Below are 67282 nucleotides of genomic sequence, written 5' to 3'. Positions count from 1 at the left end.
AGGATACGAAATCGGCATGATTATGTCTTCATGGTTCTGATGCTCGGCAATTGATATTAAGAAAATGAAACGGAAGCGTCCATTGTTCAAAGATGGACACCAAACAAAAGACTCAACAGCGAAAAGTTCGAGCAAACGTTCTCGAGAGGTCATTAAAGCGGCTTATTACTTTCTGAATGTAATAACATTGTTCAGTTCAGTTCAGTTCAGTTTATTGAATTCCATCTTTAAAAACATTTTTACAAAGTAAAAACATACAATTTCATGTACAATATAATACATAAATTGGGATAGTATATACATGTGAAATGAATTAATACAAAACAGAATAAGGCACAGCTGTAAAAAAACCAAGAAAAGGTTTTGTCTGGACAGCTTCCTATCAAATTAGATATAATAAACATAATAAGAAAACAAGTAGCAAGTAAAGTTTCGGATAATATCATTCAGAAATTGCAAAACAACCGGCACAAACCCAGTACATGATATACAACATGGTAGGATGAAAAAGTGAGAAGATAGCAAAGGAGAAGAAAGAAAGAGAGAGAGTAAAAGAGAGAGGGGTAACAAGCTAGATAAATACATTCAGTGAGAGTCATGCGCAATCAAGAAACTTTTGAGATTACGTTTAAAACTGTTGTAAAATGAGATTGAAGTTATATTAGTTGGAAGCAAGTTCCAAATTTCAGGTGCATGATGTCTGCAAGAATATGATGCAAAATTTGTATTAACACACCATCGGTGATATTTCTTCTTATTTCTAGTATTATGGTTATGTATTGTACTGTTTGTTATAAACATATCGGATAACTTTTCAGGAAGCAGACTTTTTTCGTTCTTAAATATAAGTATAGCACATAAATATTCATTTAACTGGTATACATTCAATATATCAAGTTTTTAAAAAGTGGTCTTGAATGAGATTGATAATGAGATAGCGTTATATTTCTTACAACCCTCTTTTGTAGAATATATAAACGATGCAGTTTGGTTGGGTATGTGTTTGCCCAAACAATGTTGCAATAACTAAGAAACGGTAATATAAGTGTATTGTATAACATAAGAAGAACAGATTGAGGCAAAGTATGGCGGAGTTTGCTGATGACACCAGTATTTCTGGACATTATCTTATTAATATGGGATATATGTGTTTTCCAGGATAAGCTTTCGTCAATAAAAATACCCAAGAACTTGGTATTAGCAACACGAATAAGAACATTATCATCCATTTTTATTTGATATGAATTGAGGAGCTCTGTAGAAACCGGTTTATATTTGGAATGAAAATATATAAAATTTGACTTTCCAGCATTCAAGATTAATTTATTGCATTTAAACCAATTCGATACTTTCCGCAATTCAATATTTAACGTGCTATATAAAGATCCAATGTCATTTGAGGTGTAGAGGATATTGGTGTCATCAGCAAAAAGAATGAATTTCAATTTATCAGAACAATATGGAAGGTCATTAATATAAAGTAAAAACAGAAGGGGCCCCAGGATTGACCCCTGGGGCACACCACATGAGATTTCCGAATAATCAGATAAAACACCATTAAATGATACACATTGAGTTCTATTATGTAAATAACTTTTGAACCAGAGGAGTGGTAAACCTCTTATCCCATAACAGGCAAGTTTGGATAATAATATAGAAAAATCAATTGTATCAAATGCCTTGCTTAAATCTAAGAAAACACCAATAGCATGCAATTTTTTATTAAATACACTAATCAAATAATCTTGAAGATCAATAACAGCCATTTCTGTCGACACATGCTTTAAAAAACCATACTGACTTTCATTCAAAATAGAATTTGTGCATAAATAGCTATATGTACGATTATAGACGAGCCTTTCTAAGATTTTTGAAAAATAAGGAAGTATAGATATAGGCCTATAATTATCAACATTATGAATATCACTTTTTTTATGAACAGGTACAACTTTTGCAATTTTCAATCTAGAGGGAACAACTCCAGTAGAAATCGATAAATTGAAAATATAACACAATGGTGTAACAATATAGTGTATTACATTCTTTATGACATCAGGATTGAATTCATCAATGCCACAACTATTTGTACAATTCAATTTTTTTACTACATCAATAATTTCATTTTCAGATACAGCTTTAAAATATACAGAATTGGAATTTTGCTTTGGTAAAAATTTGGCGAATTTGTCAGTATTGCCTAAGGATAAGGAATTTTTCAAAGATGGACCAATATTTACAAAAAAAGTGTTAAAATGATTGGCAATATCTTTAGAATTAGATATTTGTTTCCCATTTACATTTATGAAATTAGGTAAGGCATTGTGAGATTTACCCAGGATACCATTGATTAATTGCCATGTTTTTTTCATATTTCCCTTTATTGCATAAAATTTCATCTTGTAGTAGTCTTTACGTGCAAGTTTTAATAACTTATTAGTGTAGTTCCGTAATTGAACGTATTTCCTCTTGTTATTTTCTGTAGGTGAATGACAATACCTTCTATATACTTTATTTTTATTCCTTATCTTTTTATACAAGTCAAATGTAATCCACGGTTTTCTAATCTTTTTACGAACAGATTTAAAAGTTTTCTTTACAAATGCTCTGTTATAAAGTAATGATAAAGTTGTCGAAAACTTTTCAAAAGCTACGACTACATCGGTATAATTAAAAATATTCCAGTCATTACGTAACAAATCCTCTTTGAAAACATTAAGAGATACATCATTGATAATACGAGTATTATATACAGAAATGTTATAGATAGGAAACTGTTTTTGTGTTATTTGAAATATTGGGAAATGATCAGATATATCATTATAAAACAAACCAGAAGAAACATTTAGATCAAAGTTATTTGTAAATATGTTATCAATAAGGGATATTGATCTGTCAGTCATTCTTGAAGGCTTATCAATTAAAGGAATAAAAAAATTTGAATGTATTGCGCTCAAGAAATTACATACATCATTGCCAGTATATTTCATAAGATCAATGTTAAAATCGCCCATTATATAAACCTGTTTATGTTCAGTATTAGTTTTCTGTAAACAATTTTCAAAGACAGGGATGAAATCATTGATATTTGATTGAGGTTTCCTATATATAACACCTACAATAATATTCTTATGTCTCGGCAAATTGATTTCAATAAACAGTGATTCATAATCGCATCAGGGGTATAATATATCATTGCGTATTACATATTCAAAATTGTCAGCGACCAACAGACCAACACCTCCACCCTTTCCTTCTTGGCGATCAGAATGTATAAAAGATTAACCAGACACATTAAATAATAGTGGTGTACTGTCATTAATCCAAGTTTCAGAGAAACCATAAACAGAGAAATCTATACATAAAGTAGAGATGAAATTGGATATATCATTAAAGTTTTTGTTCAAACTACGGGAATTAAAATGTAAAATACTAAAATGATGGTCAATGTTACTGAATTCAGTCGTAAAATCTTCATCAATATAATATTTACAGTTCAGAAACCTACTGAAATGAAACTCATCTTCATTTCCAGATAAAAAGTTTAAATTATTAATATCAGTATGAGTATCTGTAGTATTACTACCAAATATTGCACAAAGTTCATCATTATTCAAGTCTTGAAAAGGAAATGAAGAATGAGTACAGCATGGAAATGAACACTGGCATACAGAATATTGGTTACAATTACAGTTACAGTATACACATGACATCGTAGTACAGTATCAGTAGAAGAAAAAAAAAGAAAAAAAGTTAGGAGTATAACAGGAGAAAAAACGAAGAAAAGGAAGGGAGAGAGAGAAATTAAGAAGTTGGAAGGAAGAATTTACAATTTAAAGTCTTGAGAAATTGAAGATACAAATCACAATCAGGCATAACAAAAAAACTGTATACACAATAAAAAAAACCACAATACATAAAACATCGACAAAATTTGTATAATATCAGCAAAATGAATTTCCACCGGAAAAGGTAAATTCGAGAAAATTACTATAAAAATAATCAGTGGAAAGATCAAGTAAATGATCAAATCCAAAAATGGCTTATCAGTCACATATATCAGATAGAGTTAAGATCGGGAAGACCTGTAATAAGTTTTTTCATCTCATGGCCGCCTGTTGTTTTGACCAACGCGAAAACGCGTCCGTCAATGGTCCAGGAAGCCTTAACTTTTGTGTGTTTCGACGTCTGGAAGAGAAGATTGGAATTCTTCTTAGTCAAATCTTCGACAATCACTGTACCTGTGCCTTTCAATTTTCTTCGATTTTTCATCATCTTTAGTTTAGGCCTGTAAGAAGTGAACTTTACTATGATAGGCGGGGTTGATAACTTGACGTTTCGAGCTGCGCCGGCGTACGATCCTTGAGATTGGACATCGTGAGGGTTGGTGTTTGGTCTGCGAAGACGATGTGATCTATCGATGTCACAAGGGGTGAGAGTAATACCAATCTGTTGGGCTACGTTGCAAACAATCTCGTTTGTGTCTTCATCTGGAGTAGTCTTTACTCCCAGAATGCGAATATTGTTTCGGCGGGAGTATTGTTCGATGTGGTCAAGCCTATTTGACAAAGCATTGACTTCAGTTTTATTATCAGAAACTGATTTCTCAATGTCACGAAGTTTCTGCAGTTTGCTATCAATAGAAATTTCCAAATTCTGGAGACTAGCGAGCTTTTCATCAAGTAATTCACACAATTTATTTTCACGCTTCTCCATGTCATTATTGAGTTTTTGTCTTTCGCGTTCCATTGCCACGGCAACCACTCTTTGTACGACAGTATCAATGCGATCTAGGTACACTGGGCTTTGTGTCGGCTTAGCCAACGATGGAGCAGAGGGTGGGGTACTCGGATCAGCTGAGTGCAAGCGGCCCCTCGATCTTAGGTTTGGCTTTGACATGTTGAGAATGGTTACGTAATATAACAATAGAAAAATGGGATGGGCCGGCACTCACAAATTTTTGGTCAAGCTAGTAGCGACAGCGTTCGACGGGCAAACACAGCAGGAAAATGATGAAGTGGGACTATCCTAGTAGACACAGAATGAATCCTAGAAACATGAAGATATCCCGATACAAACGTCTACATTTCCGATAAGATATGAGGCACGATTTCCGGTGGGTTGAAGGTGCTGGTCACAAGCTACATTATAGTGATACACGAAATGACTTGAAAAGCGTTAAAAAGGCGTAGAAAAGCAGACATAAAGCAGATTCGCAGTACAGTACAGTACGATACGTCATGAGTGTCTGTGATATTGTCGCATTGTCCATTTGATTTTTGGAATTTGATTTTTTTTTTAGTACTCCATCATTCCTTTCTTGTTTTCCATATGGAGACCAATGACAAACATAGGCAAAATCAATTTGAAAAGTTCTCGAGACGTCGGAAGTATAAAGAAGACGATCACAAAGATTTTTTTGTTTTGGGTTTAAATGCCTTGAGGGAGCAACAACATTAAATCAATTCTGGGAGAGAATCGCATAGATGTGGAACATTGTGTCTGAAATATTCGCATTGATTGTATTTTGGGGTCTAGGACACCTACCACCTGAACATTCACCCCGGATAACCATCCCCAGTCAACTACCCCCTGACAACTACCCCCACTGAACTTACCCTTTAGGACAACTACCCCCTAGGATAACAACCCCCGGACAACTACCCCCGGATAACTACCCCCAGACAAATACTCCCTACGACCACTATCATCTAGGACAACTACCCCCGGACAACTATCCTAGGGGGTACTTGTCCGGGGGTGATCACATGCATATGGTGCGTTCATTAGGCATTTGTCTCCAATAGCACATGAAAAATCAGAGATTTACTACCATCAGGGGCGAAAGGGCATTTGGCTTGCACTCATTGCTTCAGCCCAAACTTGGTACAAGAAGACTTTGACAATACCTTTTTTATATGGATGCTGCTTAGTCATTGGTGAAAGCTGATTTATGAATAAGATATAACGAGACAGAGTATTAGTTACCGATTGATATGAAATATAATGAATGGTTTCAAAGGGAATATTATAGTTTACTAGTAAAAATACATCTTCTAAATCTGGATAAACGTTTTTTTTATGCACGCTGTACACGATCACAAAACTACTATTATAACTGTTTATGTCACTCTTGGTTTCTGCTTTGGTCGAGTAATAAGTTAAGACAAAGAATATTGTTAAGGCTAATCGGTAAGAAACCAATCAAAGGGAATCCCTGTCTTAAGATTAAGAAATGTGTATTTGACTCCAGAGTCCAGAGACCTCTACGTATAAGTAATTTTTAAATATCGGTCAGGGATTTGTTTACATTTCTGCACCTGCGCTTGCACTTCACCCACTTGATCACTCAGTTTTCCCAAGAGAGTTATGTCGCCAATTCTTTTTTATGAGGCCGCCATCCATCTCCAGCCCAACCGCTCACGATGGCGGACTCCTGCGTTCTAAATTACCTCTCTAATTTATTGAAAAATATTTACTATATATTTCTTATCTTATTTGTATGCTTCGTACATGTTTATTGTATGATATTATTGTACGTGATTTTGTATTTAATAACTTTTGTAAACATTTTATTCATTGTTGTATTTGTTATTGTTCGAATTTTTTGTACTTTGAATTTGAATTTGTATCTTTTTGAACGCAGAAATAAAATCAATCAAACAAACAAACAAACAAACAAACCTTATCACTAGGGTAGACTGTCGTCCTTGTATGCTTGTTGGATGTTGGTCTCGCGAATTGTCGGTCTTATTGAGCTCTTTGTTATTTTTGTCTCAATGGCTGTATAAGTTTTGATATTTACTTGCCAAAAGTGAATATAATGTGTTACATGTATCATTATCATTATCACTATCATTATTATTATCATTATTATTATTATTATCATTATTATTATCATTTTTATCATTGTTATTATTATCATCATCATTACTAACATATTTAATAAACGCATACAAGTCGACAAAGTACGATATACTAGTGCATATATGTTTGTAAGGTATTTATTGTATTTAGTAACTATGAACACAAAAATTAAAATCAGTCATAAACCATATTAATCATTGGTTTTGATATCAAACAAGATTACAGTTCAATGTGATTAGGTAGTATTTTTTTGGTACCATTTCTTGAAATAAAGACAATAATATCATAATTATTAGAATCTAGCTAAATAAAGAGAAAGAAAAAAACACGTGGTATGAAAACAAATCAAGCCAAATTTATCTTCATTAGGACAAAATGATTGCGCAGTGTGAACCAACTTACATGTTAATGATCAATGGGAAGGTTTTAACAAACCCCGTTTTAAGTACACAATTATTGGCATAAAGTCTCGTGATAATATTCATGAGAGTAATATTACATTCAATGGTACATAAGGTTGATTAATTACAAACTTTAAATGTAAATTGTTAAACTACTCAGATACATTAACATTGTGGAGTGCAACAAATAGTTTTGAATTGATTAAACAAAATATTGACAACATTTAGTGTACGAACATCACGATTTACAAGAAAGTCTTGAATTGCGTTGAGTGAAATAAGAATTAGACACAGCAGGAGAAAGAACTAAAGGGAGAGAGAGAGAGGGAGAGAGAGCGAGAGAGAGAAAAGAGAGAGAGAGAGAGAGCGAGATAGAGAGAGAAAGCGTTTAACATTATTATCTTAAATAAAATACTCTTCTACTACTTTTACATCTGTCTGTGCACTTTAAGAGAACAGCGTGGGGGGGGGGGGGGTGCAACAAAGGGCGCTCAAAGCTTCTGCTGGCAAATCCAAAATTTATTCAAAATCAATGTATTCTGTTTTATCGTCTATCTCGACATTTTTCTTTCGATTTCCCGTTTGTTTGATAGATGTAGAATGAACAACTGTTCAGTAGGTAGTTTATGAGAATTATTCCGGGACAAGGTATCCGTCATTCCCGATCCGAAGCGCGGACGCGGATCCAGTCAGATTGTTCGCATCCGCGTACACATGATATTCATCCGCCGATCCGCTTCTTTCCGGTTTTATGTCCAGATCGAGGAAGGGGTAGGGCGTTGCTTCGTTCTTTGATTCGCCAGGACCAATCTCTGCATAGTCGCCATCTTCAAGTTGGTTGACTGTCTGTGAAGGTCCGCGGCTTGCTGCTTGTGCAAGGTTTCTTACTGCTAGCAGAATACATGTACAGCAAATCATTATGACGCCACCGACGATTATCACGACTATGACAATAACGGTGGCTTTAATGAGTGTACCAATTAGGTCTGCCGATACAAATAGGAAATGAGAATAAAATAAGGGTTTTTAACACTGGCTCCATTTTACACTAGGACCTGTTGTCTGATTTATGTTCCAGCAAATATTTTTAATAGTGTTACTATTATTTATTCTATATAATTAGAATATATATGATAAGATACTTCGAAGACAAATCGTGATCAGGGGAAAAAGTACATAACAGTGTGAAATGTTATAAATGTGTGTGCGTGCGTGTGTGTGTGTGTGTTCGCGCGGGGAGGGGGGGGGGGGTGTATAAACACATATCGTCTAGAAATCAACAAAATAACATTCCTTAATGCTCTTGAATGACCAAAAGAAAGTTGAAAGATGTTTCATAAAAGGTTCTAATATGAAAAGACCAAAACAGTCTGATATTACTTATTACGTCGGCTGGAAATGATATGTATCAGCCGTCATTGTTGTATATAAAGCCGTTATATGAAAACATACCTGACTTTTTATCTGAAGTTCCGTCTGAAGTTCCGTCTGAAGTTTCGTCTGAAATTGGAAGATGAATTGTATGTGATGATCATAGTCAATCTGTAACTTGAATAACTAAGCACCTGCTAAATACAGGTTGAGAACTTTGACATCTTGTGTTATTCTAAATTCAGTATCAGATAAACTGATTGAACAAAATACATTATACTGGCTACATTATCGTCATTCTTTCTCTACCCTGTTTCATTGTAAGTAATAATAAACCACCATGTTAACCACAGAAAATAGAATTCCAAAATCCTGGTCATAACTTTGAATTATACATAAAAATCAAATACTTTATTGAAACTACACTTTTTTTCTCGAAAGGAGTGTTGTCAATAATTTATAACATACAGAGTCAGACATTTAGAAGAAGATCATGTCTACTTCGGAGCTTAACCTCATAATATTGATGATGATGATTATGATGATGATAATAATACAAATAATAACAACAATAAAACTTACCTCTATAAACTTGAAAGTGGGTTTTACCACCGCATGTCTGGAAATCTACAGGGCTAGCATTGCATGTTACACCGCATCTAGAATCACAAACTATGTCAGTTCTACCACATACTAACTCTCCACAGGAACACCAATCTCCATTGAACAAAGCTGCATAAGAATGACTTCCATTTTTACACTGGTTTGTACATTGATCGATATCCTTGACAGATGAAGCTGTTTCCGCCACAAAACAAGACAGGTTATAACATCCATAGTATGTCATATCTGGAAAGGAAGAAAAGTTTGAGAGTTTTAGCATTTATAGTTACCTATACCGTGTGAGTAAAAAAAAAAAAGTTACACCTAGAAAATTGCTTATTATTTTAAAAATCATCTATGAACAGTAAATTATTATTCATCTTACGAATGAGTGTTTTAGCCCAAATCATTTGGTAATATTTTTGTGTGGTATGTGTTCACGCTTGGATGATCAGGAGGCATTGTTTGCGAGAGTGAACAAATCGACTGAGAGAGAGAGAATGAATTGAACGTATCAAAAGAAATGCATTGCATATGCTTTTTGCAGAAGCAAAGTCACACACACACACACGCGCACAAATGTTCTTTGATTTTTGACATCCGATATTTGATATGTGTGGCATGATCAATTTTGTTAGGGATGTTATTTGGATCTGCAAAGACCGAAATAATACCCAAATCCCTATTGTTTTCTTCAAACATCACATAAGCAACTTTGGCGCTAGTCGATATTTCGCAAACAATGCCTCCTTTTCATTCAAGCGTGAACACATACCACACAAAAAATAACAACCAAATGATTTGGGATATAACACTCTATCATAAGATGTAAAAAGATTACTGTTCGTAGATGTTTTTTTTAAATAATTGACAATTTTGTAGGTGTACACTTTTTTAAAACTCACACTGTAGTAGTACATTATTTCTCTTGACCGGGATGATAATTCACTGCACATCAATGATCCAGAATTGATGTTTTTCTTTGTTTACTTTCTTCGTCGATCCTTATAGAATCATCAAAGTCCGAAAAACAACTTTAACTCATCTTGAAAACAAGACTGCTAGGAATTTTCAGCTTTTATTTAAAATGGGTTTACTCGAGGTTTCAAACATTCATTTTGGATAAAAAAACAGACAAACTAAAAGTATAACGATAAATTAAAATGGCTCTTAATTCCTTACATTGGGATGTTCGGATAGCACTATCATCAGGACAGATAGGGTCGACTGCTGTTTCATTTGAAGCCGAGACAGACAATGACAGCAGCAGGCACAAGAAGACACCACTAATCCATCGATTAGAGATTGCCATTTCACGAACGACGTATTCACTCCTTTGATTTTTCAAAGAAAGTCAAAAGCTATATATTAATAATTTCCTTGAAAAAATTACATCCAATACAAATTCCTTATGAAGAAATCTTGCCGCTGATGCTCCTTCTTCCCCGGCGGTTGCCGATTTAGACGATGTTTTGCCTATGAATGAGGAACTGATCAGTGGTTCGACACCCTCTTCATCGACGTACGTTTATTTCGTTGAACAACGTCACGTGAACAGCGCCCTATTTACCACATGACCCGGATTACAATGAATAAAGGCAAGGGAAGAAATATCCATGATACAAATTCGGCATGATTAGATTGTGTCATCATGTTTCTGATGCTTGGCAATTGTTATTAAGACAATGAAACGGAAACGTCCATTGTTCGAAGATGGAAACCAAACTAAAGATAGAACAGTGGAAAGCTCAAGCAAACGTTCTCGAGAGGACATTAAGTCGGTCTATTACTTTCTGAATGTAATAATATTTTCCATTAAGTTTGCTATCACTTTGGGAATTTGATTTGTGTAGATATTCCAGCATTGTTCGGAGGCATTTAGAGGCATAGTTCTAAATTGAAGTGTAAAAGACCATGGATTACAACTGGTATATTAAAATCAATTCATGTCAAACAGAAATTATATCATAAATACTTGAAAAAAATTGTTAGTAAAAAAAATTATGTAAAGTATAAAAACTCACTTACTGCTACTATTAGATCTTCTCAAAAGAAATATTTTTATAATATGTTTCATGAGATAAAAGGTGACATGAAAAAACCTGGAGTAATATCAATGGACTTTTAGGGAAAAGGCGTCAAAATAATCATGCGAAAATGTATCGCGAAAATGTTCAACTGTCCTCACCTCATGTTATCTCAGATTCCTTTAACCATTATTTTGCTGACAAAATTCTCAGGATATACCTACCTCTTCTTATATGTTTCATGACTTCATGCCTGCTGATAAGAGCTACTCTTCTTTATTCCTATATTTAAACCTACATCTGTATATGAAATTCTAAAAATTGTTTCTTCTATGAATTCATCAAAAGCAAGTGGGTCTGATGATATGGCCCCCAAAGTTCTTAAGGAATCTATTCATTTACTTGTTGATCAGCTTTGTGTAATATTTAATAAATCTTTATCACAAGGGAGTATACCTGACAGACTCAAAGTTCCCAAGATTAAACCTGTCTACAAAAAGAAAAACCCTCAAAATTTGGAAAAGTACAGACCTATATTATTGTTACCATTTTTCTCCAAAATTCTAGAAAAAGTTGTTCATAAAAGATTGTATTCCCACCTTCAAATTAATGACATCCTCATACCTGAACAATTTTGTTTCCGTGAAAATTGTTCAACTTCTATGGGTGTATTAAATATCGCAAATTTTATATCACAAAAAAATGATGAAGGCAATTACTGTATTGGATTATTTATGGATTTGTCAAAAGCCTCTGACACCATTGACCACAACATACTCATACGTAAACTAAATGTATATGGTGTAAGAGGGCTAGCTTTAGATTGGTTTAAAAATTAGTTGAATAATAGGTATCAGTATGTTGTGGTCAATGGTGTCCAATCTCAACGTAAACTTATTAAATATGGAATTCCGCAAGGCTCTGTACTTGGGCCCCTCCTGTTCCTTGTTTATATAAATAATATCACAAAATCTTCCAAATTATTTCGCTATTCATTATTTGCTTATGACACGTGCATCTTAACTTCTCACAAAAATGTCTATAATTTGATGTCCATTACTAATAAAGAAGTTAATAAATTATATGATTGGTTCTGTTGCAACAAACTCTCATTGAATTTTGACTAAACAAAGTTTATGATTTTCAGAACAAGGAACAGGAGGGTGTGGATAATGTTCAATTTTTAGGTATTGCAGTCAACGAATTTCTCTCTTGGAAACCACATATCTGTACTAAAGTATAAAGATGAATAGGAATCATATCAAGGCTCAAATTTATATTACCACAAAACGTACTCGTCACTTTGTATTATAGTTTAATCTTGCCTCACCTAAGATACTGTATCTCAGTATAGGGCAGGGGTGTCGATTTGTATCCGTGATGATAGGTGCCAAAATACGTTCGGCAATGGATCAAAGCAACCAAGAGGTAGAAGCGTGTGGCAGGTTGCAGCCCCTTCCTTCCAAGTTATTAACTTCTTCAAGTCACCCTCAATAAAGATAACATTTCAGAGAATATGGTAATACAATTATAACATGCTAAATGTTAGTCCTGACTCTTGCCTGCAGTGTAGGCCTACCAGATTGATATCATCTATTTTTAAACGAAATTTAGACATTACCAACAAAAAATCAAATGGTGAGGGATATCAACTTGTGAAAGTATTATGTTACCAGTGGGCAAAATTCATTAAAAAGCAACCAGGAAAAGTTCATGTCGACAGAACATTCTTTATTTCCTGGTGATAGAAACATACATTTTCATGAATATTGATGTCTCAAAAGATCATTCATCGTGAAAAACCCATTCCGATATTCTATGTAAGGAGATCTCCAAAAAACATAGCTGTTCTCATTAGTAAATGAAAAATATATTGCTTTTGGTTCTTCATTTGACTCTCTTCCTTATAGTTAATTAAACCAACTAAATTTTCTCTGCGGGAAACTCAATTCAATGAAACAGAATATCACTGATGCAAAATTTGGTTCTCAAAATGACAGAAAATGTCCACTCCTGATCTCATACAAACTGTCTGTTTCTTAGAAACATTATATAAAACTTACATTCTAACTACCAGACAACTAACCTCCATTATCTCCTTCTTCACCAAGATATACTTATCATACCAGATACGCTCTTAAATATAAGCATAATATTCCCCTAAGGCCCTGACCAGAGCACTATTTTCTTCTTCAAAAACTTTAACCAGTCTTAGAAGGTGCATTATTATTGGAAGGGTGTTATACACAAAACTTCAAACTTAATCAAATTCTAACCTTCAAAAACACACTAACTATATTATGCCTGTTGCGTTTGAATACAATACATAGTCCTACATCAGCTTTTCAATAAAACAAAAATGGGTTGTGACCCAAATATTTCTGTTGTATTGCTTGTTTATGTACTTACAACGAGCTTATTTTCAAGAGGCACTAGATCCATGTGTGTAACTTAAGAAAGAACTTTTTGTTTACCCGATTTTTTTCAGGTGTCTATGGAAAATTGTTATTAAAAAATGCATGTGTTCATACTATCTCTCGTAATTTAGGTTAATAACTTTGTTAAAGGTAAATAGAGGAAAATGTATATCATTATCTCCATTTGCTATCAAAAGATTTTGCTCCTTTTGGAAAATAGCTCTTCAAATGTTTTACATGTAGAGATATAAATAAACAAAGAAATGGATGAAATCAATCAACAAAAAAAAATAGATACTGAGTATGAATCAGGGAACAAACTGAAAGTTTCGTCTCCTACATGCTGCCATTTGGACAAAATCGTCTTTCTCTTGTCTTTCTTCCTTTTTTCTTCTGCCCGTTTCTTCCCCTTTTCCATTCTCCCCAGGCAACAGCCCATATGGGGTCCATTGGGGATGATCTGGGTCACTTGTGCCATCTGGGCTAAATGGAACCCATATAATATGTATCCCATATGGGGCCAATATTTAGTATCCCATAAGGGATTAATCAATTTTTCGGGAGCAAAAAAAAAAAAATAAAAAAAAAATAGTGCTCACTACCCGTCCCCTCCGCAACTTTCGCAACGACTCAGCCAGCAGGTGAATAAGTGGGGGAGGGGGGGGGGGGGGTCAAGAGCACATATTCCTTCTTTTTTCTCCCGGAGATATTCAGTAGGGGGAGGGGTAAGAACACTTTTTTTTGTTCACCCTTTAGCACATTTTTTTTAATTTTTTTTTTTATTAAAACGAAATTTGAGGGGGGGGGGGGGTTGAACCCCCAAAACTCTTCCCCTGCGTACGCGCCTGCAGAGAGTAAATATATAAATGTAACATATGAAATAAAACTAATCTGAAAGTGAAACATGTTTGGATGAATTCCTGGCAGTATTATTGTACAATATCGACCTATACTTAAAATGAGTACTCATTGAGCACATATTTGATTTCTTTCAAATAAATATTTGTCTATAGTCAACGTTTGAGCTGTCGCTTAATAACATAATACCCCAAAATAACCCAAAATATGTCGGCCATTTAAAGAACGCCATTTACTTGAATACGCTATAACACTGTGTGACGTCATAACGACCTATATTGGTCAAAATTGTATGCAAACATGACCTCAAAATGTCAATATTGACATGCCATCACGTGATGTCCGCATGCGAGATGCTGGTATAAGAGATGCATTGCTCACTTTTTACTTGCTCATAGTGTCAGAATACTTCATTCAATAACAGGTGTGTCTCATAAATCGTGAAATATAAAGATGGGGACATTTCTTCCTATACTTCAGATACTAGTCTGTATGCATGTACTATGGTGGCGTGTACAAGGAATGACTACCGAATGTGAGTATGACCAACGTGTAGTATAGAACCAGACGCCAGTATATACCGTGCGTCCCAGAAAGAAGGAAACCCCAAAACAAACGGTGATTGCGAGAAAAACATGAACTGTTTTTAATCAACATTTTGCTTTTCATAAAAAAGAAGTAATATGGTCTCGAATGATAAATTGGTGACAATAATTCATACACTCTTCTCTGAGCAACATTGTTTTAAAACGGCGTGTCAAATCCATTAGTGCCAGACTGCCAGATAATGTTTCTCAGTGTAGCGTGTATAGATTTGTATAATTTGAAAGCATAATGCATCTACTTGATGTAAAGACATATCAGGAAATATATTTCTACAGCTCACAGTTTGCTCTAGGACGCAATGTGTATATTAATAATAACTTCGATTATTTCTACAATTTAGACTTAAAGGTGACGGATTAATGGCTGTATATAAACGCATTGTGAGGAGCATTCTCATCTAGTGGTGGCGGGGGAAGGGGGTTTATCGTTTATATTCCGTGGCGTGTACAAGGAATTGCAAACCAATATGAATTTGAAATACGTATATAGAATCAGACGCCATTAAACGTAACATGGATAATAACTTGGACCGTTTCTATGATTAAGACATCTTTGTTTTAGACATATACGTGTAATGTACATGTACGGAATGCGACATTGATTGTTTTCCTTTTCTCTAATTTATTATTCTTGCTATTCTGTGCTATCGTTTGATGTAAAATCACATGGACTGAAAAAGAAGGCCTTTGGGTTATAGCTATTTAATTAATCTTTCTCATTTCATGTCATGCCTGTAACTCATTTCAAACCTTCCTGTTGTTTCATATTCACTTTTAGCCTTTTTTGTGGCAGGAGAGGGATGGGGTAATATAAGAAAAATTATGCAATAGGCCATTTCCGTAATGTAACCAAGTTTAATGCATAGATCTTTGTAAAGTGTTTCTAAAAGTACAAATCATGTCATCCACCTGTCATGAATTTTTTTGTTTTTCAATATTTCGAATTCAAATGGCATATAATATACGTTGTTAGGTAAGGCAAGATATAATGTTCGTCCTACTTGGTAACAACTAATGCAATTTGCATTCTGACTACTGAGATATAACTATTCGTAACACGTGACTGAAACATATCGTATCTAATACTTAAGACCTTTGCAATAAATATGGTTGCATGAAAATTTAAAATTTACAAAGACATTACGAAGTATACTCGCCATAAAAAAAGAAGAAGGTGAATTTCACTCCTTTATTCCCCTGTAAGTCACGTCAGTGATCACTTGTTTAGGAAGGAGTATCAATATATTTTAGAGTGGTCTCTACAAAGACAAGAGTGAATTTCACTAAATGTTTACTACATTTTCACTTTTTAGAGGTAATGCCAGTGATCATTCGATTTTTCTTTTGAGAGAGAGTTTTTTTTAAAAATATTTTGATTATGAACTGTTGTTTTTCTAACGAAGAGATATCACAATACGTTCTCTTGATGGGGAAAAGAAACAAACACATATTAACACATTGTATGATGGAACCGGGTGGTTTTTGTTTTGAAATTGAACCTGTTATTCTAAGTATACTAAACAATTTGTATTAATAATGCCTTGGTGTTTAGACATGTCTGTCAAGAATAAATTGTATCTTCACAATCACGTCATAAACAGAGATCAGAGCAATTTCTCTGTTGTGCCTTTGTTGGTGAAAGAGGCTGTAACGCGTACTCATCTGCCCGCAATGTATTTTTCATTTTCTAAGAAATGTTATTTCTGTTGTTTACTTGGTAGCAAATCTACGGGGGAATTGGGGAACCTCCACCCCCCATATCGAATTGAATAATTTGAAAAGACTGAAATGAACTTCATAAATTACAAAGAAAATGAAGGTTAATGAATTTGTCTGTAAAAAGCAACTTGGAGATAAGCTTGAATTATACGTCACAGTGTTATAAATTCCTGGGGGTGATTGTCATTGAGGGTAGTTGTCCTCCGGGGGTTATTGTCCTCGGGGGGGGGGGGGGGGGGGTAGTTTTCCTCAGGGGTAGTTGTCCTCGGGGGGGGGGGGTAGTTCTCCGGGGGGTAATTTTCCGGGGGGTAATCGTCCTACGGGGGTAGTTTTCCGGGGGGGGGGGTAATTTTCTGGGGGTGATTGCCCAGGAGGTAATTGTCCTGATACGGCATTGTTTACATCAAGATTATGTATATCCGTTGTTTTAATTTTTTTTTTACCTATGATGAGGACGTCAGCTTAAGCTGTGCTTAATAATATGACGACCCCTGGTTTTATGTGTGATTTTATGTGACATTATATGCTTAAAAGATCACATATTTGTAATGATGTACATGGAAAATAAATGAACATCAAATAAAATTAAATCAATACCTATAGAAAGTATGACCATTCAGTAGTCAACAGCTTCAATACTCTCTCCGTTATCTCCTACATATTCAGCATGAATTTTTTTTCAATTTTGTTTAGTTATGCTTGTGTTTTATAAAAGCAAAATAGTCATGTATCATTTGAATGAAAATTTCCTGATTAATACAAAATACAAAATAAAAATCGATGCGTATTAAAAAGGATATCTACCTTTCATAGCTTTAAAAATATTTTAAAAGTTGTAAAAGAAACATTCTCAACAGACTTTTTCAAAATCCTGGTATTTAATTTTCCGGGAAAAAAGGACTATCCAATAAGAACGGGTCACATTTCTCTGAATTAAGTACATAGAAATCTCTTTAAAAGGAAAAATTAAGCAGAATTTGGCCAAAATCTTTTCTAGACACATTTTTGTGAAACATTGCTGAAGCTATCCTCTGCCAGCGCTCTTTGCAGAGAATAACGAATTATTGTGCAGTTTCAGAAATGGTATTATGCCTGAGCTTTTGTCAAGCTTTTCATTTTTTCAGTCTATATAAAATTATATTCAAATAATTGTTTAATATACCCTCTATCCGATATCAAGTTCACGTGTGGGCATAATAAGATCGTGACGCGAAAATTAAACAAAAAAGTTTCAAGCCTTGTAATCCATCAGTTCTCTGATATAGCTTAGAATATTTCGACGTTACCTACAGTCTTTCTCAATGAATTGTGATCCTTATTATAGCGTTTCCAAGGCAAATTCGCAAAAGGATATATGTGATTAACAAGGCGTTCTTCTTTGGGAATGCTTTGCAGCTAAAAGAAATAAAAACGATTAATCTTCTTTTTTTAAATGTTTAATTATTTAACTATCCCTCAACACGAGAACTTTATTTACATCATGATCAGATATATATAAATATATGTTTATCTGTAGTCTGTTCTATTTTTATTATCTGGTGAATAAACTATTTGATGTTTGTGTACTCAGTGTGTTACTGTGTTTGTCATGATTATGTGAGCATCAAAACGTTTGGGACAAAGTGTGTCAATACTGTGCAGATGTATGTATGTATTCTTTGAAAAAAATTCGCTTATAAAGGACCTGTACTGTAGGATTATATCTGTGGTCATTTCACACGTCGTAAACACTCTGCTTTTGTCGTTATGTTTTGTCATCTATCTCTTCATTCCAAGTCATTTTATTCTTTTAATCATCTCGATATCTCTCTCCTTCATAAAATTATATATTCTCTATCTTCAATAAACAGCTCCTGAAGTTATTGGTGCCCGTCTGGTTGATGGATCTCGTAAATCAGAGGGAAGAGTTGAAGTTTACTACGAAGGACAATGGGGCACCGTCTGTGATAATCTTTGGACTATCAGGGAAGCCAGTGTGCTTTGTAAACAATTGGGTTATACTGGAGCAGATGAGGTTGTAATAGCCGGTCAGTTTGGACAAGGAGAAGGCGATGTACTACTGGATATGGTACAATGTACTGGTGATGAGGCAAACCTGTTTGAATGCTCACACAGTGCGATTCGAACCACCGCTTGTGACCATTCGGAAGACGTGGGCGTGGTCTGTACTTCTTCAGGTTAGTCTTTTACCCCTAGCCCTGTCATATATATTTCATAAATCATAATACATATATTATTATTCATTGTGTATATTGTAATATATCACATAATATTAGGCCTATATATCATAAAAACGGCATATTATTGTAATTGTTATTATTCTTATTATTAATATTAAACACCACCAATACTATAACTAATACTAGGCCCTACTACTGTTATTTTTCTTTTCCGTTTTTCTGTTCACAATAATTTTTGTAAGTAACCTCACTCATGTCCGCGTTTGATGTGCCTGTATTCATCGGGCATTGTCATCTGTTTAAATAGGTACATGTAGATCTGACTCTTTTTATCAATTTGTTTATAATTAGGTTTATGCTTCAAATACTGTATCTCTGTTAGATTTCAGATTTACATTTTTGAAAGGAATTAAATTTTGAATTGGTTTGAATGGAACTAAATTATTATTACTATATACATTATTATCATAATTATCATTAATATCATTATTATTATTATTATCTTTTCCATTACTAAACCTCCCCTAGCCACACAAAAAAAACAACACTATATAGGTCTAAGATTTAGTGTTACATGGCATAATGTACTCGTTCGTTCGCACGAAGAATATCAAGGAGTAGATCATATAAATAGGAAGATCCTTATTTAACCAACTGATGGTCTAATCATCGAGCTCTCGAAATGCAGAAGCACCATGAGGGGTATTTGTAGATAGGACAAGCATTGGTGGCGTGATCTATAGTTTGGATCATTCCACAGGCACAGTTTTGTGATAAATCAGCTCAAATTGTATGCAGGACATATTGTGTAAGGCCAACTCCAGTTCTGATACGGTTGAGGGTGACCCAGGCTTTTCTTGAGAGGTCACTGCCACTTGGTTTTGCACAGGGCTCTGGGAGGAACTCCTTCAAGTTGGTAGTAGAAGAATTCCACTGGTCTGACCAGCGTTTTGCTATCCATGTGGGTTAGGTGCAGGGGGCTTCTCAAGCGGCAGTTCAGCAGCCTGTGTTGCAGATTGTCTTCAATGGAGACGCTGTCCTTCAAAGGCAGAGGGGGCAGGAACAAGGCATTTATCTCTGTCATGCTTTGGGGAAAGCTTAATGTGCTGCAAATCTCGTCTGAGCTGAGCTGGTGGTATGCCAGACAGTATTGGCAGGGTGCTGGAAGGTTTTTGAGTGAGTGTCCCGCTGATTAGTCTCATATCTCCACTGGGGACAACATCAACCTTATGTACATGGGTGCTGTGGCTCCATGCGGGTGCGGCATATTCGGCGGTGGAGAAGGCAATGGCTAGGGTAGAGAAGCAAAGGGTGGTAAAATCAGCTCCCCATCCGGTCCCAGCAAGCTTCTTTAGGAGAGACACTCTGGCTTGGGTTTTTTGAGCTGTGGCTGTGCATGCTTGTGGATGGTGAGGTTTCAATCAAGAGTGACACCTGGGTACTTTGGTGTGGGGTCGAGTTTCAACCTAGTCCTATTTAGTGAGATATTCAACTCTCGGTAGGCTCATCTTGAGATGCCATCTGTTGGTTAATAAAGCTACCATGCCCAGGTCCTTCGCCTGTGATGTTTCGATTGCCTCGGAGGAGCGGTTGTCAAACCCCAGTGTGGTGGCATCTACATAGGAATACTGAATGGCATATCAGAAACATATATGTTGAGAAGTATCCGAATGAGGATAGAGGCTTGCGGCACACCATTGCGGAATCTCCATTCCTGCTGCATTCGCCGTTTCAAGAATAAATAACCGGTCTTGTACAAGCAGCATGATAATACTGTGTAAAATGCCGCAGTAAAGCTATGGTCACAAATCAGAGCAGCGACCGACCAAGTAGTAGCCTGTTCGGTCGCCGCGGAGAAGTCGAGCAGGCTGTAGAGCCCAAGCGATGCCTGGGCGGTGCCCTGTCGATTTCCCGTCGGTCGACGGTCAATTTTAGGTCAATACTGGGCAAAATCGGAAAGCTTCTCCGGGCGGCGTGCCAATGCCCCTCCGATACCCGAGCGGTATCCCACCGGCCACCGGCTAATTTTAAGGAAATTGCCCGGCAGCTGGCCAGTGATCGACGGGGCGCCAAAATACGCTTGGTGATCGGGCGTTCGCCGCCCGGACACCGACCAAATCGAGCGTTCGCCGTCGAGCGAGTTAGGTCAAAAATCAAAGCCGCTAGGTCAAAGGTTGCTGACCGAATTTGAACTCGCCGCCCAGTGACCGACTGATCCCCCAGCGGCGACCGGGCGGCGACCGAGCGGCGACCGAGCGGCGAACGCTCAGCAGCCTTTGACTTAGCGGCTTCGATTTTTGACCTAAATCGCTCGACGGCGAACGCTCGATTAGGTCGGTGCACGGACGGCGACCGCCCGGGCACCGAGCCTACTTTGGGCGGGTAGTAAAAGTGAGCAGGCGCCGCCCGAATTTTAACTCCGCGCTAAAATTTCAGCAGCGACCGAGCGATGCCCTAAAAACAAGCGGTCACCCATGACCATTGTTATTCATATTTCGGCAGTGCTATTCTATCGTTATTTAAAAATATTTATCTTGATTATTTCCTGTTTGTTTTAAATATGTGATTTGATGTACCATTGTCATTTTTATGTTAATTCGATGTATTTACATCGTTCACACGGCCCCAACGGAAATCAGTCTTGTAACTGTTTGGGCTTTTTAACCGTGTATAAATAAAGTTATCAATTCAATTTAAAAGAAATGTGGGGTGTCCTTGCTGTCAAACAGTAACACTAGCTCTTTGGATTCAAGCCATTCAAAAATGAGCTTTCCATTCTGTTCGATGGACGCAGGCTATGTTATAATGGAACACACTCCGCGTCCCTCGGATAGGACGTTAAATGGAGGCCCCTAGTAGGGGAGGGTCATCACTTTTGTACGTCAAGAACCCACTGCGCTATCCGTTCCACTCCCAGGAACAGGTGACGCCAAATACTTCATACCAAGTCCTAATAATGATGATGTAAGTATTAAAGAACCACACCAACAATGATAATAATAAAAATGAATTTTGTGGAAAATACAGGCATTCAAAACCATGATCGTCTGGTGGGTCCTTGGGTGGCAAAATTATCCAAAAATTCGATAAATCTAAGAAGATCTAGTTGTTGAGTGATGACTCGCTGTAGACTTTCCTTACCACATTGTTTTTTCCTTTTTTACAATGTACATAGGTTCTGTAAGACTGGGGGATGTTACATCATTTGGTAAAGGCAGACTGGAATACCTGGATGAGAACCAAGGCTGGGGAACTGTGTGCAACCAAACCTGGAGCCAATCAGAAAGCACAGTAGCATGTACTCAACTGGGATTCGACCCTCGTCGTGCCCTTGATGCCTTCCCCGCCTCTGGAGAAGACAACCTGCCGATAGTGCTTGGAGGCCTTCAATGTTTCCAACAAAATAGATTAGATGAATGTGAGAGGGATGATGACTGGACACCTGATAGCTGTACGCATGCGCAGGACGTCGGGGTACAATGCAAACCCCGTGAGTATATAGAGTAACGGATTGCTAACGTCATATTCGCTCGACGCCAACTTCATTACAACAACCCAATGAAACGCGTATATTAAATTAAAAACACGTTTCAATTGCGAACTTGTTGTTGTTATATATACACTGTTGGTCATAACGGTGGAATACATTTGTTTACCCCAAAGCTAAAGCATGTGTGTGCTACTATGTTAATCAACTAGGGGACCTACGTCCTAATAAGTCATAACTGACATTGAAAATTGATTGCATTTTATTTGTTTTTTTTTGTATTTGTGGGGGCGGCGACGTACCCTAACCCCCGCTGCATACAGTCATGATTCAGTGGCTAAGCAATGGCCTCGTTGCTTTGAGCCCCCAGGATCAAAACCGTGTCGATATGCTTTATGAGTGCCCTTTTATGAGGCATTAATCCTCATTACTGTCAGTTATGACTTAAGGACGTTAGTCCCCTAGTTAATTAGCATAGTAGCATACACATGCTTTAGCAGTCATGCAAAAAACAAACACTCACAAATTATTATTCAATAAAATCTGAGAATGTATACTATTATCTAGATCTAGTAGAAATAAATCATTGTTAAAATCTTTCCATAAATCGGGGTAATTTTTTTTTTATTCCACCATTATATGACGGTTTCTTGAATCGACGGCCAGGTTACTGATTTGACAACAGAGCCTGCGCATGAGGTTCACCACGAAATCATTCAAGCAACGGACTTGAATTTTCGTAATGTAACCAAAATTATTGCATACGTCTTTGTAAAGTCTCTCGACATGAATTATCATTAATTAGCACACTTTCGCACGCACCAATGACCTTATAGAATAATAAGCCAGTTCACGGTTGCTGTCTGAGCATGAGCAGATAAAGGTCATTGCAGAACAAATTTTGAAATACACAGAGACGAAATACTGGATACGTGCTCATGAAAGTTATGTAACATTATTCATTCATGCACATTCAGTGCACTCCATTGTACACAGGTGGAAGTATTCTTTGAAAAGGGTGAACAAAGGCTATTTATAAAGCACCTCCATCGCTGTAGGAGTGATTATTTCAAAATGTACAAAGTGGGACCTCTTCATGTGTTGAAGATCTGTGGATATTCGGGGTCATTGCAGTAAGGTGCTAACCGTGAACTGGTCTATTAGAAGGCCATGATCTTTTTAAGCGCTGTGCGTTGTAACTGTGGAATATTATGAGGAAATTGGGGAAAAACGGAATTTTAAATCACAAACAATCCAAATATAACCTCTATCGGGTAATATCAACATGTTTTTCAAAATAAAACACAGTACACGGAACAACAATTTCCGATTATAAACCAGAACTGCACATCGGTTTCCCATGATTTAAGCGATTTATTATCTTCTGAACATGTATATTAACACGTGTAAATTACTTTCTTGACTCTGTCCCGGCTGATTGGAGCCGGATCTCATGAGTTCGAAGTAAAGACACATGTACGGAATGTTATTGAGTCGACAATGCCGGAGACAATCACAATGAATTCCTTAAACAAAATGACAAATGCCCATCCGTGATAGGTACATGGTGGTCATACTTAACTACAACTAAAGACAACTTAAGAAATATAATTATTTGTATTTACAGGTGAATGAACACTATGAACATGACGGACAAAGAAAGAGGACAACATATACAGTTCCTCTTTCTACCCTCAACAATTGCTGTGGTAGACAAAGGAGCATCCCTTCACTGATATTATGTAAAAATGTGTAGAACAGGTGTCACATGCATAATCATCTGTTCTACACATTTTTACATAATAGCAGTGAAGGGATGTTCCTTTGTCTACCACAGCAATTGTTGAGGGTAGAAAGAGGAACTGTATATGTTGTCCTCTTTCTTTGTCCGTCATGTTCAGAGTGAAAGTAATTGGTATCGAGGTTCTTAGAGGCACAATGAAAGATGTTTCATCTTTGTGTATTTAGCCCGCGGCTTTTTAGCTTTCCATAAAGCACCGAAGTGGGACCTCATACTGGCCAAGTTGCTGGTTCGAAACAATGCTGCACTAAAAAATGGCGTGGTGATCACACCAGCGACAAACAATGACCGTTGCATGTATGATTTCGCGGTGAATCTCGCGTGTGTAAGTTTGACGACCAGCGAATGTGACGTTAGGACTTCAGTACCCTAATAAATGAGGTGCGAATACACATGTATTGGTCAACAGTAAAGGTTTGAATTGGAACATTCAAGTAGACCGGTAGCCCACGAGACATCAAAAGCAAAGAGATACATTAGGAAATAGATCGAGCATGATAGAAAGATTCAAAAGGTCTTCAAAACCGACGTACAACAAAAACTATATACCATACGTATGGTGTATGAGACTGATACAAGAAACGAGTTTCATACGGAAAAGCATGTGTATTGGTTTGTTTAATTGTTTGTTAATTTGTCTGTTTTTAATGTACATGCAAGCGAACTGCAAATAGCTTGTATCTTTCAAAAGTTGTACCGGACAATGTTAAAATCATTTGCATTTGATTACAAGTTTTAAATATTATATGCTTCGTGTGTAAAGAGTAGATCTTGCATATAATCTTGAATAAGTCTTTGTTTTAATATAAAATATAATTGAGGGGTGACTTATTGTCTATTTTAATGTACACAAAGAATATCATTCTCGCATCTAAATCAATGGTATGTTTATTAATTTTCAATTATCGTTATGTTAACTCTCTTACTATCAATACACTTCTCGAAGCTGTGGGCCTCAGTTTGACGTCAGACGAAAATTTCGCAGGAATTCCTTACGTATATTATGGACGGACCTGGGGATCATTCTGCTTGGACAATTGGAACATCAACGCAGCTCGTATATTCTGCATTAACCTTGGTTTTCAAGATGCAGTATTTATAAGTAGCACGACAGGAGGTCCAGCGACTCCACCGAGTACGATTGTAAACACAATCAACTGTACAGGAGACGAAGAATACTTCACCGATTGTCCTCAGATAGAATGGGCCTTTCAAGGAGAATGCAACCAGAACGCTCGACCCGCTGTTGTGTGTCAAGAGGGACAAAAATGTAAGTCCCCCTTCTCTACATCCATTTGTAACTGTTCTGTGCTTTGTATCTTTGTACCTATTTCTGAGAGATGGATAATCGGTAGGAGGTGCAAATTTACTTTTGCTTTCTTATCTTTCAGCTAGTATGTTATTAGATATGGTCTGAAACATTACATTAAATCACCTGGAAACCTCCGGTTGATTATAGTCTATTACCGAGGCAAGTTAATTGATAATAATAATAATAATAATAATAATAATAATAATTATAATAATAATAATAATAATAATAATAATAATAATAATAATAAGACAATCCTCTATGCGCTTACTACATTCATACAATTTACATTATCAAATAAAAATTACATATAATGACTACATTATTACATACAAATTAGAGATAATTGCATTATTACACATTACACATTAAATTACAGTTAGACACTACTTCTGAAACCGGATACATGTACAAGCGAATACCCGCAAAACAGCGAATAACGCACCGGGAATATAGTGCTCTTGATCATCGTTCATTGCGTGACAAAATGTGCACAAAAGTCGAGGAACTCAACCTGCTGTTCTCCTCGATGAACAATCTTTAAAACTAATGCTGTAGATATATTTATTTCACATTTTTGCCATTTGGAATGATCTTAACAATGTGGATGCTAAAGAACTAAACCAAAGTATTATTTTATCTCAAAAAAACTATATCGACACTAGATTGACTGCGAAAAATCCGCCCCATGCCTTTCCCATACTACCTTGCAGTGAAAATTGAGGGCGCTATACTCACTGAGAGATAATGCTGTTTTCCAAGTATTTGCCTGTTTTCGTATTTCTGAAGCCGTATCTGCATAACTGTTAATAAAAGTCATTATTAACTTCTCATGTAATTACACTGTTTACAGCCCTCGACATCATCAACCCGATTCCTGGTTACCTTGAATACGGTCGAGTAGAAGTGACCATCAACAATCGGCTGAGAGGCACCATCTGTAACAGTACGTGGGACCAGGCTGCAGCTAATGTGGTCTGTCGTGATGTTGGTTTTAAGCGAGGAGCGCGAAGGTTCTTCACCATCGGGGGAGGGGCTGCCGGAGACATATTCGACAGCGTACACTGCACTGGGGATGAAGAAAGTTTTAGCGATTGTCGGAGTGAGTTGGTCCCAGACTCACGAACGGACTGCGATCACACTCAAGACGCTGGTGTCGAATGTGTAGGTAAGCGTGGTTTTGGTAACGTATTCAAGGCTTGCACAGATATAACGCGGTAACTGAACACCGAATACAGAAGAAAAAAAAAAACCCGCGCGCGGTTTTATTTACGTGTAACTAAATGGCAACTACGCGCAACAAAGGAATTATGCCTATACTTTGAAGCCTTTTAACAGTCGGGAGCCACCAATATTTGATGGTAATTTTTCCATTTTATTGTTTAAGCTAACCTTAAAGGTACTATGCCCCATATGCAGGCCAAAATGAAAAGGTTAAATTCCAACGGCATTTAAAAGATAATACTAATTTAGAACTTCTCTAAAGAAAAGGGGGCTTGAAAATGTCTTTAAGTGGGAAAATAACGACCATTTAGTTGTCGAATCGACTTAAAAGCTAAAGAGCCAGTAATTAATCGTCTGACTTTCAGACCGTTTTACCGAATGGTCGTACGTTTTATGCTGCGCAAAGATTCATTCAGTTTGATTTTGGCCATCACAAGAAGTGGGTTATTGATGTAGACAAATGCTCATGTACCCTTTACAGCTCATTTTAGGTATTTTATTACCAAAGAAGAAAAAAAGCCAGTCAGTCACTCAATAGTGTCGTGACAGTGAAGTCTAGCAAGTAAACGGGTTTCCTTGCATAAATTAAATATTAGGACACTGCTAACTTGTAAATTTCACAGATAGGACATACATAACATATTCATAATTCCTGCAAATTTCTACAGAATTTGATGTTGGCCGCAAAAGGGACATAGTATCTTTAATTAGTGATAATGTAAAAATAAGATGTCCCTCAGCTTAGCCTTAACTTGCACCCATAACCCTGCGCGGAGAGGCAGGTAACCTAAAATGCGTCCGAAATCACCCCTTCTTGCAAGCCGACAAACATTTCACAGTGGTTTCAGGGTTCGCTAGTGGACTCTTCTTTCTTCTCAGGTATACTCAAATGTTGCATTCTTTCACTAATATTTGCCTTTAAACACATTTGTTTAAAAAAAAAATCATGCACATGCGAGTGTTAAAAGACATCCTCTTTCACGTGAAATTTCGAGATAAGATTTTAGGGAAAATTTGGGGCTCCAAACACTTTAATAGGGGGGCTTTATAATCATGGTTTTATAGGAAAAAGTAGTGTGAAGCGTACACACTGTCATGCAAAAATAACTTGCGGTTTGCCATCTCATATCTGGACGAAGCTATATAGGTTTAGGCAGGTGTATTTGTGGGTAGGTCTATGGTTCTTCACACCAATTACAAACCTAATTTTTGTCTGAGCTTTTCAAACTGTTTCTGAATACCATATAATTACAGGGAATAACATCAGAATCACTTATCCGAACTTTTCATGCAAGAGTGCCCTGAAGTTATCATCATATGTTTCGATCTCGTTCCATCTGTCCTGTCTAGCAAACGACGACTCATTGATTGACTTCGTAAGCGGTGCCGGTTCCTTTGAGGGCGTGGTGTATTACCGAGTAGAGGGTCGACGTGCGTTGATTTGTGATCAAACATGGACTGACAAGGAAGCCACTGTGGCATGTCGTATGCAGGGATACGAAGGTGGGACAGCAACCAATGTGGTCGATCTAGGACCAGAGGATTCTACTGATATCTTTCAATGGGATATTGTGTGTAATGGTGATGAGGAAAGACTAGAAGACTGCACTGTGACTAAGAGAGACACCCCGACCTCATGCGCTCCTGAAAACATTGCTCAGGTCAGATGCGGACCAAATAAAGGTAAGATATCAGTTTGATCATCTCGTTCTTATAGTGTGGTATGCCGGTATGGTATGGCATTTTTTGCCAATGTTGATTTTTTTTTGCTATTTTGGCTTCAAAAGGGTCCCAATTGGCCAAAAATGATGGGGTTCAAATTTTCAGACCCCTCCTTCATTTCCTGGGGGGTCCATATTGGGCGTCAAATTGGCATATATAACGCGCAATAGGGAAATTAGGTCTCTTCGGGAAAATTTGAACCCCATCAACTTCTGATAGCTTGGACCCCAATGAATCCAAAAATTAAAAAATTAAAAAAAAGAAGAAAAAAAAAGAAAAGAAAAAGAAAAAAAAAAGAACTTTGGCAAAAAATCCTACGGGAGCTGTTTCGGTGACATACCGTACCACACTATTACCATTGGGTAGGCTTAATCAATCCTAATGATGTACATGAGCATCCTACAAGGCAAGTAGACAGTGGATTTTTACGTGTGCCTAGATTTCAAACAGATTGTAGTGTAGCCCAATTGTTTCTTCTATATTTGAATGGAATAATCTAAATAATTCAATATAATCTTTGTCAGTTCAATTTCTTTTGCCAAGCTATAAAAAACATACAGGGTAAAACAAAAGCAGCATACAAAATGCGGTCCCCATTAATATTCTTCTTCTCCTTAGTATTTTCCGTGTATTCAGTATTTTCGTCAGGAAATCACATTCGTTTTGCACGTAGTGCTTGTTATCACTAGTTATATCCTTTCATCATACCCTTTCCTTTCAGATGCCATAGGCATAGTCTCTAGCATCTCATCAAGATCACTACTTTTTCGATTTTCGAAATCACTCATGCATAACCGTCCAATCGCCATTTTGTCCGTTTCTGGTCCGTTTTAAGGCCTTTCCTTCTTCCTTCCTCTCTCAACTATCCTATATCCTACAGAGTTCTAACAAATTCCTTCAAATAGTCCAAGATATGTTTTTCATCTGCGACGTATAACCTGACCTTTAAAATGCCATCTTCGCACTGAAAATTAAAATCCGAAACCGACTTCGTGAAAAATCTCTAAAATTTTTGAAAAATGGACCTCTAAAAATCTAAAATTGCCATAACTTTCTCATTCCATTCCCGTTTCGTCTCAATTTCTTGCAGTATCTTTATCTCACAATTGCACAAAGCCATGCTGAATTTAATGCTGCAATGAATATGCAAAAAATAAATAGCGCCCTTTAAAGTTCGGGGAATTGGCCTTCTTTTTCTGTGGCCGTTTCTCCATCTTTTCTGGCCCAAACCGTACCCTTTTTAGATTTAGATACTTGAAGATATGCCCTTTCTAGCCAAATACAAAATTATATACCATAACGCTGACCAAATTTGAGAAAGTTGACCTCCAAATTTGCCATTTTCAAGAAAATTACGAAATACCTTCATCTTGCTGTAAAATGACGATCCTTATACCAACGTCAATGAGACTTACCGTACACATGTATCCCAGCACGTGATAACTTTCGGCGATGTTTGGTAAAAATGTTATGACGTCAGCGCAATATTATTGCCCAAATGATGAATCTACTATGCATTACATAACAGCCAGTTTAATGCGTGCAATACATTGCACGCAGATGCCAATGGTGCCAAACTGACCGCAATGAAGTGTTCTTTCGCATGATACCAAAATATGTTATTATAGAAATATTTGAGTAAACTGCGTTTGAACAAGAGTCACTATACCAAGTTATAACACGTATTGGATATGACGTTTTTCAGACTGATTTTCGCCCCCTTCCCGTCCTTCTTTTCCTTGAAATTTTGCAATGATATTCCAAGTTGCCAACTAAAACTAAGATTTTATACTCTGCATGATTGTGTTAGTATTGGCGGCTGTTTGCGCCACAGCACGCGTCACCACATGTTCATCATGCGCCAAATCCCATTGGTTTTGCACACAGTGCTTGCGAACCCTTTCTAGGTCTTTTCCTCTTTTCAAATTCACTTCAAACTCCCTTCAAAGTCACTGTATTCTTCGTTCACCGGAATCTCTCATGCGTGACCGTCCAGGTGCCAATTTGTCCGTTTCGGGCCGTTTTGGTGGCCTTTCTTACGCCCTACCTATCTCCACTGTCACTTCTTACAAATTGCTCTGGATAGCCCGAGAGAAGTTCTTTCGTTTGAACCGTAGAAACACGTGCGTCATTGCACGCATATCGTTGTGACACAATTGTATGTCTAGTTATCCTTACTATTGTTATCATAATTATTGACATTATTATAATTATTGACATTATTATTATTATTATTATTATTATTATATTAATTATTAATGTTGTAGTTGTGATTGTTGTTATGAATATGTAATAATACAAAATAATCCACTTAATGCATTTTCTTTTTTAATCAAGAGTGGGACTTGCGGATGACTGGAAGTGAGTTTTCAGAGCAAGGACGGGTGGAAACCTACAAGGACGGAGAATGGGCCAGATTTTGGGTGATTCCTACCCCATTTGTGTACAATCCTATCTATAACAGGCTTTGTAAAGCAATAGGGTATGATGAAGCGTTGTATTCTTACAATGGAGCAGCACAGATGCCTTTCCAAGAAGCTTCACAGGATGCAGGGGTCTTGTGTCAGCTTCAACCCTTAGACAACAGCTTCCGGTGTCGTGCCCTAACTGATACGACTGGAAGTGGTTCTAGTTACGAGACAGGCATTGTGTGTAAGCCCTTTGGTAAGTCTGGTATCTGTCATAGGTTTCTCTTTGTTTTACCTCACTGCCAAGGGCACTTGCTTAAAACCGGGGGTATATACACATCCCTCTACGTTTGGGTACGGGATAGCTTGTCGAAATATACCTTACTTTTGTAGGGTACAAAATCAACCAGTCTGTCAGCAGAAGCCCCCAATTTCTTTTTCAAGGGAGAGATGTGAAACGGCAGGGATTTTCTTTTTAATAACTTGGTTTTTGTTAATATCTTCATATAACATCTTAAATGGCGTGACTTATGCCGAGATTACATTTGCCCCGGGCGACGCAAATTAATTTTGTTTACGATTTTTCGTGCGATTTTTCGGGCATCGTAGGAGGTAAGGGGTTACGATGTTTGTTTTAACATGATCTACGAGCATCGTGCAATTTCTTGTATTCGCCCTAGGGGGCAGGCCGGGGATAATCTGTATAGAGGCTGATTAAAAATCGTACGGAGCCCGTGCAGCTTCCGTGCAGAGGTTGAGGGGAAAAGACGCGGTGACCGCTCCAAAAAAAAATAAAAAATCGTGCGTTTGATGCACGATCAGCGCCAGGCCTCCGCGCGATGCCCTTGCGGGATTGTGAAATGCCACCTACGACATGTCTACGGGCTACGGGCTTACGATTCTTCAAATTTGTATAACTTCTCGTGAAACTAAATAGTTGAGGTCGCGGAGCCCGTTAATCAGTACGAAATGTTCACGACCACCTCCTGCCTCCACACGGAGGCCGCAAGGATACGGGCTCCGTATAGACTACTCACAGGCCAAATGTAATCCAGGAATAACGTATGTGATAATGGGAATGCTGCGGCGGCCCTATAATTGCTATTGGCCGTAGATATTAAAGACCCAACAGCTGCCGCGGCAAATGTGACCTAGGCATTACCAGGGAGGTGCTGGTACCTCCTTTTTCTTTTAATACGCATAATGATGATGTAATGATTTTAATGGGTTCTAGCGAATTTACTGTTTACTGTTCAGAAAATTGATATTTACATTTTTTATTTTTTTATCACAAGACGAAGTATATGATGTATGGGGCTTCTTTCTCTTTTCTGTTTCGTGTACAGATATTGTGGCATACCATCCAATAAGGTTGGTCGACATTAACACAAACGATATCAACAACCAGTCAGGACTTGTAGAGATCTACCATGACGGCCAATGGGGAAACATTTGCGACAATTTCGGTCATTCAGAAGTAAGTACACGTGGCAGGCGCCTTGCCGTCACTTCATATTCAGAGGTGTGACACATGATCGTTAGCGGATACAAAAAATGACGCCTAATTTTGCAGATTTCCAAGAACATTTTACGCCAAACATGACCCTTTTGACTTAAACGCGAGTACAAATAATTCTCCCCACACATTTACAAAATCTATCTTACTAGTATTTTCGCCAAAGTTTTAAGTACGCTTTAACATGTTTGCAAGATCTTGAAGATATGACTTTTTCAAATCAAATTCTTGCTCTTTTAAAACACATACCACCTTTTAGGCTCACAAAATAGCATAATCCTACGCTTATGTTTTTTTTTCTCAACATTCCCGAAATACCCATTTTAACGCGAAATGTCTATAACGATCATGCGTACTCAAAGACAATATGAAGTGACACCATCGACACCATGATGACATGGATTGTATTTTTCTCGTTGAATTACCAATGCACCATGTTTTAGACGGGCAAGAATCAAATTGTAAAGACTTGCCAAGTTGCTTTATTTTAAGACAACTTTTAAAAACTCGCCAAGCCGTCTTATTTTTGAACGAGGGGGCGAGTCGCTCATACGCGCCGAGGCGCCTTGTTTAAAGACGGAAAGGCGAGAAGGCGCATTGGCGAGTTTTAAAAAATCGCGATTTTGCTGCAAGTTTAAGATTCCATAAGTTACACACTCCGTATCAAATTCACAAAAATCAATAACTTCGCCTTTGTCTGTCTGCGTTCAGAATATATCTATCATGATCAATATGTCACGATTAACGGTCTTGTCTTTTAATTTGTCTTATTTTATGTATTATGTTACACTCGATTTGTAATATCTCTCGTTTTATTTGAGTCGTAGCGATAAGAATAAACCTTTTCTTTTGGTTTGAATTGATTTAATTTTCCGTATGATATATATATATATACATGCATATGAACATAAAACAATAGATTATTATTATTTAACGAGAGTACGGCTGGATTCCTCTCTTCAGAGTCATTAATCCGTCTTATTCGTCAAGTGCATACTTTACGTACTAGGCTGCGTCCAGCTGGAATGGAAACAAAATAGGAAGAAGAGACTGAAATCTTACAGGTCCAAGTACACTTCGTTCCCAATCAATGTCGCGATATTTACATAGAGGTTGCTTGGCAACTACTTAAAAACTCTGAAACATGACGCCGAAAGATATTCTTTTCTGAAACACACTACAACACAAGCCACTTGCAAGTGTAAGAACTGACCAATAATCACCGCGAAACAAAAAGGTGATTTTTTCCCTTCAGAATCACGGCTTTCACCTTTTGGTGGCCCTTTATTTGTCTATTTGTACCTGACCAATACCCCCTACAGGATTTTTACCTTTTCTTCTTTTCGACAACCCTAATATTTTCCTAATTCTCTTTGTGTGCGTGAGTAGCTTGTATGTTCCGACCTTGGTTATACGGACACGACGGATGCTACTAGTCTTGATGCACAGACGGTTGGTGATGGGAACATTGGGACAATGACCTGGTTCAGCACATCAGCCATTTTCACGTGTAACACCGTATTTGGATGTCAACACACAGCGTGGGGCGATCCCCTTGATGGGTGTGATCCAATGGCAGTTCGTTGTGTACCCGGAAGAGGTAAGAAGAAGATATGACCCAAAATGTTAAAGCCATACTGTTTTAGAAGAACTACCGCAAAACCCATCTAGCGCCATCTTAGGTCAGCTGTAGCAGCTATAGTCCGGCAGTATAAACTAATTTGCATACATAACAAGCTACGAAAGCTTGCAAAGAGGTCACAAACAGCTATAGTACCCCCCAAAAAAGTCTTGTAACTAATTGCTGCTTTCCTACACAGTGTGAGTTAAAAAAAAAAGAACCAGAAAATGGATTATTATTTTTAAAATCATTCATGAACAGTAAATTATTATACCTCTTATGAAAGAGTTTTAATTCTCTCTTTGCAGATCAAAGTAGCATCCCCAACAAAAGTAATCATGCCACACATATCAAAACACATAGAAAGTCATACTCAGTCTGTCGCACACACACAAGCATATAACCAAACACACACACACACACACACACACAATTCCGCGCACCCGCACACTCAGATAAATGTATAATACACGCAGTCAAGACATTATTACGTAATGAACATTTCTGTAAATCGCAAATTTTCCTAATTAATATCAAAATGGAATTCAAATTCAATCATAATACCATAATGAAAGTTTGGTGCATTAACATCACAATGAGTTGTTTCTCCCAAAGAACTCGGAGAGTCTGCATCTAAATGTGCTATGTGAGTGTCTGTGTGTGTGCGACTTTACTTCTGAATAAAGCATATGCAATGCATCTCATATGATACATTCAATTCATTCTCTCTCTCTTTTAATAATACTTTTGCGTAAGTCGATTTTTGCACTCTCGCAAAAAATGCCTCCCCGTCATCCAAGCGTGAATACATACCACACAAATATGATACCAACCGAATTGAAATATAACACTCTTTCAAAACATGTATTTGATTTGATTTATTTTCCACTCAAATGTCCACAAATTAAATGACATATACCTTACAGTAATATAGAACAAATGAATTATACAAGTGACGAAATACTGCCAAGTATGTTTGTAATCAAATAAGTTTACAGAGTACATTTAAAGTTGAGAATTAGACAAAATATTTTATATTGCTTGATTTAACTGAGAGTGAAAACAAGGGAATCTCAGAAAAGTTAGATAATCTTTCGTTCATAGCTGACTTTTAATATAGATGACAATTTTGATTGTTGGTTCTTGCATCGGGTCCTCTGTTTGCGAAGTGGGAATTAGATATTGGGCTATGCACTGTTTTTTGTTAAGTAGTAGTAGCTCTATACAGAGCGAATTTATTTTTCATTTCGTTTTCACATAATATAAACAATGACAAACAATAATAAACTTAATGCTATAACAGAAGTGAGCATTGCAATATATTTGACATTATTTTGGTCATTGTAATGCAAAATTATTTGGTAACAGGAAATGAAAAAAACAAATTTACTTGAAAACAATGCTTATTAGGTGTAGGTTCGCACATTAAAAATTAAACGTTATACATGTATAACTTAATTTGTTGGCAAGTACTGTTGGCAAGTACATCATAAGATGGTGCTGTGCAATAAAGAGTTTGCTAGGGCAAACAGTTCAGTCCAGTATCGCTTGAAATAGACATTTGATTATAGGAAATATCGAACTTGCAAGAAACGTCAATGTTTCAATACTTCGTAAACATTATTGTTACTACCACGCGAACAATTTACTTTTGTGTCTTTTTACAATTATTGTACTTTTTCCTTTTTTGTCAAATGTTGATCAGCTTCATCTTTGGAGGGTTTGGCATTATCCCTCATCATCATGGTGGTCGTCGTTACGGTCGATCTCGGATTCGTCGTGGTCTAAAGGCTACAAGAAAATCTTAGATCTAAATGAGCATCATTCCGGTGGCTACATGTTGTTTTCCCGAAGGTTCATGAACCCGGAGGTCCGTGGTTCCGGAAGTACGTTCCTGCGACGCACAGTGGGCCAGGGAGGAACCAAAGTGCGCCAAAACTCATTTTTGGTGATTTTTTTCTTCAATTTTTTTCTTGCCTAGTTGAAAGGTAATACATTGAGGAATACCTCGGTAAAATATTTAATTCCGGTATGCACAATAAGGGTATAAATTTACTCCTTCAAACAGCAAAATCCTACATATTCACCGGTTAAGTGCAAAAGTGACATATTTTATAAATTTTTCAATTTAACATGAAGTTTTTAAGTTATTGATATGAAATTGCTCTCACATATTCCTGATAGTTCATTTCGTTGCATGAATGGGTTAAAATTAATAGAAACACAATCTTCATGATATATTATGGGATAATTCACTAAAAATGGACTAATTATCCATGTTTTTTATAAATGCAAGGAAAATGTTTAGATCTCCGCAGAGTTCCGCTTCAATTTTAATACCACCATTTTTTCTGATGTCTAAGCTTTAATTTGATACCAAATTTGGCTGCCCTATCTTGCCCGTTGTTATGTTAGAGCCGATTTCCCTTGCCACATTGCCCCGAAAAATGTTTTTTTTGGGGGTCCGCGGCTGAATCATGAAGGATTCGCGGTCATAAATCACGGCGCATGGGGGCGCGTGACACTTGTTCTGACTCGGCGGACCAAGACATACACATTTTTCGGTGCTATGTTGCAAGGAGAACAGCTCTAACATGATAACGGGCAGCAAAATCTGGTATCAACTTAAAGCTTAGACATCAGAGAAAATGTTGGTAATACAATTTAAGCGGAAATCCCTGGAAATCAAAACATTTCCTCTGGATTTATAAAAGATAAATCCCCCAAAATGAGTTTTGGCGCACTTTGGTTCCTCCCTGGCCCACTGTGCGACGGTTCACGATTACGAAAATTAAAGGTATTTTACGAAGTTTTGGGAGATTTTGAAAATTGGTTGGATAGTGATTATTTACAATTTTGATATATTTGGATGATATTATAAGCACTAGAAAATTTAGCACCTAAAACATTTCTGCTTTCGGGAAAAAATGAATATAGCAATTTACCGGTGCTCCCGGTAATTTATTTCATAAATTTCAGATAGCGCCTACGGCCTTACAATGGTAGCTGCGACCATGAAAATCTCAGAATATGTAGTTGTGATATATCATTTCCAAACGGTAATAGGTAATCGGTCGATTTTAGTCAAGAAACATTGTTTCATAGCTTAATCGATATCTTTACCTTAAGAGGGAGCTATTCAACATAAAGAGTATATAATTTACAATTTCATAACTTTAGACTCGATTTCAACCGCGACAACGATCACTGAATATTGTAGGATCGCATATGCTTCCAATATGTTCATTTGAACCAAATTCATGACCCCATACCACAACTTTGTAATACCTTTAAGTAGAGTTTTCAATTCCGAAAATGGGTTTCGTAATTCTGAATATAATATATATTTTTTAAAGTTCATAGTTCCAGAAATAAGAAAGGGTTCATAATTCCAAAATTGAAATAGAGCCTGGTTGTATGTTTCCGGAATCAGTGATTTTAATTTCAATTAATTGGAAAACATTTTTTTGAACTGAATGGTACCTTCTATTTTAAATAAAACTTGAATAAATAAATAATAATGATAAACAACTTTTCTAAGTTACGTACCTTTGGAATATTGAAACTTCGAAGTAATGTATGAAATGTTTAAAATTATGATTTATATTTAATTGTTCGAGTTATAAACCCGTGGTATTGGGAATTTTGTGTCTCAAAATTATGAACCTTTGGAAAAATTAACCTTCATAAAAACGACTATCCACATGCCGGTATAGTATATTTAAATTCACCTTCGGGAAAACCAATATGAAGAAACGCCGAATCAGTATATAATTCAATCACATTTTGATAAGCTAATGAAGTGTAGGACAAAGCCCGTAGATCAAGAAATCACGAATAAATCCGACTTACTTCGTTCAATCGGTTCTTTGCGTCAGGTCGGGTTGCCAGGTAGTCGTACACGATCTTTCGTGAAAACATATTCTCATACTCACGAAAGATCGGTTGTGTCACGTTGTTGCGTTTCCCCCACGTTCACGAAAGGTACGGTAAATTAAATGCATATAATCACTTTTTTTTGCTCAAAAATGTTCATTGATATTAAATTAAAACTAATCTTTGGAAATACACATTCGTAAAAATAAATGCCTTAACAATCGGACAATGATGAAGCATCCGCCATTTTACTACCTCTTGTTATGTGACAAAACTTATGATCAAACCACGTACTATTCCTAATATTTTATTGAATATCAATACGTTTATTCTGATGCGATTACATGTTCATTGAAATTGAATAAATACGTAGAGGATGTAGAGGTGAGGGCGAGCAAAAAGTCACACTATATACTTTTTAACATTGCAGGGATAAGGAATGAATGTGTTAACTTAATGTTTTTATAATGTGTTTATGTCTTGAAAGATTCTGGGGGTTATTGTAAAAGTGTAATGCCTCTTATTTATGTAAATTTGTTTAAATGTGACTACACATATTTCATTGTTGAAATAAGTTTCATGATTTGTAGGCCTATAGTGTGTCTTTCTTTTAGTGCAACATGAAGTTGGTTTGCATTCTTATATCATTTATAATTGTATTGTAATTTGTAACTGACCGATGCATAAAGAAATAAATGGATATAACTTTAAACACTGTGCAGGGCTGCAGACCTTCAGCAAGAGCTAAAAATAAATACGACCTAACGTTTTATTCATCTCAAATTTCATCAGAAGTCTCTTCTCCTTTCTAAAAATTCTCCGAAAAAGTTGTGTTTGTTGTCAGTGTAGTAAGGTATTTTTTAATTAATCTGTCGGAAAGGGGACTGGGTGGAACATAAATGACAAGAAGATCCAGGATTATTCAGAACATTGTGACAAGTACCAGAAAAAACTGCTTTAATATCTGGATGGGAAAAGTAGTAGAAAGACGACCCGGACCCTGACAATCGAAGGAAACCATGACAGGAATAGCAGTCTAAGACTGAAGAATTCTAGATCAAGTGAGTTACAAGTGAGCTCAAGAAAGAATGTTGTACGTCTGACTGGCAAGACGTTATTAGATGTATGACTTGAGAGAAATACTTTTCAAATAATATAGCCTACAGAGTGATGGAAAATGAGAATAATGATGTAATTTCTTTCTTTTCTTGTATCGTATTCTAGTAAATATAAGAAACCTCGCTGCAAACATATTTCAAATTAGTAAAGCTTTCTAACCTATTCTCTTATGACCATAACTTCCTTTTATAACCGTCAATTTACTATTTAATCAAAATTTAAAATCAGAAAAATGATAGGCGAGTATGACCCCAGTCTTTTTGAAGAATTTCAAGAATTTTCCGGAATCTGCATCCTAGTTGTAGGTCTCTTGCTTTTTCACGTTTGTTTTTTCCATGGCTACCCTTAAAGTCAATTGCATCTCGAGTTTATCACAATCTCTTCATGCAGATTTTAAGCACTTTATTATTGCATACAATGAATATAAGCACAATAAATAAATAGGTCAAAAACTTATTTTGTTCATAGCCAAATATTCTTTCAAACATTGAATAATTGTAATGGTATCATCCCAAATTGTAATGGTATCATCCCAAATGGGTTTTACAGTCTAACATTCATTGCAAAATGAAAAATTAGGAGAATTCTTACGTTTAAATTTGAACAAGGATTTATTTGATGCCATGGCTTTATGAAATAGTTTGAAATAAAATGAACGAATGCAAGTGCTTATAGAACATTTCAAATTATCAATAGGAATCTTGTCCCAAATGACAGGGTTTGGGTCAGAAACTTCTTTCCAGAATGTTAATCTATTTTCGGGAACATGTGGCTCTAGAATGACATTATAAACATATTTTGGAACTTTCCTAGCTTGTACAAGTTTATTGACAGAGGCATCAAAGATTACATCATGATTCAGGTCTGATGAGACCAACCAATCAAAAGGAACATTTTTCATCAGAAAATTGTATTTCCTCATATCCCTTCGATAAATATCATAATCAAGTATCAATTCTTCAAAAGTTTGCTACCAGGGTGAGGAGGATGAAGCGAATAACTAATAAACATGATACCTTTATCGATCCAATCCAGATACAAAAACAGTGTTTTTAACATCGGGTGATTGATAAAAATACACATACAACCATCTCCATAGCAGCTGGGATATACGAGAGATTTGCCGTAAAAATAACGATGTTTTAATGACGTCACTATATGGACCAAAACTGCCCAAGCAGACGACATCTCATAAAGAATGAACATAATTGCAAAGCTATTATTTGTCAAATTATAATGATTTTAGTGTGTATAAATGTAATGGCATGTCAAACCATTGAAAAGGGGATACAACCCGATTCTGATAACTAAAATGTTTTGCTTGTAAATACACAGAATAGGGGTTAATTACCAATCAAAGAAACCAGACCTTTAAATTGAAAAAAACCCGGAATGATATAAGGACGGCATTTGTTCCCTCTTCAACCGCCGAACATACCGCGGTGTGTGCAGCTGAACATACAATAGCGTCTTATTTTGTTTACAAGCGACAGATTCCTTTATTTTTGTAAAGCTGCATTTGTCATCAAAATAAAAACATGCGCGTGGTTTAGAGTGAGGCAATAGATTATACATTTAGCCTGACGGTAGTGAAGTAAGAGAAAACTCAAGAGAAGATGAAAACACATGCACTGAAAATGTGTGAGATGTCATGGGACATCGTCTGCTTGTGCAAATCATGTCGATACTGTGATCTCACACATCTCAGCAGCGTTCGGAGAGCTCTTCAGGTGCTATGCCGGGGCTGTATTTAAGCGTTTTGTAATTTATTAAAATAATTACTTCGAATGTTTCCAAGCATTGAATTTTGATAACCTTGTCGAATCAAAGTTTCAATTTTGCAATAATGAAAATAAAGTTAGTTTTTAAAATCAATGAATATCTACTTTAAAGGTCGGTCCACAGACGTAAATAATCACATCTGATTGAAACACGTCTGAAAAACCCACTTACACACACACACACACACACACATTCGTAAACGACATAAAGAAGTATGTTACGCAAAATGTTTGCCCACTTCATATAAAGTTATACAAAATTGTATTCAATGTTTTGAAAAAGAATGTTCGTGTTTTAATACATAGAAAGTGCCCTTTTTGTTAGTGCCCCCCCCCTACTATGGGAGACGCTCCGCCGCCCCAGCATTATGCTACTTGGTGGTGATGCGGATTTTGTTCTGACCCTAAAAAGTTTTTGGTCATTACGCCACTGGCCGCCGCCTCGGAAACATTATCATCACTTGTAAGCAAAAAATTGCAATGACTTCCTTTAAGTTGCTCAAGCGTGGGTATAAAGAGGGCAGCAAGCTATACACGGACGCCGCCATAATCCCCCGGAGCGGTTTCGGAGTACTGCGCGTTATACCATAATAATCGTACATAATGCAGTCTGCATGAACATTTGCAGTGTACGTATGGTACAGTCATTTTTTAATACAAACAAACTTCATAGAAGGGGTAGTCACTTCCTTCACCTCCACGTCTGTCGTTCACTAAGCTTCCTCGATCTGGAGTAATGATGGGGGTTGGGGCTTGGGGGAAGTTGCCCCTCCTAATAAAATTCAAACTTGGTTTATTTTTCAAATCGATTACTAGTGATTTACAAACGTTGCTGAAATGGCATGGTTTTTCCCTGAGCTTCCGGGGGGCTCAGCCCGCTTGACCCCATATGACCAAATGAAATAAATTTCTGTACAAGAGAATGTTCAAACCAAAGTAATAAAATGACAATGTGTGCGAGTGTGTGTGTGTGTGTGCGTGTGTGTGTGTGTGCTAGGGTGTAAGTATGTCTGTGTGTGTGTGGACGTGTACCTGTATCTGTCTATTTATAGTATCTGTTAAGGTGATCGCAATTTCCTGATTTATATATAATTTTGCTGTTTTATAATTCTCTCAAATGTTTAGATATTTCTCTAACAAAGTTTTAAATTGTATATTGTATACCGGGGCCCTGCTTACAAGCAACCTGCTTATTAAGGGTATCCCTCCATATATACTTGTTTTTGATACGCAATGTATAGGGCCTAAAATAAAAACAGTGCGTATAAGAAACAAGTATACCCAAGTTTGTTAGATTATGATTGAAAAGTCATAGTTAATGTGGCCTTTAGATCTATTTTATGGTAAAGAGTAACTAGTTCTCTTCCTAATGATACCCTAGTCATAACTTTTCTGCATTGGATGGCACCAGGTTTTTTTTTAAGCGTCGTCAAAATCTCCTTATGATGATGATTCACAGTATTTGTATGGCGCCATTTATCTGTTTAAAAAACATTCAAAGGCGCGAGCTCCTCCAATAAAGTTAGCATTTAAATGTCTGAAGGAAGATGTGAGTTTTGAGTGAAGCTTTGAAATGGTCAAGGTTGTCAATTTCGCGAATAGATGATGGGGGGAGTTCCACAGGCGAGGAGCAAATAGAGGAAAATGCTCGGTCTCCAAATCCCTTAGGATGAGTAATGGGCATCTGGAGAGTAAGGCCAGATGAGCGAAGTTCAGGGCGAAGATGACGCTGCTCGATTAAAAATGACACATAGCCTGGGGTCTGACCATGAGTTGCCTTAAATGTGAGCAGCAGAACCTTGAATTCAATTCTGCTCTTGACAGGAAGCCAATGTAGCTCAGCCAGAACAGGAGAGATGTGATCATGTTTTCTCAGCCCATATTAAAGTAAACGTGCTGCTGCATTCTGTACTGCTTGAAGTCTGTTCAAGGTTGCAGAAGGAAGGCCAGCTAGAAGGCAGTTACAGAAATCAAGTCTAGATGAAATAAGTGAATAAATAAGGCTTTCTGCTGCCTTCCTCGTAAGCAATGGTCTAATGGCTGCAATATTACGAAGCTGGAAGTAAGCAGTCTGACATACCTGTGAAATGTGCCTGTCCATTTTGATTCATGGACTGATCGAAGTAGACCCCAAGGTTACGGGCGCTCTCCGTAGGAGAGACAGACACATTGCCAACTTGGAGGTCCAATAAGTTTAAGCTAATCACCAACTGTGGGTCAGACCATAATGAATGTGTAGTCCAGAATCTGGCCGAGTTGTCGGTCTTATGGCGCTCTTTGTAATGTTTGTCTCAATGGCTTTATTGAGTTTGATAGTTACCTGCCAAAGGTGAATACAATGTGTTATTATTATTATTATTATTATCATTATCATTATCACTATCATTATTATCATCATTATTATTATTATTGTCACTGTTATTGTTATCATCATCATTACTGACATATCAAATAAACACATGTATGCATGTATGTTTGTAAAGTATATATTGTATTTAATAACTATGAACAAAACAATTACATCAGTCATAAACCATATAAATCATTGGTTTTGATATCAAACGAGTTAAAGTACAAGGGGATTAGATAGTATGTAGTGTGTCCCATTTCTTGAGATTTAAACAATACTTTCAAAATTTAGAATGTAGTTTGATAAAGAGAAAGAAAAAATACGTGGTGTAAAAAATAAATCAAGCCAGTTTTATATTCTTCAGGACACAATGCTTCCACAGTGTGGATCAACTTAAACTTGGTATTGTTCAATGTGAAGGTTTAAGAAAAAAAAACTTTTTAAGTACAAAATTATTGGCATAAAGTGTCGTGATAATATTCATTAGAGTAATATTACATTCAATGGTACATAAGGTTGATTAATTATCAAACTTTAAATGTAATTGTTAAAATACTCAGATACATCAAATTTTTTGAGTACAACAATAGTTTTGAATTGATTAAACAAAATGTTGACATCATTTAGTTTAAGAACATCACGATTTAGAAGAAAGTCTTTAATCGCGTTGAGTGACATAAGAATCAGACAGCAGGAGAAAGATAGATAGAGAGAGAAAGAGGGAGAAAGAGCGAGAGAGAGAGAGAGAGAAAGAAAGAGAGGGAGAGACATATAGAGAGAAAGCGTTTAACATTATTATTTTAAATCAAGTATTCTACTACTTCTTTTACATCCGCCTGTGCACTTTAAGAAAACAACGTGGGTGCAACATAGGGCGATCAAAGCTTCTGCTGGAAAATCTAAAATTTATTCAAAATCTGTTTTATCGTCTATCTCGACCTTTTTCTTTCGATTTCCCGTTTGTTTAATAAATTTAGAATAAAAAACTGTTTAGTCAGTATTTTGCGAGAATTATTCCGGGACCAGGTATCCATCTTTCCCGATTCGAAGCGCAGACGCGGATCCAGTCAGATTGTTAGCATCCGCGTACTCATGATATTCATCCGCCGATCCGCTTCTTTCCGGTTTTTTGTTCAGATCGAGGAAGGGATGACTGCCTGATAAGTCGATCGTTGCTTCGATCCTTGAATCAACAGGACCAATCTCTGCATAGTAGCCATCTGCTAGTTGGTTGACTGCCTGTGAAGAAGGTCCAGGGCTTGCTGCTCGTACAAGTTTTCTTACTGCTAGCAGAATACATGTACAGCAAATCATTAGGACGCCACCAACGATTATGACGACTATGACAATAACGATGGCTTTAATGAGTGTAGCAAATAGGTCTGCCGATAAAAATAGGAGATGAGAGAAAAATGAAGTGCTTTTAGCGCTGCCTCCATTTTACACTAGGACCTGATGTCTGATTTATGTTCCAGCAAATTTTTCTAGTAGTGCTACTACTATATCTTGTATAATTAGAATATTTATGATAAGATACTTCGAAGACAAACCGTGATCAGAGGAAAAAGCACATACCAGTGTGAAATATTATCATTATGTGTGTACGGGGGGGGGGGGGGGGGGGGGGAGTGTATAAACACATATCGTCCCGAAATCACCAAAATAACATTCCTTAATCCATTTGAATGACAAAAAAAGAGTTATGAAGAAAATTGAAAGATGTTTCATAAAAGTTTGTAATATGAAAATATACGACGAAGGTTGGTCTTATACAAAAACCGTTTAACATTGCTTATCATTTCGGCTTGAAATGATATGTATCAGCCGTCATTGTTGTGAATAAAGCCGTTATATGAAAACATACCTGACTGATTATCTGAAGTTCCGTCTGAAGTTTCGTCTGAAGTATCGTCTGCAATTGAAAAATAAATAGTTGTATATGTGATGATAGCCAATCTGTAACTTGAATAACTAAGCACCTGCTAAAGACGAGTTGAGAACTTTGACATCTTGTGTTATTCTAAATTCATTATCAGATAAACTGACTTAAACAAAATATATTATACAGATTACATTATCGTCATTCTTTTTCTACCCTGTTTCATTGTAAGTAATTATAAACCACCATTTAATCAGCAATATATACACATACAGAAAATAGAATTTCAAAATTCTGGTTCTAGCTTTGAATCATACATAAAAATCAAATACTGTATTAAAGTTGCACTTTTTTCGCGAAAGGAGTGCCCTCAATTTTTATCAATTACTACAGAGTCAGACATTTAGAAGAAGATCGTTTTTTTCGGAGCTTAACCTTATAATGATGATGATGATGATGATGATAATAATAATAATAATAACAATTATAATAATAACAACAATATAACGTACCTCTATAAACTTGACTGTTTTCTTTTCCACCGCATGTGTGAATTACATCTCCCGGGATAGCATTGCATGGTACACCGCATCTAGAATCACAAACGATGTCAGCTCTACCACAGATTAACTTTCCACAGGAACACAAATCTCCATTGAACAAAGCTGCATAGGAATGACTTCCATTTATACATTGTTCCGTACATTGATCAATATCATTGACAGATGAATTTGTTTTCGCCACAAAACAAGACAGGTTATAACATCCATAGTACGTCATATCTAGAAAGAAAAACAATTTTTTTAGAGTTTTAACATTACAGAGTAATGAAAATTACTTTTCTTAATGGGGATGATAATTCAATGTACATCAACGACCCATAGTTGATTGCCTTTTCATTCCTCCCTTCTTCATCTCTTACAGAATCTTTTTTTTGGAGGGGCGACTCACAAAACCAAGCCCGCAAAACTTCTTTAACTCATCCTGCATTCTGCACCGCTGGGAATTATCATATATTGTTTGAAATGGGTTATACGATGTTTTTAACGCACGAGAGTGTTAATTATGGCTAAAAAAAATAAAAAAAAATATATATATAAAGATAAATAAAAAAAAAGAAAAATTTATTTCCTCACATTGAGATGTTCGGTCAGCACCATTATAGTAACAGATATTATCGTCTGTTGTTCCATTTGAAGCAGAGACAAACAGTGGCAGCAGCAGGCACAAGAAGACATCATTAATCCATCGATTAGAGATTGCCATTTCACATACGACGTATTTGCGCCTTTGATTCTTCAAACTTGGAAAGTCAAAAGTTATATGTAGCTAATTTTCATGAAAAATCACATCAAATACAAATTCCTTATGAGGAAATCTTGCCGCTGATGCCCCCTTTCCCGCGGTTGCCGATTTACACAATGTTTTGCCTATAAATGAGGAAGTGATCAGTGATTCGACACCATAGAGATATATACTAATAAGACTTAGCTCTATGTTCGACACCCACTTCATCGAGCGTACGCTTACTTTAATTTGATGAACGTTATCACGTGAACAGCGCACTTTTTATCAAGTGACCCGGATGCGTCTTATTTTTTCGTACCACGGCGAGGCCGGATTCCTGTTTTATCATGAATATTCATTAGGCAGGGTCGGGGAAAGTCTCGATTCTCTTAAATATTCATATCGAGGTGGGAATGCACGACGCGCGCTATACTCGCACAAAGTGAGAAGATTTAGTTCACGGAGAATGCATATGGGTGAGTAATTGATTGAAATATCAGTAGATTAAGAGAATTTAGTCATTAATTTGAAAAAGCTGTAATTCGTGATCTACTGTAATTTCTTTACATTTTGAGACTGTTCTCAACAGATTTGTGGGGAAAAGGCTAGGAAAATATTTCTCTTGAAATTGCACTTTGATTTTCATCGTCGTGAAGTAGTTTGACTGCGGTTTGCCTTCATGTCACCATTTAGAGCCCCGGGGTTCCGGCAGGCCCACGTTGGGGAATTTCGGTGCTCATCTGCATCAAGATAAAACTTTCTGATCAGGTTTTATTCCAAATTTGATCGTCATCGTGAATCTAATTCACCAATCATCCATTGAATTTAAATCTAGATTTAACGTTACACCTTAAAATAATCTATGAAGTATGATTTCTTTAATAATCCAAGAGGGTTAATTCTTGTTTATATTTAGTAGATGTCGACTCTGTTGGCTATACTAGTATTACTAAGACTAAGTGCTATCCGTTCGCTCAGTTGCATCATTGGTGCGTGTCAACTTTTAGACCAAAACTGTTTGTGACCATGGATAATCAAACGGCTCCAAACCATATTTCATTTAGACGTAAACCTGGAACTTATTAATAATAATATTCAAAAACAAACAAACTAGACCTAGGATTCATTTATTTAATGTTCAGATGTTGTGTGTGTCCAGTGTGCTTGTCAAGTTGTCATAACCTTTCTAGATCTAGACCTATATTAAAGATTTTTTCTTCTCCAAAGTGTGCAGTTCATTTGATGAATCTATTTTTTGTTGGACGTTGTATAAGAGAAGACCCCTAGGGTAGTCGACAATTATGTTTACTTATACGCAGAGGCGGCGGAGCAACTTCCAAAGTGGGGGGGGGGGGGGGGGGGGGGGGGGGGGGGCACCAACAAAAAAACTTTCTTGAAAAAAGGGCACCTTCAGAGGGAAAATATACCATTTTTTTGACATTGGTATATACCCCTATTTTGTGATTACATTATCAGGGATGATTTCAATATTTGTTTCTCTTAATACAGCATTTAAGATATTGCTTAAGTATCATACTTTGCAGTTTTTGGCTTGCAGTGCGAAAAATTACATCTTATAAAGAGGAAAACCCAATCCTGATGGGGTTATATAAGCACAATCTCATAACGGAAGACTGAATAGATCTGTGATAAGTTACATAATTATAACATCTATAACTATGGGCAAGCGTAGCGAGCGAGCTTTGTGGGAAATTGCTTTTAGTCGCTTGAAATTAGGGACACGTTTAATGATGAGAGGAAAAGGGGACACTTATCGAAAGGGTTAAGACACTTATCAGAAAAGAAAAGAAGCATGTGTCAAAGTACAAAGGCTAATTATCAGAGGTGAAAATGGGGCACTTCTTACACCTAAACAAAGAGGCATGCACCAGGGATGACAAGAACATGGGCATTTGTCGACGGAAAAGAGGCACCCATCAGATTTTGATAGGGGGCATTTATAAGCAGTGAAAAGGGGCATTTATGAAAAGGGGTAGGTTCTTTATAAGAAAGGAAATAGGGTACATATCATTGTTAAAAGGGTAATGAGAAGGGGAAGTGGCTCTTATTAAAAAGAAAAAGTGGCACATGTTTAAATAAACGGGGCACTTATCAAAGACGAAAAGGGGTAAGGGTGCTTATAAGGAAAAAAGGCATTATATAGGAAGGAAAAGGAGGACGTGTCAAAATAAAAGGGGCATTTATAAGAGATGAAAAGAGTACTGACTAGGAGGGGAAGGGGTGCTTGTCAAAGTAAAACAAGTATCTCTCAGAAGTGAATAGGGTCATTTACAAGAGATGAAAAGGGGCACTTAAGAGAATGAAAAGGAACTATTTTCATAAATGAAAAGGGGCATTTATGAGAAGGGAAAGGGCCTATTTTTAAATGGAAGCACTTATAAGAAAAAGGGCACTTATTAAAAATGAAAGGGAGCACATGTGAAGATATAAGGTGCGCTTATCCAAGTTAAAAGGGGTAGTTATTAAAAGGGGAAGGGGCACTTTAAAAACTTAATAGGGGCACTTGTCAGAGTAAAAGGGGCACTTTCCTATGTAAAAAGGGGCACTTTTCCTATGCAAAAAGGGGCACTTTTAGGGTACTTGACCAAATGGGAGGGCACTCTGCCCCCCCCCCCTCTCGGAGCGCCGCCTCTGCTTATATGGTATGTAGTCCACCTCTTCTTGTTATAATAAACTAATTCTACTTAGTACTGCTTCGTGTTCATAGGCCATAGAAACCACTGTTTGATGCACAAGTTAAATCTTCCATTTAGTTTTACTTTGTACTGTGGTTCATTACATAGGAATGTTGATTTCCACACCATATTAAAATTAAGGCCAACCATGACATAAAAATATCTATTAATTTGAATTATGCTAGATCTATTTTATTTTGTTAAGGAGAAAGGGATGCCTTGATTGTCGTATTGATTTTCTTCTTCTTTTTGTTCCAAAAGATTGAAACTGAAGAGCTGGAAGGAGGACATTACAACATCTCTTATATTTGCAAGATGAAGCAGAAAGTCCCATGCAGGTACAGTTATCAGGTTATTTAGCACACACATATTAAACGACCACCTACTAATTCACTCAAAAGGAAATGGAACTAAGTTGACATTGCAAGCATATATAGTGGAGGGTATATTTTATTCTAGTTCTGCACCTAGTATACAAATATTGATGTCTTTTCTTTCTATGTTTACAAAGGAAAATTTGTCCTTATTTACAGGAGGTCCTGTGTTTAGAAGAGCCATATCAAATGCACATTGTAAGCACTACATGTAGGGTATACACAGGACCCCTCATTTTTTTTTTTGTAAGGGGTACTTTCACTTCTTGAGCAATGAAGATGAAGAAGAACACAAAATAAGATTGATAAAAGTCTGTTTATAGGATGTATTATGGTTGATATGTATCCATCAGTATCAGTTTTTAATTGAAGTACATGTACCTACTTTGTTTTCTCTCATGTAGGATGATGCCTCTCTACAGTGGATGATGAAGGCATTCTGGTTTGCAAACTCAGGAGAGGAACAAAGAACAGATGTTGACGGGATCATATCTAGAGATGCGGGCCTACTACACTTCATACGAGCAAGTGTGCTATTATACATGAAGGTACCCCCCATAAATTTTTGTGGAACAAATGTCATGGAGAAAATTATAGATCTAAAACAGATATTTTTCATTGTCAGTTGACTTGTAAAAGAATAATTGACTTAATATCACAATTGTAATTTAGATTAAAAATTAAATGTCAATATAGATGAAATATAAGTCTACATTACGTATGTTTCAGTAGCATTATTTCCAGTATATTCTCTGGTCAAAGTTGTTTGGTCATTTATGTCCCATACTTAACCGAGTATTATTCAATTACCGGTATGAGCACGAGTTGTATTACATTGTATTACTTATTTCATACCTTGTCTGATCCGAGCTCCAGCAGGCCTATCGTCTTAATGGGATCATCAGTAATAATTTAAGATGCGGTCAGTATTTAAACTAGTCTTGTACAAAAAATAGTTTAGGTTTGTCCACTAGAACCCCAAGTGAATTTCAGTCCTTCCTTTTTCTGAGCAGGTATCAGGGTGTATGTTATTAGTCATTGTTGATTTTTTTATATCTTATTTCATTTTTCCATTCAACAGACTTGGGTTATATTTTTTTCTGAAAACTAGGCTACAACTTTAGTGATGGATGCAGAAGATATCTACACGAGACTACGTCTTAAAGATGCCACCCTCATATAATGAAAAAGGACAATAGAGATGGGTTTAAACTGGAATATTTACATGATATTTATTTGTTATTTGTATTATATGTTTGTAGAATACTACATTCAATAAAGCTAATGAAGTTTATCATCTTGTCGACTTTCAAATAATTAAAGATAACTAATCCTCAACGAATAAACATTAAAATTCTAACAATGTCAACTACCATCTTATAGGATGAAACTGAGGACTGGGCAGAAAGATTCTCCTTCAAATTTGATTGATAAAGGTCTATCAGTCTATATCAAAGATTGAATTAATCAATGATATTTTGATTATAATTATACATGTTAAAATTCATTACCTCTATGGACTTCTGTATGGGAAGTTTTGTAGATTATGAAATTATTGCTACTTCAAGTATTGTATGTAAGAAGGTTTGAAAGACAACACTCTAAATGCATTAAATATGGAAACTGCTAATCCTCATTGCCTTTCGTATCCAAACTTGTAGCTTTTATAGAATCATGTTTCGATGCTTCCCAACTAAAGAAAACAGGGAGGGGGGGGGGGGGGGGCTTGCTATCCTCTTATCTTATCCTCTGTACAAATATGATTATATGTTTATATTAGAAGGATTTAGAAAGTGAAATTTTGAATTATACCATTACTGTTGGTAGAAGTAATGGCAGTGTCGGGAGGGGGGGGGGGGGGGGGGGGTTCCTGGTGAAATTTACGGTATGCCAATGTCAAATTAATAAAAAAGAGAAAACTATTCTTAATAATAAAAATTATACAGTACATGGGCCTCCTAACAAAAACCCTGGTACCACTGTTGTGTTTTGAGTGTGTGTGTTTTTTTTTGGCAAACCAATTACAAATTTCCAGTGTTAAATTCAAATTTTTTCTTTAACAAAATTATGTCAATATATTGTAATTAAACAATGTTTCACTTTCCTTTTTTTCAAGTTAGATATTTGAATAAAATGATTAACATACTTTCCGGTTTCTCTGGCCTCTACATTAAAAATGTTCTACTTCTAGCAAAGCTCCTGGAAAGGCTGCAAAAAGGGAGAGTGAAGAGAATGAAATTGAAATGTGGACAGTAATGGAGTGAATATGGAATGGTTGATGGTAGTTGATAACGAGTGAATGCAAATGAGTGGCAACAAGTACGACTGAAAGTGAGACAGAAAGGAATTGCAACAGGTTGCTCAGTCAAGAGAACAAACCTTGCAGAAGATAGTTTTCGAAAGACAGAGAAAGAGAGAAAAGGGGAATTATAAAAAAGGAAAAGGGGCATGTGTCAAAGGGGCATTTATGAGAAAGGGTTGGGGTTGGGGCTCCTATTAAACAGGGAAAGGGGCACATATCAAAAGGTAAAAGGGCACTTGTTAGAAAGTTTAAGGGGACGCGTGTCAAAGTAAAAAAAATGAAAGGGCTTTTATCAGATATCACAAGGGGCACTTATGAAAATGGAACAGTGGCACTTATTATGAAGTTAAAGGGGCATTTGTTGAAGAAAAAGGGGCACCTGTCAGATTTGAATAGTGGGTAATTATCGCCAGGGCTGTAGCCAGAGTTTGGGGGGGGGGGGGGCGGGCACATACATGTAATTGATCGACGTCCTGGGAGGGGTCAAAAGAGTTCAACCGATCTTGGATTTTTTTTTTCTTCTTTTTTTTCTTCAATGTATGTGAAAGAATGTGTAATTTTCTCTCGAGTTTGTCTCATCATGCGTGGGATCTGTGGGTGCTGGGGTTCCTGCAGCAACCCTGTACATGGATTTTCTTCAGTGGGTGCATATAACTCGTGGACTTCACATTGTAAACCTTCAAATGATGAATTATCATCGAGTCCCCCACCCCCCCCTTCCCTCATTATTTTAGAAAGAGAAACTTTTAAGAGAAAAAGAGAAAGGAAAGGAAAAATGGTAGCTAGGCCTAAACAAAAACAAGAGGCAAGATAAAAGAAAACAAGATTGAAGATATGGTATCAATATTATCTTGCTCCTTTCCCTTTTTCTTTTGTCTTCTTTTCATTTCAATTTTCTTGCAATTTATTTCTTTCTTCCTTGGTATCTATTCCGTATTCTTTATTTCTTCCATTCATTTATTATTTATATATATTTTACTTTTTAACTTTGTTATTCTTCTTTCTAATCCCATTTTTCTTTCTTCCTTTTCTTCCTTATGCAGTTAAGTGAGCATGATCATAGAAATAATTTAAGTGCAATACACAAGTATTTTATTTTTGATAAATGTCCGTATGTAGGCCTATTCTTGTTATCTATTTTATACAGTTTATAATACTGTATCACATATTCAATACCATAATGCAACCTCTGCTTGTAATATTTAAAAAGCAAACCTAGAACTGATTATTTACCAATTCATGAAAAGAACTAGACTCCCATTAATCTCAGAAAAGTAGGCCTAGGCTACTCACAAATTGCCTATCAAGACTCTTACTTGAAATATATGCTATATATCTTGTCTACCGATACTGACATTTTGGCATTTACTAGTAATTAAACACAGCATTTATGACTGTATTATCTAAATGACCATGACATTGCTTTTCTATGTCATATTATAGGCCTGCCATTAATCCAACGTACTTGTTACACACGATATTCGATGCTGCGCATGCCTCGATCATACATGAATATTCAAGAGAATCGAGACTTTCCCCCGGCCCTGCCTAATGAATATTCATGATAAAACAGGAATCCGGGCTCGCCGTGGTACGAAAAAATAAGACGCGACCCGGATCACAATGAATAAAGGCAAGAGAAGAATACTCATGATACAAATCGGCATGATTTTTGTCTTGATGGTACTGATGCTCGGCAATTAGTATTTAAAGACAATGAACGGAAACGTCCATTGTTCAAAGATAGAAACCGAACAAAAGATATAACAGTGAAAAGTTCAAGCAAACGTTTGTCGATAGGACATTAAGTCGGCCTATTACTTTCTGAATGTAATAATATTTTCCATAAGTTTTTATCGCTTTTGGAATTTGATTTGTGTAGATACTCCATTATTCCTCCATAGTGTTTCACATGGAGACAACGGCTAATATTGGCAAATGCTTTTGAAAGTTCTCGAGACTTTTTCTTTTGGTTTTAAATGCCTTGGCTTGAGAGAGAGCAACATAAATTCAATCAATGTGCACCTACCCCTCCACTGCCCCACCGTTTCAAAAATGCGACTTCATTTTCTCTTTTCTAATACCGAACTAGTATTTTCCTATCTCGCATGTTTTCACACTTTTCTTACACCCTTCACCGAGAATAATCAAGTAACAACTTTACCCTCATAACCGATCTAGGTGGGGAGAAGGTCAGGTCCCTCCAAGTCCCTTTTGAATCATAAAAAATACTTCAACGCTGTTGTGTCTCTATTTGCATCTTGGACTTTTGTCGTTTTTTCAAACATTCCAGATGTTGTGGTGTAGTGGATAAGTCTCCGGACTGAAAAACACAAGATACGGGGTTCTAATCCCTGTCGCATCGTGTCTTTTGACATAACATTAATCTTCATTTGCCCACTCCACCAAGGTGATATAATTGGGTGCTGTATGAAATAATTCTTGAAAATACCCAGCGCTTTAATAGCAGCCAGCGTCATGAAATTCGAACGCTAGATATGTAATGTACCAGACGTATACAGTGCGTTTCAAAAGAGTATACCGAACTTTGTTAGATTATGTTTGAAAAGTCAAATTAATGTGAATTATAAGTCTACTGTACGATAAGGAGTACCTATTTTCTGTGTAATGCAGTGTGGGATTCAGGGGGGGGGGGGGGGGGGGCCCCCCTTGAGAAAAAACATGTAAAACACGTGATTTTTACCTTTTACCCCCCCCCCCCTGGCGCTCAAGAGGGGGGGGGGGGGGGGGTGCAAATTTTTTCGAGGACCAAAAAACAAAAAATGTGCTCACCCCCCCCCCCCCCCCCCCCCCCCCCACTGAGCGACTTTTCGGCCGGCGTGATTTTCAAATTTTCGGGAGCAAAACAAAAATAAAAAGTTGGGCCCCCTCCCCTAAGAAATCCTGGATCAGCGCCTTGTGTAATGATACCCTAGTCAGAGCTTTTCTGCATTGGGTGGCTAAGCACCAGGTTTTTTAAAAAGTGTAGGCCTACTTAGTTTGAGCTGATGCACCAACTGTGGCCAGGTCATAATGAATGTTTAGTCCAGAATCTGACTGTTTTTATTTTCTGCACTAGATTCAAGCCGCCGAAGATGGCGTTATCAACGAACTCGTAATTATGCCTATCAGCCAAGCCTTTCCCTGCGTGTCCTATTTTAAGCAAGTAAGTAGTTGATAATGATAATACTTGCTTTAATGGATGCTGATCAGCAGGCACGTAGCCAAGGGGGAGGGGGGGGGGGGCACGGGGGCACGTGCCCCCAACACATTTCCAAGATCGGTTGAACTTTTTTTAGACCCCTTTTTTGACCTCGATCGATTACATTGTATGTGCCCCCCCCCCCAAAAAAAAATAAAAAAAAATCAAACTCTGACTACGCGCCTGCTGATCAGTCATCAGTGACATCAGATTTATGAATAAGGTATCATAAGACAGGGTATTAGCTACCTTTTAATAGAAATTAGGTATTCAACATTTGGGTATACTGTGTTTGCAAAAATGATTCCACAACTAATATTATTGCTATTTCTGTCAATCTTGGTTTTTGCTTTGGTCAAGTAATAAGGAGAGATGAAAAATATTTGTAATGCCAATTAGTTAAAATTAAAAAATTAAAAAAAACCCATTTTCGAAGATTAGATAATGTGTATTTCGACTTTGGAGACATCTGTATATATTAAGTGTTTTAAAAAAAAATATATGTTCGGAATTTCTTGATTTTTTTTTCTTTCTTCTTTTCATCATCACTAAGATGGTCTGTCGCCCTCATATGCTTGTTGGTTGTCGCTCTCCTTAGTGGTCGGTCTTATGTAGTTATGGTTTTTTGTCTCGTTGGCTTCATTAGTTTCGATATTTACACGGACACAAATGAATGTAATATAATATTATTATAAGCATTAATATCATTATAATTATTATTATCAGTATTGGACATGTTACTATCATTATCATGATTATTATTACAATTAGGCCTATCATTACTGACTTATTACATGAACACATACACATTTACAAAGTACGATAGAAGTGTAATATATATTTTTTAGGTATTTATTGTATTTGATTGCTATAATCATCATGAACCATATACATCTTTGGTTTTTATATCACATGAATTTACAGTTTAAAGGGCTTAGATAGTATATATTTTGTACCATTTCTTGACATTTAAACAATAATATCACAATTTACAATGTACTTTAATAAAGAGAAAGAAAAAAAAAACATCGGGTATAAAAAGGAAATAAAACCAGCTTTATCTTCATAAGACACAATACTACAACGGTGTGGATCAGCTTAATCATGTCAATGTTCAATGGGATGGTTTCAAGAAATCCCCTTTTGAAGTTAAACATTATTGGCATAGCATAGAGTGTCGTGATATTATTTATAGGAGTAATATAACGTGCAATGTACATTAGGTTAATCGATTCTAAAACTAAACATGTAAATTATCCGACTACTTAGAAACATTCAAAATGGTTGAGAACAACAATAGATTTGAAACGATTATACAAAATGGTGACAGTATTTAGTTTACAAACATCAAGATTTAAAGAGAGTATTGAACTGCTTTGAGTGAAATAAGAATGATATATCAGGAAGAATAAAGAAAGAGGAGAGGGAGAGGGAGAGAGAGAGAGAGAGAGAGAGGGAGATAGAGAGAGAGAGAGGTAGAGAGAGAGAGAGAGCGTTCAAAGTTTCTTTTAGCAAATCCGAAACCGCGACCGTGGTAACTGTTATTAGTAAGATTATGACCAGGCTGTGAACATATTATTACCAATTTGCAAATCACATCTACGAAATCATAAAATCTGAGAAACCTTGTTATCCGTTTTAGCAAATTTGAAAACTTTTGAGACACAGAAGTCGAATGAGTTTGCCGCAAGTATAGACTCGTCCAATCTTATTAAATTGGCAACTGACGTCTCCTCTTCAATTCATCCAGGGCTATCTATGCACAAAGTTTGGCCAACCTAATTTCTGTTAGTCACAACAGGGCTATATTCGGCTTTCTTTCTGTTTGCAAAACAGAAAAGTATTGTAATACATAATGTGCCCAATCCGGAACGGGTTGGGCAAACTCTCCTCATTAATGACTCTGAATCTACTTTTTAAACTTCCACTTCATTAAAAAAAAGACAACATCATTGTGTTTATATTCCCTGTTTCTTTTACTTTGGGCACCCTGGTGTGAATACCATTTGCCCATATTTATTCAAAATCAATGTATTCTGTTTCATCGTCTATCTCGACATTTTTCTTTCGATTTCCTGTTTGTTTGATAGATGTAGAATAAAAAACTGTTGAGCCAGTATTTTGTGAGAATGATTCCGGTACCAGATATCCATCTTCCCCAATCTGAATCGAAGATGCGGATCCAGTCAGATCGTTCGCATCCGCGTACTCATGATATTCATCCAACCCGCTTCTTTCCGGTTTTTTGTTCAGATCGAGGAAGGAATAACCGCCAGATGGATCGGTCGTTGCATCGTTGCTTGAACCGTCCAGACGGAGCTCTGTATAGTCATCATCTGCTAGTTGGTCAACTGCCTGTGGAGAAGGTCCGGGGCTTGCTGCTCGTGCACGGTTTCTTACTGCTAGCAGAATGCATGTACAGCAACTCATTATGACGCCAACAACGATTGCCACAAACATGACAAGAAATACAATGGGAGTAGCATGACCTGCTGATAAAAAAGGAGACGAGGGGAAAATTACCGTTTTTTTTACAGTGGCTTTTTTATACACTAGACCTGTTTTAGGTTCGAGCAAATATTTCTAACCGTTTCTACCACTTACTTAAAAAAAATAGAATATTTTTGATAATATAATTGGAAGATAATTCATGATCAGAAGAAAAAGTACTTAAACGTGTGCAATATTGTGTGAATGTGTGTGTGTGTGTGAGTGTGTGAGGGGGCATGTATCTTTCGTCTCGAAATCACTGAAATAAAATTCAAGACCATTAGGATGATGATAATGATTTTTGTAAAGAGTTATGAAGAAAATTGTAAGATGTTTTTGAAATCTTGGAAATACGAAAATATACGACCACGGTAGAACTATACCTAAACATTGAAAAATATTGCAATATAGCAATCAAAAATAGTTTCTTATCACCCAGATCAAATAATCTTTCAATAGTTAGGCATACATTTGGCTTCAGTTTTGATTCAAAAAAATAATACATAAGACAGGAAAAATACACCATTCGATATTTGAACGTCCATCCTTAATTAATATTCTGAAAAAACCGGTCTTTCAATATTTTTTTAAATATTTGATATAATATGATACTGGTGGCAAAATACAGCATCTATCTCCACTTTGATTTGTAAAAGTTTGTTCATTGTACAACGTACATAGATTTCAGCTGGAGTGAGGTTGAAAATGATTTGATAAAACCAAATATCATGGGTTTCATGCTTTCTGGCACTACTAGTCCATTATAAAAAGGTCCACGACACTAAATCACAACTTTAAGAAAACCAACTAATTTGTAATTTAATGTGGACCGTTAAACAGAACATCTTGGTTAATTAAAAAATGTTTATGTTGACATAAACGGGTTTGATTCGCGGACAATCGTCGTTTATTCCGATACAAAACAACACGAATCATCAAGCGTTTTATTTCCTCAAAAATGTTTTTTTTTTTCATAATTGTTAATGACAATCTCCACTCTTACACCAAAAAGATGAATATTCAGAGTACTTTTTTTTAGAATGCTCCTCATAATATTAATGTTTGAATCAGACGCGTACACAGGGGGGGGGGGGGGGGTTGGGGGGTTAACCCCCCTTTGGTATCTTTTTGTGTGTAAACCCCCCTAAAACCCCCCTATTTGGATTTTTTTTTTTTTTTTTTTTAATTAAAAAAAACAAAATATTCCCATGGCTGACCTAAAAAAGCTGACCTTACCCCCCCCCCAACGGAGCAAAATGTCAATTTTTCAAATTTGGAGACCAAAAAAAAGAAAGAAGTGACCTCTTACCCCCCCCCCCCCCCCCGCTTATTCAGCGGCTAGCTGAGTCGTTGCAAAATTTTCGGCCCGATTTATAAATGTTAACCCCCCCTCCCCCCCTTGAAAAAATCCTGCGTACGCGCCTGGTTTGAATTAGGTTTGCTGCAAATAGTATGTTTGAGCGTTATTTGTTGTAACTAAAGCCGGTATATGGAAACATACCTGACCCCCTTTTGTTTTGAGTTTTGTCTGAAGATTCGCCTGAAATGGAAAGATAAATAATTGTACGTGATAATAGTCAATCCGTTACTGATATCACTAAACACCTGCTAAAACGAGTTGAAAACTATGAGACATTCTGTTATTTTTTATTCAGTATCAGATACAGTGTCTTAACAAAACTATATTATGCAGATTACGTTATCGACATTTTTGTTTTACGCTGTGCAATTGAAAATAATGGTATACTATTTTAATCACCAATAGTTATATAAAAAGAAAATGAAATTTTAGAATTCTGTATATGATTTTGAATCATACATGCATCAAATACATTATTGAAATTAGATCAAAATTATATTCTAAAGGAGTGTTATCAATTCGTACATGGTATATATTACATAAAGTTTGACATTCCGAAGAACATCATGTCTATTTCGGAGCTTAACCTTATAATAATGATGATAGTAATAATAATAATTACAATAATAATAACAATAAAACTAATACCTCTATACAATTGAAAGTGGTCTATTCCACCACAAGTCTGCAATTCATCTCTCGGGCTAGCACTGCATGGTAAACCGCACTTAGAATCACAAACTATGTCCACTCTACCACAGATGAATTTTCCACAGGAACACGAAGATCCCTGGAACAAAGCCGCATAGGAATCGCTCCCGCTTTTACATTGTTTTGTACATTGATCAATATCATTGACAATTGAATTGTTTTCCGGCACAAAGCAAGACAGGTTATAACACCCATGGTACGTCATATCTAGAAAGAAAAACAAATGTTTTAGAGTTTTAACATTCAGAGTTAAAAATTATACATGAATACACGATCGGGAGAGGGAGGAAGTAATGCTTCATTTAAAAAATGGATCTTTTTTTTTGTTTTCTTTGTTCGTCAAGCTTTACAGAATCATTTGGTTGAGGGGAGGAGGGTGGGGATGAACCCAAACAACCTAGTCCGGAAACAACTTCAACTCATCCAGAAAGCAGCACTGCTAGGAATTATCATCTTTTATTTCAAATGGGGGTGTTTGATGTTTCCAACACACGTACGTGTTAATCTTGGGTTAAAAAATAAAATAAAATGTATAAAGATAAATTAAAAAGAAATGTTTTCTTACATTGAGATGTTCGGTTAACACTTGTATCATTACAAATATAATTTTCTTCGTTTCCAGCCGAGACAAACAAGGGCAGAAACAGACACAAGTAGAAATCACTAATCCATCGACTAAAGATTGCCATTGCACAAACTTCTCCTCCGTACAACTTAATTTTTTCTTCAAATACGTAGGAAATTCAAAATCTTTTTTTCTGAAATGGAAAGATAAATAGATGTATGTGATGATAGTCAATCTGTAATTTGAATAACACCTGCTAAAAACGAGTTGAGAAATTCACATCCAATAACATTTCCTATGAGGGAGACTTCCCGCGATAAGTACTCTCTTGGTATTCCATGCCGCTGATGCTCCTTCCCCGCGAATGTTCATTTAGACAAAGTTTTGCCGATGAATGAGGAAGTGATCAGTGGTTCGACACCCACTTCATTGAGCGTACGTTTATTTTGATGAACGTTATCACGTGAACATCCACTATTTATCACGCTTCCCGGATCAAAGTGAATAAAGGAAAGGGAAGAATATCCATGATTCTGTCTTCATGGTTCTGATGCTCGGCAATTATTATCATGAAACTGGAATTGCTATTGTGCCAAGCTGGAAACTAAACAAAAGATAGACAAGTGTTTGTAAAGTTCAATCGAACTTTTTCATAAGGTCACCAGAGCGATATTTTACTTTCTGAATGTAATTATATTTTCCATTAAGTTTTAATCATTTTTTTAATTAGATTTGTTTATAGACTCCAGCATTCCTTTTTTTGTTTTTCACATGGAGACAAAGACAAACATTGGCAAAATTCTTTTAAAAAGTTCTCGAGAGGTCGAAGTATAACAAAGACGATCACAAAGATTTTTTTTTTTTTTTTTTTTTGGGGGGGGGGGGGGGGTTAAATGCTTTGAGGGTGCAACAAGATTTAATCAATTCTGGGAGAGAATAACAGAGATGTGGAACATTGTGTCTAAAATGTTCGCATTGATTGTAAAGTCAACTCATACTGAAGAACAGGCTCATCAAGAAACAGACTTTTTGAAATTCCCGTTGTTAGTATTACGCCATCTAGGCTTCACTCGCATCCCCGATCAAGATAGGCCTTGTCATTGAGTTATTAGGAATGGACAAAGTTAGCTTTCATAGAAACTATCTTCCTATCTTTTTCATGAAAATCTACTGTCGATATCTGTAGTAGTTATCATTACTTTTTTCTTTCTTGTATTTTCTGATTCTTTGAGGTTAGGTCCAAGTTTTCAGGTGCTTTTCGAACCAAATACCTGACGCACCGTATACACCTTGAAAGGGTGCAATCCACAAGTGAGAAGCGACATTATTCATATCATAAGACAAGAAGTAAGATGGCTGTTTAAAATAATTTAAGTTAATCCGGTGAATTAAAACAAAGTCGTGTGAAAGCCTTGACACTTGGACTAATAAAAAAGAAACATATTACTATTTAAACAAAAAAATCATACTGCAGAAAATATATTTATATTATACTACGTTGTTTTTCAAAAGTTAAAACAATTGATAGCAGCTTAATTGTGTTAATGCACCTATTTATCATTCAATTATTGTCTCATTCACTTCCTAGCTGAGTTCTCTTTTATTTTCTTTACTTTGTTTCCTAAATATCTTTTTCTTTTACACGTGTCCCCTCTTTCTCTTTCTTTATCACTCTCAATGTATCTTCCCTTTCTTTATCTCATTTTTCTTAATCTCTCTCTATGCTTTCTCTCACCCTTTCTCTATTTGGCATTGTGCCCTCCCATCTTCAATTTCCTCCTTCTTCGAATATCTCAACTTTCTTTTCTTTCCATTAACAAAGAAATTATGAATCAAGTAAATCGTTCTTTCAAATATGTAACCTAAGTTCTTTATTTTTTTTAAGAACGCCGTTATTAATCTTGTACACATTATTAGGGTTTAGAACAATAATATCACAATTTCTGATGTATAGATTAATGAAGAGAAGAAAAAAAACCACGTGATGTTAAAAAACCAAATCAAACCAAACATGTTTATCAATGGGAAAGTTTCAACAAAACCCCCTTTTAAGTACAAAATTATTGTCTTTAAGTGTTGTGATAGTTTTCATAAGAGTATCACATTCAATGGTACATTAGGTTAACTGATTATCAAACTTTAAATGTAAATTATTAGACTACTCAGATACATTAAATTGTTGAATACAATAATCAGTTTTGAATTGATTAAACTAAATGTTGTTATCATTTAATTTAGGAACATCACGATTTAGAAGAAAATCTTGAATTGCGTTAAGTGACATAAGAATTAGACAGCAGGAGAAAGAAAAAAAAAATAAAGAGAGAGAGAGAGAGAGAGAGAGGGACGGAAAGCGTTTAAAAATTAGTCAAGGAATACAAACCCAAACGCAATCTACGGTCATTTTCACGATTAAACCTCGTGTCTTCTTCGGTGTCAACTCTTTCTTATGGTCATCGCTCTTTCTGCAAAGTTTCTGCTGAACTTTGGAACGAGCTACCTTTAAATGTCAAAAACTATCAGACTGTTAACCAATTCAAAACTTGTCTTAAGACATATTTGTTCAAAATTGCTTTTGATGATTATCTTACTCTGTTCACATTGATTAATATTTCATATGAATTGTAATCTGCATTTTCTTTGTGTTTTGTTTAATATGTTGTTTATCATTGTATTGTGTTTGTTACAGCGCTGAGAGACTTCGGTGGTAAGCACTTTTAAGCACCGTTTTAATAATGTATTATTATTATTCAACATTGTTATCTTAAATCAAGTATTCTACTACTACATGTACTTTTACATCTGCCTGTGCACTTTAAGAGAACAGTGTGGGGGCAACATAGGGCGCTCAAAGCTTCTGCTGGCAAATCAAACATTTATTCAAAATCAATGTATTCTGTTTTATCGTCTATCTCGACATTTTTCTTTCGACTTCCGTTTGTTTGATAGATGTAGAGTGAACAACTGTTTAGTCGGTAGTTTATGAGAATGATTCCGGTACCAGATATCCATCTCCCCCGATCCGAAGCAAGGATGCGGATCTAGTCGGATAGTTAACATCCGCGTACTCGTGATATTCATCCGATCCGCTTCTTTCCGGTTTTATGTTCAGATCGAGTAAGGGGTCGGGCGTCGCTTTGTTCCTTGAACCTACAGGACGGAGTTCTGTATAGTCGCCATCTGCTAGTTGGTTGACTGCGTGTGAAGAAGGTCCGGGGCTTGCTGCTTGTTCACGGTTTCTTACTACTTGCAGAATACATTGCCAGCGAACCTTTATGATGCCAGCAACGATTATCCCGAATATGACAAGAACGATGACTGTAGAGATAGTAGCAAGGTCTGTTGATAAAAATAGGAGATGAGAGGAAAATTACCCGTTTGTTTCAGTGGCTCCATTATACTCTAGACCGGTTGTCTGATTTATGTTCGAGCAATTTAGTGTGGTACGGTATGTCGCTGAAACAGCTCCCGTAGGACTTTTGTGCCAAAATTGATTTTTTTTGTTGTTGTTGTTGTTGTTGCATTTTTGGATTCATTGGGGTCCAAGCTATCAGAAATTGATCGGGTTCAAATTTTCCCGAAGACACCAAATTTTGCGCTTAATATAAGCCATTTTGGCGCCCAATATGGACCCCCCAGGAAGTGAAGGAAGGGTCTGAAAATTTGAATTTTTCAATTTTGGCAAAAAAATCCTACGGGATTACATACCATATACCGCACTTATTATGTTTAACCGTGCTTCTACTATTTCTTTTAAATAATACGAACATTTATGATAAGATACTTAGAAGATCATGATTATAGGAAAAAGTACACAACAGCGTGAAATATCGTGTGTAGGTGTGTTTGTGTGCGTGTGTCTGCGCGTGTGCGTTTGTGTTTCCAGGCAAACGTGGACGTTCATTATAATACACACCTTCAAACCGTGGACACTCGCCAAATGCGGACGTCCTCGGTGAAAAAAAACTGAAGCAAAGGGATTAGATAGTGTTTGGTATGTCCGAATTAAATTATCGCATCGATCCAAGGAAGTCCGCGGTATCCTGTGCTAAATCATACATAAAGTGTGTAAAGGATCTGCCGTGTGTCATATTTCACCGCCTGACACGATAGAGGAGACCCTAAAGCCCTCTAGTGGTTCTTCGAGGCCAGTCCGCGGTCGGGCATCTTTCGCGCGCCCCAGGTTTTTCGCGGCAATTTCGGTAGCTAGTACAGTGGCCGTGCAGTATGCGCGTGGACGTGGCCACGTCCACGCGCATACATGCAGATCACGATTGGAAAAGCTAGCTGCACTGAACAACTGACAACAACAGAGAGAGGTGAGTAAGTATTTTATGCATGTACTTGTTTTAATTACATTAACTTGGACGAGATCACAACCCAGGGTTGACGGCAGGCCATAGGCTTATTTACTAAAAACAAATAATTAGACTAGTCTATAGACCTCTATAACGGCCCAACGGCAACGTGGTACTCCTACGTAGCATCCATGCATTTTCATTAGACCAGGACCGATAAGGCCTATGCATGACTAGATCTAGATCATGAGTATGGACAAAGAAAATGACGTCCCATTTGCATGGAGTATTCATTTTTTCCGGAATTGAAGAGGCTCTTTTCATCCTAAATGTATGCGACAGCTCCCGTATTGTATACTGTTGCATGGAATTGGAAGATCTGTTGTGGTTGTTTGTTTTTGATCATGAGAGTTACATTCTTTTGCACATGGTTGTGATGGAAAACGGGTTTTTATGTAGTGCAGTAGACATTACTGGACAACGGGGTTACAACTTGTTCTAGGGTGAGTTCTTTAATTATGGTGTAGCATGATGGTCATGACGATCAGTAGGCCTAACTTTCAACGGAGCTAGATCTAAATCTAGGTCTAGATCTAGGCTAATTCCGAAACAAGTTTAATTTAACTTCCAAAAAGGGCCTAGACTCTAGATCTACTCCCTAGCTCTAGAGTTTAGATCTAGACTAGATCTAGAACTAGTCTAGAGATAGTAGAGTCTAGACATCTATGATCTAGATCTAGATGTAGGTAATAAATATAATCAGCGTTTGTGTTTACAGGCAAACGTGGACGTTCATTACTAGATATAGATTCTAGATCTAGTCTAGATCTAGAACTAGATCTACACACCTTCAAACCGTGGAATGCACCTCCCAAATGCGGACGTCCTCGTTGAAAAAAAAGGCGTAGGCCTAGACCTAGATTCTAGTAGAATACTGCTTGGCGGCGCTATTAAATTATCGCAGCGATCGAGGAGGTCCGTGATATTCTGTGCTAAATCAAACTCAAAGTGTGAGGCTTAGTCTAATCCAACTTAATAATTAGACCCTAGCAATTATATAAAAGTCATATTGCACGCTAAGAAATCGATATATAGCGCAGCGTACGCGTATCTAGCTAGATATAGATCAAAAGCGGGGAGCGGAGTATTATTAGAAAACAATTTTTTGTTAACTTTTGCCTTGGAGTTAGGCCTAGCTGTTTTGACTTATGGATTCTATAATGAAGCCATGAATTTCAGCTGTCTGATGTATGGATTTTATTTTTACTCAAGGCAAGTGGAATCCCGTGGACTTTTTGGTAAGCCTGCAAGGCCGCAGGGTCTTATCTTTCCATTTTCTAGAACCAACATGAACATAATATACTCTAGATATAACTCTCGTAGACTCTAAACTTTTGTTTGTTTTGATTTTCATGTGTCGGTATTTTATAAAACAAATAACGCACTTGACCCTGTTGTGCGTAATGTAAATGCAGTGTACGGTCGGTTTTTCCAGATGGTGCGCCCTGTGAACTCGCCGCAAGCAGCTCGTTGCACAGAGGCGGCACCAATCTAAAGAAACCTCGCGTGTACTGTAAGGCTGTGAATAACCGTGTAATGAGGTACTCGAGTACACTTCCAGGCTTACAGTCAAATAGTCGGACGCCGTGTTTTCTTTTATAATAAAAATTATTTAAAAAAAAAAATTACCACCATACTATGGTAGAAGACTAGAAGTATACCGAAAACTCAACTTATTTTACCTTGAGTTCCAGTTGAAGGCGCTGATTCAATAATAATAATTGTAAACAATGCTGTTTTTAAAACCAAAGATGACTTGACCTCCGAGTCCAAACAGAAATCCGGACATTTGGTCCCAGTTTCTGAGTGGTGAGTTGACAGTGATTGAGCTGGAAACATTTTTACCCACGATACCATGCTAGCGCTAGCTCCCGGGCACGGGTAAGCGTCGGCCTGGACAGTGCAAATGTCATGTCGTATTCAGATATATTGTGTAAAAATGTCTCTCGATCATTTAAGAATGTCAAATTCAGTTCTCAACACGAGAGGTACATGTAAATGTAACTTGACTTATGCTCAGTCAGAAATGTCAACCCCTTATAACACGTTTAATAGGTAACACGTCTATGGAGAGCATAATTGTTGTGTGAACCCTTCAGTAGCACCCTTTATTTTTCCTCGGCCATGACATTTTTAATTTCACCTTCAAATTTTTTTTGGAAAAATTTGCCAAGTTCAAATTCAGAATAGAACTTGTTGTTGGTTTAAAATGGTTTACCCTGACCTTCACATTTGAGGATCTCAATATTTTGAGCACCAGAGCTCTAGCTCTCCTTAACAACATTTCAGGACCTCGATTTACATACTGAGCTCTTTAGTACTACTTGAAATACAGATGTGCAAAGATAGAGCTCCTTGTTCAGCACCTTAGTAAACTAAGGAGAGAGATCAACAGAGCTCCTGATTTTTTTAGAAATGAAGGCCTGTAAAAAAAATCACTGTTCGATTTCCCCTGTGTTACCAAATGCTCACTAAATTTTCAACAATTTATTATATCTTGTCTATTTCAGGATTTGATAGCACTCTGACAGGGAATAATTAGCCTTTTGACCCCCCCCCCCCCCTGACTGGGAAAGTTTGCCAGAGATCGGGAAATTTGCCCCTTAGAGCGGACAGCTAGGCCTGGTACACCCCTGAGCATGTTTATAGGATACTGAATGGTAAATAGGCCTAATGGGTAGGCACAGCAAAGAGAACAGAAGAGCATACCTAAAGAGAAGAAAGGTAAAAATCAGAGAAGTGAAATTAGCTCAGGAAGATAATCACACAAGTCACATTCAAGTTGATAGCCCGGCA

The 67282-nt window shown here is 36.7% G+C and overlaps 1 protein-coding gene and 1 long non-coding RNA gene across 3 annotated transcripts; both read left to right on the top strand.

Annotated features, from left to right (window-relative positions):
* Nucleotides 1-14979: 14979 nt before the first annotated feature.
* Nucleotides 14980-36071, top strand: LOC100893529 (scavenger receptor cysteine-rich domain superfamily protein). The gene is made up of 10 exons (XM_003724549.3): nucleotides 14980-15076; nucleotides 18716-19042; nucleotides 22221-22535; nucleotides 25280-25603; nucleotides 26499-26813; nucleotides 28220-28552; nucleotides 30929-31255; nucleotides 32346-32476; nucleotides 33905-34115; nucleotides 35842-36071. The coding sequence occupies exons 1-10, from the start codon at nucleotides 14995-14997 to the stop codon at nucleotides 35922-35924; spliced, it is 2448 nt and encodes an 815-aa protein (XP_003724597.2). The 5' UTR covers nucleotides 14980-14994; the 3' UTR covers nucleotides 35925-36071.
* Nucleotides 36072-46738: 10667 nt separating this feature from the next.
* LOC115923146 lies at nucleotides 46739-50750 on the top strand. Of its 2 annotated transcripts, XR_004063817.1 has the most exons (4): nucleotides 46739-46904; nucleotides 49386-49462; nucleotides 49903-50046; nucleotides 50580-50750. It is a non-coding gene; the product is annotated as an uncharacterized LOC115923146 (long non-coding RNA). The 2 variants fall into 2 exon arrangements; XR_004063816.1 differs by lacking the exon at nucleotides 46739-46904 and having other exon boundaries at nucleotides 49295-49462.
* The last annotated feature ends 16532 nt before the right edge of the window (nucleotides 50751-67282 follow it).

The sequence above is a fragment of the Strongylocentrotus purpuratus genome, unplaced genomic scaffold (assembly GCF_000002235.5).
Source record: "Strongylocentrotus purpuratus isolate Spur 01 unplaced genomic scaffold, Spur_5.0 spur5_scaffold_13, whole genome shotgun sequence".
Lineage (NCBI taxonomy): Eukaryota > Metazoa > Echinodermata > Echinoidea > Camarodonta > Strongylocentrotidae > Strongylocentrotus > Strongylocentrotus purpuratus.
Note: the sequence above shows the minus strand (reverse complement) of the source record. Positions and strands in the feature narration are given on the sequence as shown.

Excerpts from the sequence above, each read along its gene's own strand:
- LOC100893529 (XM_003724549.3), top strand. The coding sequence starts at position 14,995 with ATGGGGACATTTCTTCCTATACTTCAGATACTAGTCTGTATGCATGTA. Across the intron at positions 22,536-25,279 it reads CGGGGTACAATGCAAACCCC|CTGTGGGCCTCAGTTTGACG; the intron begins GTGAGTATATAG and ends CACTTCTCGAAG. Across the intron at positions 28,553-30,928 it reads CAGATGCGGACCAAATAAAG|AGTGGGACTTGCGGATGACT; the intron begins GTAAGATATCAG and ends TTTTTAATCAAG.